Here is a 65,278-nt window from a genome sequence, read left to right as displayed (position 1 = left end):
CTAGCCGGTGAGTGTTTAGAGTACAGAACATAACCTGAGGGTTAAAAACAGACAAAATTTAGACAGAAATATAGTAGAAGAGTAGGTCAAATCATAATTCTAGGCCTTTTGTTTATGGGCGCATCAAGTTGGACAACATGGTTAACACACTGAAACGAACATTTGCTAGAAAGGGATCTGTGCTAGCTCCCAAATGTCATGTCTTCATTCTTGCACTGAATGCCATTTATTTCCTCCATATGTTAGGTATGGCCCTGGTATTGGCTTCTCATTCTAGAGCTTTGCCTAGAAGGCTTTTCAGCATTGACCAAGCCATTATACCCGTACAAGACCCTGTAACGTAAGAGGTGACCAAAAGGAGTCTCTGGAGATCACTGAACTACACCTGCAATTTGTGGATCTCTTACTATTCGTTGATTTATATAGCGCCGACATAGTCTGCAGCGCTATACATTTTATAAACAAGATATTAAGTAGTGCACCGCATAACAATTGCATTGTGTTGTGTGAGTAACCCTGGACGTTTGAGAGTTAAACACAACGTTTGTTGCCAGTGTTAGTAACGTCTAATGTTCTGCATTCTCATTCTTTATCTGATGTCTGTTTAAAATCTGCAAAAACAAATCCATACTTAATACACGGATCCTAGGATAGCCATATAAATATTTCCAAATACAAAAAGAAAAAAGTAAGTGTCCTTGCCAAGAATACAGAGCAAGCCTTCACATTAATCACAGACAAGTAATGCTGGCCAGTTGGAGACACATTATAATTTATTAGCTTCTAGTAGCCGTGTAGAGCGACCTGAATGACCCCCCAAGGAGCAATTAATGGTTAGTAATTGTTTAAATTTGCTGAGATACGTATTTCAATGCCATCCACAGAACAAAATGATACAAAGTAAACCCCATGACTCACTAGAACACTGTATGTGCTAAAGAATAGAATGGCTATGTCTTAGTCACCCAATCTGACTCTCTGACTAATGAAAGTTTATAGAGGAATGGACTTCGCTAGCACTGCCGTAAAGATTCAGCTTTGTGTCGTGTTTGAGCCGGGAAAGTCACCCAAAGGGACTTATTCGCTAAACGGAGACTGCTTTATTTAACTCCTCTGTAACTATACATTATACAGGGCCAGCCAAGCTCTTACAGCAGGCAGTCACTGGGGTGGACTCTTCATAAAGTGAATTTAAAGCTTTAATGAACCCCCCCAAATATCACATGCTTGACAACAACAGCAGCGTCCAGGACTTAACATAAAGGAGGTTTACTGGAGCAAACAGATTTAAAACCAGGCTGTCGACGCTTCTATTTAGAGTACTGTGCTTTATGCTCAATTTCTGTCCTCTTTAAATTGTAGATCGGTAAAACCTGAAGAAACACTGAACCCTTACCATATTTACATACGGATCTCGGTAGGTAAATCACGCCTCTACGCTGTAAGTAACGTGCTGACTGATGTTAGCCGGGACTCTGCCCCACCCTACATTTTTTTCTTACTTACCCTTATAAACCTTTTAAATAAAAAAAAGAAAATGCTGCTTGTACCCTGTTACATACACATACCCCGTTACTGGGTAGGTATATAACGTCCCCCATACATCTACGAGAAATCCGATTACTGCACGTGCCTATTTCGCCATTCTATGTTTTTTAATGCTGGCAATAAAACCTTAGCTATAAAGTACGAGCAGCGATTAAAAGAATAAAAGAATGTTCCATCCTGAGTTAAAGCTGCTTGGCTGTGCTCCCTTCATACATTTTGGTTTGAGTTATACATTTGTTTGCAAATATTATTGTTATTGTTTTATATAGCGCCATCAAATTCCGTAGCGCTGTACAATGGGTAATGCGACAAGCCCAGTAAAAGTATCAGCGAGATCTTCTAAATTTAACATAGAAACACAGAATTTCACATTAGATAAAACTTGGCTCATCTAGTCTGCCCATTTTTTTTCCCTGATGCATAGATTCTGACCTTGATCAGTCCTTAATCTCTGGATAGCCATATGCCTATCCCTCTACCACCTCTGATGGGAGGCTGCATCCTTTATCCACCACTACCCGGTAGACTAACTAAAACTTCCATGTAGATGGGCATCACAGACTTACGTACCTCTCCCACAGACAAATTGAACGCCTCTGCTATCTTGCTATAGAGCTCCTTCACGTTGCCGAAGCCTTCGATTCTGCCCGTCGGGCTGCCATGTGCCAACTGCGCGTGGAACACCAGTCTCGGGCGTAGGGCAGGGGCAGGAGGGGGCAACCCAGGTGCAACTGGTGATAGAGTCCCACCAGAAAGACCACCTGTTTGGGATACCCCCAACGCACTTCGCTCACCGCCATCTTCCTCCTCCATCAGAGGAGAAGCCTTCTTCTTACGACCAAGACCCAGCGGCATTAGTGCGCCCCCCCCCAATACGACGTTTCCCGAAGTATGCTTCACAGGCTACAGCGAGAGACAAGAACAAAAGATTGATGAACGGCTTTAACATACGTGTGGAAATTATTTAACCGCTTATATGCTGATGCTACATTATATACAGATTTATCAGGGTGGAAATTGCGAATTACAGAACTACATAAAAATATATTTAATATAAATCTGCCCTCTCCCAAAAAAAATTTAAATAAATTGCACACCAAAATTAATTATTAACTTGGATGGAAAATGTCAAAATTAAGAATTTAGTAGAAAAAAAAAAAAGCACAAGTTGGCATATAATATTTGTTTTGCTATACTTTAGTGATTATTAGATACATGGTATTTTGTAATCGCTTATTATACGATCGACAAGCATTTTTTTTTTCGTCTGTGAAAGCAATTAGAGACAAAGAATTTGACGGCAAGCAGGAACCATTCGTCGCGTCTAGTCTGCTAATTCTCCCTAGTGTAAAGACTCAGACATCGATCGGTCGTCGGTCTCATCGCTAACCACTCGCTTCAGGAGGCTCTTCCGCTCATCTAGCACCCTCAATAAATTAAAACATCCTTACATCACATCTAAATTCCTGGTTTATTGTTATCAATTGTACAACGCTACAGAACATGACAGCGCTGTATAAAACAATAATAAAATAAGCTAAATTATTCTAAAATTATATATATATATATATATATATGGTTATTCTTTCTATTATTTCACCATTTCGATAATATTTTTTCCAAGTCTTATTTTTTCTTTTCTTCTTCTAAAAAAAAACAAAAAAACACATCACAATTTTAAATAAACCATTATTACGGGCGGATCCTGGCAAATGTCACCTATATAATGTGTCTGTATGAAGGGGGCTATATAACACGTTGACAATGCAGTAACAGGGAAGCTCACCTGTAAGGAACTTTAAAAGGCCCATGGGGGGGGTGTAAAAAAAAAAAGAAGAATCGGGGTATTTTGGGATGCACAAAAAAGCCAAAATGAAAAGCCTTCTGCATTCCTATGTCATGAAACTGTTTAAGGCAATGAGGCATTTAGTGAGCCAAATTTCTCATTTTCCCCCCCAAATGTATTTAATTTCTCTCTCACCCCAAGACAAGCACGCATAACACAACCTATGCACACATATGTATATAAACCTACATCAGTTTAAGCCTATGGAATTCACACTCTCTCCAGAGTACTTACGTCGGTGTGCCCCGAAAAGCTTCCGACTCTGTCTTCCCGGTACCACTTCCGGTTTCGGTGACTATCCCAGCATTAGTCAGTGGAGGTGGGGCTGCGTAAGCATCAGGGATTAAGGCTGACCAATGGTAAACAAGGGCTGTATAGGAAAGGGGCGTGGTTAGAAGAAGCGAACGCTAAACGTCAGATAGAGAATGAACCGTTGTCAATAAAGCTTCGTTGAAGGGCTGTAGAAAAAAACCGGGAATTGTTTTCGTTGTTACCATGGTGATGGTGAAGTAAGTGAGCGCTACCACGGGCTCCATCTTATTAAGGTAAAAGGAAGAAATCTTCAGTGAAGAAAGGCTGTTTTTTTGAATTACTGTTTTACATTGAAATTAAATTCGGGTAGGTAACATCTTATTCACACAGCGACGAACGCTTGAACTGGTTACCATAAATTTGTTAGAATTAGCTGACTGTAACGCTTTGGGCAATATTGAACTACAGTTCCCATGATGCTCTGCAAGGCCTGAGGCCGACACGGCATCATGGGAGCTGTAGTTCATCATTAGCCAAAGAGTTATCTGTTATTCAATGTAGATAAATGTAAAGTTATGCACTTCGGGGTAGCGAATGCACAAGCAACCTACACCCTAAACGGTAGTGAATTAGGGGTAACGACAAATGAGAAGGATTTGGGAATTGTTATGGACAACAAACTAGGCAACAATGTGCAATGTCAGTCTTCGGTTGCTAAGGCCAGTAAGGTATTGTCGTGTATAAAAAGGGGCATCAAGTGGCGGGATAAAGATATGATTTTGCCTCTGTATAAATCAATGGTAAGGCCGCACCTTGAATATGCTGTGCAATTTTGGGCACCTATTCTAAAGAAGGATATCATAGCAATAGAAAGGGTGCAGAGGCGGGCTACAAAATTAATAAAAGGAATGGAGCACTATAGTTATGAACAGGCCCGGACTGACCATCGGGCACACCGGGCATTTGCCCGGTGGGCCGGGGCAGGGCCGCGGCCGGGCCAGCCCGGGCTGCGGCAGGGCCGGATTGACTTAGGGGCTAATGGAGCTGCAGCTCCAGGCCCCTACCTTAAAATAGGCCCAGTCAGGACCGGACTGACTGGGCCTATGCGGCCGCCGTCCTTAACGCAGGGCAAAAGGGGCACCTGCGACCGGGCCCGCAACTCCAGCAGCGGGCCCGCTACTTACCCGGCAGATGCGCGCGAGCAGCGTCTCTTCTACTGCCAGGGGGACGCAGGAATCCAACGGAGCCATGTGAGGTATGTCACGTACGTCACATGACCCTGCTGCGCCTCTTCTTCCCCTGTGTAGATCCGCGGAAGTCTGCGAGCGGCGCGTACATCATCAGTTCAGGTAAGGGGGTGAGGGAGGCTGTATGGAGTATGTGAGATTGAATGAAAGAGTGAATTAATGAGTATCTGTGAAGGAGTGAATGAATGTTTGTGAATGAGTATATGTAAATGAGTATCTGAATGAGGGAATTAATGAGTATCTGAATGAGGGAGTTAATGAGTATCAATGTATGAATGAATATCTGAATGAGTGAATGATTATCTGTGAATTACTGAATAAGTATTTGTGAACGAGTGAATGAATATGTGTGTGTGATAGCATGGATGTGTAAGGGGGGCAAAGATGCAACAGGCAGGCTGTTTTGGGGGCAAAGATGCCACAGGCAAGCTGTTTTGGGGCAAAGATACCACAGGCAGGCTGAGTGAAACCATCCGTGGAAACCCTCCGGATGCGGGTGTCAGCGTGGCAAAGCCTGTCCTGGTGTTTGTGATTGGGTGTCAGTGTGGCAGAGCCTGTCCTGTTGTGTGTTTGTTTGGGTGTCGGTGTGGCAGAGCCTGTTCTGGTGTGTGTGTGTGTGTGTGTGTGTGTGGGTGTCGGTGTGGCAGAGCCTGTCCTGGTGTGTGTGTTTGGGTGTCAGTGTAGCAGAGCCTGTCCTGGGGTGTGTTTGTGTATGGGTGTTGGTGTGACAGAGCCTGTCCTGGTGTGTGTGTGTTTTGGTGTCGGTGTGACAGAGCCTGTCCTGGTGTGTGTGTGTTTGGGTGTCGGTGTGCCTGTCCAGAGCCTGTCCTGGTGTGTGGGTCTGGGTGTCAGTGTGGCAGAGCATGTCCTGATGTGTGTGTCTGGGTGTCAGTGTGGCAGAGCCTGTCCTGGTTTGTGTGTGTTTGGATGTCGGTGTGGCAGAGCCTGTCCTGGTGTGTGTTTGGGTGTCGGTGGGGCAGAGCCTGTCCTGGTGTGTGTGTCTGGGTGTCGGTGTGAAAAAGCCTGTCCTGGTGTGTGTGTTTGGTTATCTGTTTCCTTAATTTACAGTAGGAACTATTTCATTTTTACTTATCCAGAGATAAAATGCCCTCCTGAATTTGTAGTGACTTCAGGGGACAAAACATTCAAGGCTCTGAAATCATTTAGTGGAAAAGTTAAGGTATTATGTTATTTACTCTATAATATTTATTTCAAGGATTAGTCGCACTAAATTCTGGCTTCAGGCTTCCTATGTGGAATGACCAAGTATTATGTAAATGTATGTACATTTCATAAAAATGGGCTGCTCAGTCTGAAATGCCCCAGCCTATTTTTTGCCCCAGTCCGGGCCTGGTTATGAAGAAAGGTTAACAAATGTAAATCTGTTTAGTTTAGAAAAACGTCGCCTCAGAGGGGATATGATAACATTATATAAATATATTCGGGGCCAATACAAACCATTGTGTGGAAATCTGTTCATAAACAGGAATATGCATAGACTGGAAGAAAGGAGATTTAGACTAAAGCAGAGGAAAGGGTTTTTTACAGTAAGGACAATAAGGATGTGGAATTCTCTGCATGCAGAGGTAGTTTTATCGGAGTCTGTACAGACGTTTAAACAGCAACTGGATGGATACCTGGATAAACATAATATTCAGGGATATAATCTTTAATTATAGGGAAACAGCTTATTGATCCAAAGAGAAATCTGACTGCCATTTTGGGGTCAAGAAGGATTTTTTTTCCCTGGTTAGTGCAAAATTGGAAAGAGCGAAACCGGGGGGTTTTTTGCCTTCTTTTGGATCAACAGCAACAAATTAACAGATATAAGAAAGGTTGAACTTGATCGACGCATGTCTTTTTTCAGCCCCCCAACAGTCTATCTCTTGGTCAGTGCTTACACCATAGGGTAGTCGCAATACTGTTACACAGGTCCAGACCGTGCCTTAGAGACCCCTGCCTGGCCCTGCTGGGATATACTGTAGATGCATCATGGGAGAATCATGAACACCGTTATCGACAAAAGTTTACACCTTGGCATACACCTAGTGCCATAATGGGGTTTATTCACTAAAGGGAACTCTGACAGGGAAGTTCGTGTCCGACAACCTAGAGAGTTTCTAGATCTAAGCATTATATTGCTTTCCGTGGAACTTTTGAATCCGGTCTTGTCATAGCAACCAATGGAATGTTCCTAATGATTGGACCTGTTCATTTTATCGCTACGGTGATTGACTTTCCAACACAAAACTGAAGCCCGGATAGCTCAGTCGGTAGAGCATCAGACTTTTAATCTGAGGGTCCAGGGTTCAAGTCCCTGTTCGGGCGGTGATTTTTTTTTTTACATTATTATATATAAATGGATTTACTCATCCATTGCATTGCTCTCCAAACAGAGAACTAGTTCAAATCAGACCCAATATCTCAATGTTTGGACACAAACACCTGCGCGAATGACTAGGATTGGTAAAGTATGTGTGACAACTCTTTAATCCTTCAGTCTCTGAAATCAGATTGTGAAAAAAACAGACTATGAGGTACTCAGCAAAGGAGTTCTGACACTTGCTTAAATTGCATTCACTAAATATAATTTAACATTTCATGACGCTAGCAAGAATTACAATAGCTTTTTTTTTTTTTTTTTTTTTTTTTTTAAAGGGAACAATGTAAAATGTAGCCGCCCAACGTGGGGCTCGAACCCACGACCCTGAGATTAAGAGTCTCATGCTCTACCGACTGAGCTAGCCGGGCAAATACATGCACGCATCCTGTACATAAAAAAATTATAGAGGTTTCTCTAGTGAAAAGGTAAGAAGTATATTCAATTATCACTTAAATGTAAGTATATTCTCCAAATAAATGCTCAGCACTTGAGATAAAGGTGAAAAGGAGGTGTTCATTGCAACACAGGTGGGGATGTTGGCTCCACTAACTAGTATATAACATAACAATTTGACTTACAGAAACAGGTGAGGAGGGCCCTGCTCAAACCACTTTACAATCTAGAGGATTATCTATTAATAATCAAATGCTGAGATAGTTATTACCATATCCCATATGTATAACACATCTAACGTACAGACTGCTATGTTTGGGCGTCATCATGTTTAACAATTAAAAAATTAATATTTACTCATTTATTGCATAGCTTTCCAGGCAGAGAGGACTAGTTCAGGTCAGAGTCAATCTGTCAATGCTCGGGAACAAACACCTGGGAGAATGGCTAGAGAATGAGGTACTCAGGAAAGGGGTTCTGCCACTCGCTTAAATTGCATTCACTAAATGCCACCTTAAGACAAAACCAAAGTGATCATATATGTCACAACCCCTGGTTAAAAAGTGCCGTTTAATAATCAGGGGTTGTGATTGTTATATATATCTGTGTGAATATCTTATGTGCCTTTGTTCTCCCTCGTGTGCCGCCCCTGTCCATGTTCCACATATCCTGCCCACAGACTAACAGCTCCCCTACCGCACCATTTCACTGCTATTAACCCACAGGGGGTGGGGGTACGGAGCAGGAAAGCTTCTCCCACGGATGCCTGGTTGCTGGGACTTGCAGAGGTGCGGAACGACCGGTGCGGCCGCCAAACGTGCGCCGGCTATGTTGTGGTTCGTCCCGGGGAAACTGAACTGTTGTCGCTCGGGGCCCCTTCGACCGATTTGTTTAGGGAGTATAGAGTGTGTGTTACGGTGTGTGACACACACACACTTGTATAAAGTTTGGAATGTTTCTATAGGCACTTTAACATACTGGACAATCCTTATATTACTGCAGAAGAAAAGCTGTAGCCCACACGCCAGTGTCAGTCTCCAAAAGATTTATTTACAAACACAATGTCAGAACATTGAATAGTGTGCAATTAACACAAACAAAAAAAAAATACACAATCTATACATATTTATCTTTTAATAGCAAAGGCTGGAATGAGACTATTTGAAGAAAAAGGTCTTTTGTTTGCATTTCTTAAAAGGTTTCATTGCAAAATATATCAGCTTCCCAAGTGCAAGCTTTACAGGTCACCTGTATAATAAGTATAAAGGACGTGCACCTTGTTCACGCGATGGCTTGGACAGCAATGTTGCCGCTAAATACAATTTTTTTTTTTTTTTTTTTTAAAAACATGTTATAAAACTTGGCCGTTTTTATTGTCAATTCTGGACGTTTCCAGAATTCAGTTTTAAAATAGGACTTTTTCTTCTGTGATTCTCTGCAACTAGTCACCGGCTTTCTCCTGCAGTCGGGTCACATAACGCGCACATCTCCATTTGAGCTTCTCAATATGGAATCTTAAGCCCTACTGGTTTTAAATCAGTAAGATTTTGCCGTCCATATTATGATTAAATGACAAGGTATCGCTGCCTTCTAAATTCAGGTGACCTGTAACACATAAAATATCATCTGTAGCTCCAGTTATACTAGATACACACTAACCTGATGCGAGATGACAGCATACATTTTGGGATCCAAACGATATAGTGATAAATCCAAGTCTTTAGCATATATATATATATATATATATATATATATATATATATATATATACATATACATACATACATACATATATACATACATACATATATATATACATACATACATATATATATACATACATACATATATATATACATACATACATATATATATACATACATACATATATATATATATACATACATACATACATACATAAACAATACAAAATATAACTACTTTTATAAAACATGCACACATATATACAATGTTTCAATCACTCCGAAACACAGGGACAGAAACTGGAATAGCACAGATATACTGTGAAGATTTAGATTTATCACTTTATCCCATTGGGATAGTAATAACATTTTCTGGTGCTTCAAATACTAATACATGGACACTCTACACAGAGATGACTGGACAAAGAGGGGGCAACGAAAGAGCCCTGGAGTTTACACAGGGTCTTAATCGGACCGTTTGACTGCGGACACTCGCACAAAAGAACAGAAGTCTATCGGGTCTTTAGCTGATGAACGAGGAAAATCATTAACTGTCATTTATTAAATGTAAGATTGGCGAGGTCCCTATTGTGCAATAGCGCCAGGTCTTTATAGACTAAACGGCTTACATTGCAATGTAGACTTAAAATTCCGAAAAGGAAATATTAAAAAGTCCTCCAAGCATACATTTTCTTGAAATCATTGCACCGAAGTTTGTCAGTTTTGGCGCCTACAAAACCAAAAAAAGACCATTTAGAACATTCTGTAGTTTTTTTGTTTTAAACGGTGCCGCTTTCTAACAACTTCCAGTTAGAGACAGATAGCCATCTCGGCCACTAAGTAAACTTTCTGAGATATAGAAATAGGCTTTGCCGGGTTCATGAACATTATGTTCATTTTTATTAGAAAGGAAAAAAAAAAAAAAAAAACCCTCTGAAATCCAGTAAATTAAATTTCTTGTTAAGGGATATGTTTTGGTAGCAGGAAGAGTTTAAACATAACACATGTATACGCCTCAGCCACCTTTCAGGATATTGCACCTTCCATAGTGCTTATGGAGTTTTGTAGACTGGTCCCATCGTAACAGCTTTGGTCAGTATCACCATGAGAAGGTACCAAGCGGTCCCTATGCAGGCAGCAGCCTCTCCAGCACTTCACGAGATGCTGCAGGAAGGCGCTCAGGAAAACGAATATCGAACTCCACAATGAGATCTCCCCGCTGCTCAGGAGACTTGGGAAGAGGAAGTCCTTCACCAGGGATCCGCTTCTTGGTCGCAGGGGAGATTACGTCTTTGATCGCGAGAGGTATATTGCGGTTATCCAAGGTGGGGATCTTAAGCGAGCAGCCACAGAGAGCCTGGGAGGGGTAGCAAAAGGTAGAAGATGTTACCAAACAACTACAGTAAACTGTCCAAAATAAATCTGACCCCCCCCAAAAAAAACCTAATTTTTGTGAAACAAAAATCTTAAATTTAGATTATAAAAAGGGAATTCACAGGAAACCAAAAAAAACAAAACAGCAGAACCACACACTTCCTACCGCAAGTCAATGATGTATTAGTTCACCTAATCAGGCACTTCCGCCAACACATGCAAAGGTTTAAAAAGTCCAACCTCCATGGTTCAGTAAAATCACCTACCTCCCGCAGGCTGATCTTGGCTGTGTAGACCACGTTTGAAGAGTCTCTCTTGAATAAATGGTGAGGTTTGTCTTTCAGGACAAATACAATGTCTGCAGGAATGTTGCTTGGAGTCTCATCCCCCTCTTTTGGGAAGGTGATTTTAGTGCCTTCTTTCCAGCCTTTTTTAACTTGGATAGTCAGGATCTTGTCCTCATTGTGTACACTTCTTCCATCTGGGCCAAGCCTCTTATGGGAGATCTTCATCTTCTTGGTGCAACCAATAAAAATATCCTCAAGAGACACTGGTAGTTCCCTCACCACAGGGGGATCCTGCTTCTTGGCAATAGGCTCCCTTCGGCCACCAGCATGTCTAGGGAAGTGGCTAAATCCACCCATGCCAAAACTCGCAAAAGGATCATCTGTTTCCATGTCCTCTTCACCACGTCCAAAGAAGGTGTCAAAGGGATTGCGGCCCCCAAAGAACTCTGTGAACATGGCATGTGGGTCCCCATGAAAGGTGTAGCTGAAAGATGGACCGTTGGGACCGCCACTCCCACCACCTGGGGTTCCCTTTAGACCTAAAAGATAAAAAGAAATAACTTAAAAAAAATAACTAGAGAATTTTCTGGTGATGACTGGGAGGGGAAAACCGACAATTTGACTGTACATTTATTACTGTTGCAAAGCACACATATTGTGTACACGCTCAAATATATAACCAGGATCACAGATCTAAAGGTGGGGGATTAACACAAGAAAGGGCATGTCTTGATTTGCAAAAATACTGTCAGCTCAGACAGGATAGAACCTGCAGGCTTTTGTGTCAATGCTCTGTACACACAGCAAATGCTACTCCAATTCTAGAAGCACGCTCTCTGCATACACTGCACTTTCATCACTTTAATCAGCGGAGATTGAGCTTCACCATCCAAATATACAGCCCTGTATATACTTTATTTCAAGGAGTATTGCTTAGCAGGAGTAGTCAAACCTGGCTCCCTATTTGGGGTGTGGGTAGAATATAGAGCTCAACATTAACATAATAAGTAAATTAATTTTCTTCATTATCCACAAAAAAATCCTTCCATTCATGCGAAAATGTTTTTGCCGTTTAAAAGATCCACGCTTTAGTAACAGCAAGAAAACATTTTGTGCCACTGCTTTAGCTAATCTTATTTATATGCTGTTCCTACTGTCCAATATCTGTCTCCACCCTTAAGTGAACACACTTCTCTACCGTTTGCCACTCCTGACATAACCCTGCCAAAGCGAATTTGAAAGGAGAAATATAATATATTATATAATATTTTAGCTAACCATATGAGGCCACAAAGCTGCAATGAATTAAAAGTAATTTGATGATGTAATAAAAGGGGAATCAAGGTACATATTCCATCAGATATTAGTATACTCCTTAAGATTTTATCCTTATGTACGCACCTTCCTCTCCATACTTGTCAAATATCTCTTTCTTCTTTGGGTCACTAAGCACGTCGTAGGCCTCCGCGATCTCCTTGAAACGCTCCTCGGCCCCGGGGTCCTTGTTCTTATCGGGATGATACTTCAAGGCCTGTTTCCTGTAGGCCTTCTTTATTTCTTCCTCCGACGCTCCTTGCGACAGCCCGAGGATCTTGTAGTAATCTTTGCCCATGCTTACGAGTGGCGTATAAAACTACAGACAGACCTAGGAACAAGGAAAGAGCAAAGCCTTAAACACAGACCTTTGGGCACACAACACATACGTTCCGCACACACAACCTGGATCATTCTAGAATAGGTGGGAAGGATCAATTAATTTAAAGTAGATGCAAATTTTGTTACATACCATTAATCAAAATAAACCAATTTCTATAAGTTTATTGGCCAATTTACAAAGAAAATGTCCGAAGATACCGGAATATAAGCACTTCAATAGTCATCTGGTCTGCTCTCACTAAATTATACTATAGGGGGAAACAGAAAAGGGTGTCAGGCAACTGGGATCTCTCCGGGATTAACAGAATCTAGAGCGCTCACTTATACTGGAGCGGACACATCATAAATCACTTTTATTAGGAAAGACTCAGCTTCACAGCCTTTCCACGTCTCCTGGACCTTTTCAGATCTGAGCTACATGAAAACATTAATCACACTCATCATAGCTTCATTCTGGGTGCCCATCATGTTTCAAAGATTAGGCAGTTAGAAGATTTGGTTTAGGTGAAATTGGGCAGCATAGCAGTAAAAGTAGTGCTATCACCATAGCAACACAGGGCTCCATTTTGCACCAGAACTGCTCTCACTGTAGGTGTATGGTGCACTATAAACATAAGCCAAACAATATATGGATGACGTACATTTACATGAAATTATATCTCTACAGAGGTAAAACAGGAATATCCGCATGGTAACCGGGTCCCCAACCAGCAGCCCCCTCCTGACTCATATGACAGGCTTCACCCCTGACAGCCCGAGCTTCACCCCGGGCACAGAAAAGCCAGCCTCAGAATCACCCTGTATGTCTATAGGTGGGTCTAGCTACATACGCGTACAATAACACAGGTACCTAAAGCCACTAACATGACCCGACCAAGTGCGCCTCAAAAGCCCCACTTCATACAACTACTACCCCCCCCAAAGGACATGTCTCCCCTACAGCACCGCGTACCTCAAGTCACACAGCCGCACACTCACCCGTATCAGCCGCTCCTGGGTCAATCTCTCAGGGTGTACACACTCAACTCCTCTCTTGTATCCACACAACCCCGCCTCCAGAACCTTCCAGATCTTTCTTCCGCACTCTCGAAACTTCAGCACTCCACCCCTCCGTTCTACCAATCACAAGCAGACGCAGCCTTTGCCAGTCTCAGCCAGGCCAATGACAGCAAACAGACATGTGAATTAACCACTCAGGATCCTGCTTCTACTGACCATTGAGCGAGCTTTGTGAATTTATACGGTACCGCCCGCGGTGAATGATTGGTTGAGGGAGATGCTAAGTCCCACCCACTCCTGTCAGTCAGGGTTTCTGGTTGTTGAAAAGTGTGGTATTTGCTGTCATAGCCAAGCTGAGGGTGTCGTCAGGACAAGTTTCACTAATGGTAGTAACCGTGACGTAATCGGCAGTACTTAACCCCTTTCAATCCCAGGGGTTTTTGGTACCTCAAAGCCCAGAGCAATTTTGCCATTTTTGGGGTATGTCGGTTTAGCGATGATTCTCTTTTCCTGTGAATAGTGTACCCATATAAACTATATATTGTTTTTTCAAGGAGAGATAGAGCTTTCGTTTGATACCATAGTTGGATGAATAGCTGAATCCTCACAAAATTAGGTAAAGTGACGGAAAATCCCCTCCAAGTTTATTAATTCAGGTGTCCTGATTTCAGAAATACCTAATTTATATAGATTTTCCAGACTTTCCCAGCACCAGGGAGCATACTATAAGGTGTACAATTTTGTATAATTTTTATGCCTATGGCTTAACGGGTTTGGGGGTTGTGAACGGGGGCAGGAGGGTTATACTGGCTAGATGTTATGCTAGGGCAATGGGAAGTAAGGTTTTTTAATAATTTTTTTATTATCTTTTTTTATATATTTTTTTTATTTTATTTTTTTTACTTTTTTTTTTATTTTTTATATATTCTTTTTACACAGAAATGGTTAGAGGTCCTCCTAGGGACCTCCTGAACATGCCAGTGATGTCACAATGACATCACAGCTCACATTATAATTTTTTTAGTATTATTTATATTATTATTTTAATGATTTATTTAATATTATTTTTTAAATGAATTAACTTTTTTTTTTTTAAGCTTTTCCGTTTCAGGACGGGAGGGGGAGTGAGAGAGATGGTTTCTCACTCCCCTCCCCGCGATCCCCCTGCACCGATCACACTGTGAGATCGCAGCGTCTCTGTGCCTCATCGGAGGGCAGGATATCCCCTCCGATGACCTTCCGGGTTACGTCAGCAGTGACGCAACCCGGAAGGGAATGCCCGATCTCGCGTTTGCAACTGCGCGATCGGGCACTTTCAACTGTAACAGCTTACCGGCTTTCATGCCGGAAGCTGTTACGGGAGATCGGGCAGCAGAAAGCCGGCGATGCCGGCTTCTGCTGCCAGGTGGGAGTCCAGGCTGTCAAACAGCCTGGTCTCCCTGACGCTGCACGAAGGGCTGGACGTACCGGGACGTCCATAGGGGTTTCTTTGTGGGCGTTTTTTGGATGTCCCGGTACGTCTATAGGGTAATGAAGGGGTTAAATTGGGATAAAGCCCAATGTTTTAAACTGATTGTCACTTTGTTGACAAAAATCATGGTCTATTTGCCACCCTGGCCCCTAGGAACATATGTTGTGTCAGGTATGTACCCAATATAAGTATATTATACAACAAACACCCATAATACAACAACCACACTCCAGGCATGCTGTCTGATCCAGCATGTAGGAAGTGACATCAGTTCCCTGCCTTCTGGGTCAGTCTGCACAGAGAGAGAAACACACAAACAGTTTGAGGGCTAAGATGGCACGGACGGGCTGTTTGGGGGCTAAGATAGCGCCGAAAAGCTGTTTGGAGAAAAAGTTAAGACTGAAAATCTGATCGCTTTTACAAAATTCCTGGCTTTTTTTCCATCCACTGATGCAGACAACAGACACTTTAAATGGGGAAATATTACTGTTTCTACCCCATATAAATTAAAGGGATGACCTGAATTTGTATTTGCCACCTAAATGTTGGGATATTGTTCTTTGTCTTGATTATATACCTACACTAAACTAACCACACGCGTCCCAGGGCAGCAATAAGGTGGCAAATGTGCAATATGGCTACCTTCCACCGCAGCCAATCCGAAGGGTCAGTACCCGCTATGTTACGCAGTGGGGATGAGTGACCAATAAGAGAAGTGTCTTCTTTTTTTTTCTACACAAGCATCTTGGCTCAACCTTTATTGTATGCAGCTGCCTGATGCGGATCCCAGGGACACCCTGTAGCTCATTGGGAACTGGCAATTCCCCCCCCCCATCACACCTTTCTTATAACTTCACCACTCTGTGTCATTAGAACATGATGCAGAAACCACTTACTTGCAGGGCCTAAGCATTGATGAATTCACTGATGAAAATGATTTCAAACTGATAGCACCATTAACATCTTTGTATTTTGTTATTATTGTTTTATTTTTAACATAAATTCATTTATTTTATGCACCATGTTTGACCTATAGACTTCGAGAATCTTCTGGAAGATCATGTCTGTCTTGTGAAAGTTCATTAAACAGCTGCGGGCTAGAGCAATTTCCAAGCTCTCTTTGCTGAGTAAGCCTGAGTTTGGGATGACTCCCCGAACAGAAAATGAATTTCCTGCTGTGGTCGAGTTGGTTCATGTAAATGAGTATTGCCTTATATTGAGTGTGTTGTTAAAGAGCAGTGATGCCCATTTTATTCAGGAATTAGTGAACCTCTTTGCTCCCTGTGTAAGCGATTAGTAAATTAATTTTATAATTTTTAAAAAATAAAAATAGTTTAAATTTGTAATAAATATAAGTCAATTATTAATCTCCACGGACGACGAGGAATCTGTAGTAGTTAAAGGAAAGCCAGACGGGTGAAGGTTATATATCCCTGGATTTAAAGGGCCTTTCTACAAAATTAAAAAAAAATGGTAATATGTAAAAAAAATAATTCTCCACTGATGTCGCCATCAGGGAAACCTTCCAGTTCCAACAAAATGTAAAAAAAAAATGTAGCTAAATGTGTCTGCCAGTGCCTGGCCTATATACATTATCCCGCTCCTGCGCTTAAATGCCCTACCTTACTATGGGGCATCAGTTCTTTTTTTCTAATATGAGGGAGGGGAATGAGTCTTCTGATCTAGTGAGATACAGTGGATGTAAAAAGTCTACAGACCACTGTTAAAATGGCAGGTTCTTGTGATGTTAAAGAATGAGACAAAGATAAATCATGTCAGAACTTTTTCCACCTTTAATGTGACCTATAACGTGAACAATTTGATTGCAAAACAAACTTAAATCTTTGAGGGGGAAATAAAATAAAAACTCACAATAACCTGGTTACATAAGTGTGCACACCCTTAAACTAATACTTTGTTAAAGCACCTTTTGATTTTATTACAGCAATCAGTCTTTTTGGGTAGGAGTCTATTAGCATGGCACATCTTGACATGCCATGCGCAAAAGCGCTCCAAATCAGTCAGACTGCGAGGACATCTCCTGTGCACAGCCCTCTTCACATCACCCCACAGATGTTCAATTTGATTCAGGTCTGGGCTCTGGCTGGGCCATTCCAAAACGTTAATCTTCTGGATGTGTCTGTCTGCCAGTGCCTGGCCTATACACTGCCCTACCCCTGCACCTCAATGTCCTTCCTTATTCTGGGGGATTCATTCTTCTCCTTTTTATTTAATATTGGTGGATTCAGTCTGTCTGCCAGTTCCCGCCCTGTGCCCTGCCTCTGCTGCTATGACTCAATCTCCTTTTTTAGTTTGAGGGATCAATTCTTTTAATTTTGGGTAGAATTCAGTGCCCTGTACTGTAGGTCTAGATATGTGCCAGTGTCTATCCACTCGCAGTGGCCTACTACTCCTGCTGCTGTCATGTCACCTTCCTTACTCTGAGGGATCAATTTTTTGGGGGAATTGCAGTTCCAAAGCATGCTGCTAGATGCATGTAACCATTAGTGCAGTGGTGGTCTTGCAGAGAAAAACCAAGCCTGGACCTCTTCTCTGTTTGGGAACGCCCCCTAATTCCAAATTAGAAAAAAGGACCCTGAATTTAATCTGAACCGATCTGTCGGAAAACATTGTTGGCAGAAAACAAAATGACAAGAAACAGAAAAACAAATTGCGTCTGCATAAATCTTGCTTGCTGGTATTCCATCCACCACACTACCCTCTAGACCTGATTTTTATTTCGCCACAGGATAGTGATGTGTTGATGTTTTCTGTCCACAAAGATGCTTTTATAGTAAAATGAAAAGGCCAACACTAAAATACCAGAGGCTCACATACAGCATAAGAAAGTTTGCTTTACTAAGACATACAAGATACCGGATTTTCTTGATTATAAGACGACCCCGCAAATCTGAATATTAATTTAGGAAAAAAAGAAAAAGCCTGAATATAAGACGACCCTATAGGAAAAAAGTTTTACCAGTAAATGTTAATTCATGTAAACTATTTTTTTTACTAAAAGCTATGATTGAGAAAAATATTTTGGTTTTATTTCCTTCTATTTTCCAACCTGCCCCCCAGTTATGCACATCTGCCCCAGAAATGCCTTATACCTCCTATATGCCACTGTGCCCCATGATATGCCTTTTAACCCTCTAAATGCCACTGTGCTCCATGATATGCCTTTTGACCCCCTATGTGCCACTCTGCCTCCAGAAATGCCTTATACCCCTATATGCCACTCTGGCATTTAGAGGGTTAAAAGGCATACTATGGAGAAGAGTGGCATATAGGGAGGTTTAAGGCATTCAGGAGGCAGAGTGGCCTATAGAGGGTTAAAAGGGCATTTCTGGAGGCAGAGTGGCATTAAGGGGGTTAAAAGGCATTTCACAGAGCACTCTGCCTCCAGAAATGCCTTATGCCCCCATTTAACACCCCCCCCCAAAACTTACCGGTGCTTCTGACTTCCTGACTGTCATGTAGCCGGGGCAGCGTGTAGATCCCACGCACTTACGCTGCAGCCGGTGCAGGGAACTCTGATCTCTGACAGCCGGGGAAGGTCTGCGCGATGGACGCAGACAACCCCCGCTCCTAGCCACACCTCCTTCCTGCTGCAGAAGAAGTTGTCTACGCGAATCGCGTTGACATCTACATGCTGCCCCAGCTACACACCGGGGACTCAGAAGTACCGGTAAGTGGGGTAGGGGGACAGGAGGATCCAGGTCCCCTGCAGCTGCGGGGGATCTGGATCTTAGTCGTCTCATAGTCAGACCTATTTGAGGTCTGATTATAAGACGAGGGGTATTTTTCAGAGCATTTGCTCTGAAAAAAAACCTTGTCTTATAATCGAGCAAATACGGTATATAGATGGAACAGCCTCCCAACAGGAAGGACATGGGGCTAATACAGTAAGAGACTTTAAACGTGTTAAATAGGTATATTGCAATCCTGAATGTTGGACAAGACAAAGGACTGATTAAGCATTGAGTGCTTACATCAGGAAAGACGGTCCGAATGGTTCCACAAGCTTTTATAACAAATTGAAAAGGCTGCACACCTGGTTCCAGATTTTAATCATGAGAGATCTAAATTACCCTGACATTTACTGTAATATTGGAACAAGGAATTTTACAATCTTCAAGGAGTCTCTGTCATTTGGCATTTTGGCCAAACGCATAAACGGTGCTAATCTTTAAAACGAGATCCTTAACATCTGTGGTGTGGAAGTTATTTGAAAGATTTTTTATTTTTTTCTCCAACTTTATCATTGATAGACATTAACATGGCTTAATGAAGAACTGGTCACGCTTAAGAACTGCTGGGAGAGCTCATGCTTTCAATACCTTAATCAGGAGTTCCCTGGTGGTCTAGTGGTTAGGATTCGGCGCTCTCACCGCCGCGGCCCGGGTTCGATTCCCGGTCAGGGAATATTTTTAATAAAGTACAAGAAAAGTGAGGAGAAATGTTTACATAAAGAAAGACGAGCAGAGAAGTTGGTCTGAATGGTTCCATCAGCTTTGATCTTCAAGGACACTCTGTCATCAGGCATGGTGACAAAAGATTGGCAAAAAGCATAAACGGTGCTAATCTTTAAAATGAGACCAAAATCCCCGCCACGGGACTAAAGACTCAGTGATCCTCAACATCTGTGGTGTGGAAGTTATTTGAAAGATTTTTAAGGGACAATGTTCAAGAATATATTTTCTCCAACTTTATCGTTGATAGACATTAACATGGCTTAATGAAGGACTGGTCACGCTTAAGAACTGCTGGGAGAGCTCATGGTTTCCATGCCTTAACAAGGAGTCTCTGGTGGTCTAGTGGTTAGGATTCGGCGCTCTCACCGCCGCGGCCTGGGTTCAACATTGAAGACTATGGACCAGAAAGGCCGAAGTTTGGCACAATCCCACCAGACATGGAGCATGGATCCAGGAGAGTTGTGGCAGTGCCAACACAAGGCAGAGGCATCTGAAAAGATGCGACCCAAACGGGAAGGAACCAGGTACCAACGGTAGAGAACCTTCCTATTCACTTCCCAGTGCGATACACAGCGAGATACACCCTGTAAATTACAAAGGGCTTTGTTCCAGTCCTCCAGATCTAACAGCATGCCCAGCTCCTTTTCCCACTTTACCATATAAGATAGTTGTATGTACGGTAACATACGGAGGTGGTATGTCTCAGATAAGGGGAGGTAGAACAGTGCTTCATTAAGGGGTGAGTTTGAAGCACAGGTATACCAGTGGGCAACAGTTGAACTAGAATATGTTTGACTCGAAGATAAAGAAACAAATCGCTGGGCGGTAGAACATATTGGGCCTGGAGAACAGCGAAGGGGCATAAATTTAATTTGTCATACGGATTATCAACCGAAACTATCCCCTTGTCCTTCCAACGGTTCAGAGACAGATTAGGAGAGAAGTGATCGGCATACGGCGCCTAACCCAGGGTGCATGTAAAACAGGCAACCATTTCCTGTCCCAAATACCGAAGGTATGCTGGAGAACAGGTCCTGGACAGGGAAGCTTAGGCCTCTCTCGCTTGTAACACCACAAGAGTTGACGATAATTATAAGGCAAAAGAAGGTCACTTTCCAAATCAACCCATTTTGGGGTGGGGTTCGCAAACACCGTCTGTAGGGCCTGGGTCAGTCTAGCGGCATCATGATAATATAGCAAATTAGGGGCACCCATACCGCCGTGAAAAAACAGGCATATAGAGAGTGCACCTTGCAAATCTGGGCGGACGGTTCAACCAAATGTGTGCATTGAAGGTTCGCTGATACAGTAACAGAATATGTTGCGGAACCGGCAGCGGGATAGCACGAAACAAATAAAGGAGTTTGGGAAGACACATCATTTTAAGGGAGATAATACGCCCCACCACGAGACCTCAAATTTGCCCCACCTGTGTATATCTTTCGTTATAGTGGCCCATAGTTTATTATAGTTATATTGTACTAAAGAGTGGACAGATTTTGTCAGATAAATGCCCAGATACAGGATCGAATCGGTACGCCAATCAAAGAAGGTCTCTTTAAGGGAGGCAATCACATCATGGGGGAAGCATATAGGAAGCGCTTGCGTTTTAGTAGTATTGTTTTTATAATAAGAGCATCGACCATCGAACATTTGAAAGATTTTTAAGGGATAATGTTCAAGAATATATTTTCTCCAACTTTATCATTGATAGACATTAACATGGCTTAATGAAGGACTGGTCACACTTAAGAACTGCTGGGAGAGTTCATGGTTTCCGTTCCTTAACAAGGAGTCCCTGATGGTCTAGTGGTTAGGATTCGGCGCTCTCACCGCCGCGGCCCGGGTTCGATTCCCGGTCAGGGAATGTTTTTAATAAAGTACAAGAAAAGTGAGGAGAAATGTTTACATAAAGAAAGACGAGCAGAGAAGTTGGTCTGAATGGTTCCATCAGCTTTGATCTTCAAGGACACTCTGTCATCAGGCATGGTGACAAAAGATTGGCAAAAAGCATAAACGGTGCTAATCTTTAAAATGAGACCAAAATCCCCGCCACGGGACTAAAGACTCAGTGATCCTCAACATCTGTGGTGTGGAAGTTATTTGAAAGATTTTTAAGGGATAATGTTCAAGAATATATTTTCTCCAACTTTATCATTGATAGACATTAACATGGCTTAATGAAGGACTGGTCACGCTTAAGAACTGCTGGGAGAGCTCATGGTTTCCATGCCTTAACAAGGAGTCTCTGGTGGTCTAGTGGTTAGGATTCGGCGCTCTCACCGCCGCGGCCTGGGTTCGACATTGAAGACTATGGACCAGAAAGGCCGAAGTTTGGCACAATCCCACCAGACATGGAGCATGGAACCAGGAGAGTTGGTATGAATGGTTCCATCAGTTTTGATCTTCAAGGACACTCTGTCATCAGGCATGGTGACAAAAGATTGACAAAAAGCATAAACGGTACCAATTTTTAAAATGAGACCAAAATCTCTGCCACGGGATTAAAGACTCAGTGAGCCTCCCCATCTGTGGTGTGGAAGTCATTTTAAGGGATAATGTTCAAGAATATATTTTCTCCAACTTTATCATTAGTAGACGCTTTTATCACCGAGCGCCAGCAAAAGTGGGGGCATCAGCGGAGGTTGTCTATGCGCATACCTTCCCCGGCTGCCAGAGAGGATAATTCCCCGCAGCGCTGCAGGGAATTCTCTTCTCTGGTAGTCGGCGAACATCTGCTCGATGGACGCAGACAACCCCTGCTATTGCTGGCACTTCAGCTGGGGCTTCTATGACGGAGCACTGGTGTCACATGACCTTCCGGGGCTCAGTCATAGAAGCGCCGGCGGAACTAACGCCGGCCTCCACCCGCTGCCACCACCAGACACCAGGGAGTCAGAAGCACTGGTAAGTGGCAGGGGGGTGTTATATGGGAGGGGCATAAGGCTTTTCTTTTTTTTTTCAGAGTGCCTTTTAACCCCCTATATGCCACTCTGCCTCCAGAAATGCCTTATACTCCCCTATATGCTTAGCTGGGAGGTCAAGTTAGTGGGTGTTCAGGCTGGTCAGTCTGGCCCAGCATCGTATAGTTAGAGAGAGCTCCAATTGGGAGCTAGGTTGTTTGTTTTTATGCTTTTGTTTTGTTTGAGCAATTAAAATAAAGCACTGTTTTGCTGCAAGTTGGCGTTCCTGAGCCTGATTGCTCTAGACCGTGCTTAAGACTCTTAACTGTGACATTTTATGGCCCTCATGCTACAGGGTTTGTCACTATATATATATATATATATATATATGCGTTAGACATGCATTTTAACTACATAATATGTCCTTATCTCTTTGAAGTAAAGATTGTAAATGAAATATGATTTCAAAATTAAAGCTGAATTGGCAGTTAGTTTTCATTCTTTAATATTAGACCATGCTGCCAATATATACCAATATTAGCCCTTGCTGCCAATATATACCAATGTACACCCCTGTTGCAATATATATAAAGATTAACTATTGTTGCCAATATATAAATATTAGATACTGCTATATGGAAAAAATTGGACCCTACGCAAGCATTTCCTTAGGCCCCGCTCCACGCTCCCTAGCATGTAATCACTCTCTCCCTTCCCGCACCAAAAAAAATATTTGCCACACTGACTGCAGATTAGGGGAAGACTGTGAGTGCAGTCTTCCCTCCTTCTTTTTTTTTTTCATAAACTGTTTTATTTGGTGTACAGAAGATCAGGAAATACATGAACACGGATCTATATGGTACAAGCAAATATGTTGAGCAGATACACATACGATCATGCAGTCGAATAGCGGACAAAACGAATACATACGTGAGTATACAAAATTGGTCACTTATCAAAGCAGAGGCAAGGCGATACACCTCCTAATCTTCCAGCTAAAGATGGCCATATCAAGATGAGTATTAAATAGGGAAGAAAAAGAATGTTAAGATTGTATATGTACCGCCGTTATTATATTTTGTGTGTTTGCATTTCCTATGTTGTGCAGTGTTAAGATAAGCCAGTACAAGTAATAGAGAATAACATAAAGAGAAACAGGAAACCCGTGAGGTACTGGTAATTTGACACCGAGAAAAATTTATAAAATAGACAAATAAAATTAACCTTTCGAGACCGGGCTATGGAGGTAGTCAAGCACAGAGCCGCTATAATTAGTGGCTGGCAAACCATGCGAAGGCCAAGGTGTATCTGGGTCAAGGATATGTCTGAGATAGAATGTCTGACATGGAAGCCCACAGAAACCAATAAAGAGAGAATAATAGAGAAGAGGGGTCTGGTGCCACGAGAAGTCAATGTACGGGAGCAAAACCAAGTCATGTGTGAGAAAACCAGAGCGATCTGGTCTCTGAGTTTAGTCGAGAGGGTGTCTATGAAAGGTTCCCAAATGTCAAGGAATTTTTCTCCCCGCCTTTCCTTATCCTGAAGGACCAGGGTCCATTCTAGTAGGATTGTCTTCATAACTTTATTCCTCCAGTAGGCAATTGAGTGTGCGAATGGATTTAACCAGTGGTCTAAGATAGCCTTGATTGCTATGGTAATCAAATAATCTAACAGATGTATTCAGTGTTTCTCTTTGATATCTATTTTATCGTATACTCCCAACAATGAATCGAAAGTGATGACAGGAGGGCGACACTCCACTATATTGCCTATTCTTGAACCCACCCCTTCCCAAAAAGACAACAGCTTAGGGCAATTGAATAGACAGTGTTCTAGATCAGCCGATATCAAACTGCATTTGCAACAACGTGGCTCGGAAGAGGGGGCACTCCTAGAAAGTTGTCGGGGAGAGATATATGTTCTATGGAGAAGTTTGAGAGTAGTGTCCTGGAACCAAGAAGCCTGTAGGTTTGTCAGTCGTCTAGTGTACGCATGTAGTAAGTTGTGGGAGGCAAAAGAGGCATCTCGGTGTAGGAAAGCCCTAGCAAGCCCGGATTTGCAGTCGGCATAATTCTGTGGTTTAAAGATTGCCCTGTAAAGCGTTGAGATGGACACCTTGCATTGATAAGAGGGGCTCAGTAGCACTTCTAATACGTGGTTGTGTTGGGAGGGATGCACGAGGTGTAGCGTTTGTTGCAAGTAATGTTTCGCTTGCATGTAAGGCCAAATGTGAGAGGGTGGCAAGGAGTATTTTTCCTTAAGGGCTGGGAAAGGATAACATGTTTTAGAGGAAGGGTTAAATATATCGGAGAGCAAGTTGAGTCCTCTAGCCTTCCAAATTGTGAATCTAGAGTCTGGGGTAAGCCCCTGGAATTTACAGTTGCCAGTTAGAGGTAAGAATAGGGAAGAAGTGTAGTTTCCAAACAGAGGTAATCGGGCGCTACGCCAAGCCTGGATTGTTGGCATTATGAGAGGATTGGTGCGACAAGAGACAGGGATCTCTCTCGTGGGAGCATGGAGAAGATAGCATATATCCCATTCCGGGCAGAAACACTGATCTCGTTGCCAATCAGTAAAAAGGTTGGAATGGGAGATCCAGTCTTTTGCGAAACGGAGTAGACAGGCAATGTTATATAACTTAATGTTGGGTAGATTGAGACCCCCATTCGATTTTAGTTGAGAAAGCTTCTGAAAGCTAATCCTGGGATGACCACCTCTCCATAGAAAGCGAGAGAATGAGGTGTGGATTTTCCGTATATCTAACGGTGACAATAGCAATGGGAGCATATTGAGAATATATAAAAATCGGGGAAAGATTACCATCTTGATAAGGCTAATCCTCCCAACTAGGTTAAGTGGAAGGTTAGCCCAGGCCTTCAGATCCGCGAGGGACTTGGTAATAATAGGGAGCATATTTAAATCAAATAATTTATTGAGGTCTACTGGGAATACCACACCCAAGTATTTAATGGAGTGCTGGGCCCAGCGAAAAGGCCAACCCTTAAGTGCTTCGGGAGGTCTACCTTCCGAGAGCTAAAGTGCCTCTGATTTGTCCAGATTTATTTTTAGACCAGAAACGTTTTCAAACTGCGTCAGGTAGGACATAATTACAGGAATAGTGTCATGTGGGGCTCCTACAAAAAGCAACATATCGTCTGCGAAGGCCGTCACCCTCAACTCACGTCTCCCCATCAGTATACCCGTATATGAGGGCGAGTCCATTATAAGCCGAAGAAAAGGATCCAGAGCAATATTAAACAGGAGTGGGGATAAGGGACAGCCTTGTCTTGTGCCTTTTTCTAAATTGAAGAGGGGTGAATTCAGATTATTAGTTGTAATAAAGGCTTTAGAAGAGGAATATATAGCTTTAATATATTGTATGAAAGGAGAACCGAATCCTTGACACTCAAGTAAAGAAAAGAGATATTTCCAATTCACATTATCGAATGCTTTTTCCGCGTCTAAATTAATAAGCAAGTGTGGCGTGGTTGGAGAGGCCTTTGTTTTAAGAATGGCTGCTATTATTTGCCTAGCGCAGGTGACTGAGTGCCTATTTTTGATAAACCCCTTCTGCATTGTAGAAATGAGCGTCGGGAGAAAAGAAGCAAGTCTGTCCGCCAAGATTTTATGTAAAAGTTTGAAGTCTGAGTTAAGCAATGAAATTGGCCTATATGATGAGGGAGAATAAGGGTCTCTCCCCTCCTTATGTAAAACAATTATGCGGGCAATATTAGAATGGAGGGAAATCTCTGATTTAGTGAAGGAAGCATTAAAGGCCATTGTAAGTGAGGGGGTGATGTGGTCCGCCAGGATCTTATAAAACTCTGCCGGTAAAGCGTCGGGTCCAGGAGCCTTGCCCAATTTAAGGTTTTTGACAGCCCGGCCCACTTCTTCCTGTGTCAAGTCCCGGTTAAGTAACTCTTGTTGGGGTAAAGATAGTCTGGGAAGGTCTACCAGTCGAATGAAGTTGTTTATGGAGTCGTCAGATATAGATGTAGAGGAGCTTGATTAATAGCTTCCGAGGAAGTATCCAAGGAGCCATCTTGTTGTCTGACTGCAGGAATAGCGGAGCGAGTTGATGTTGATCTGACCAATGTATCGAATCTTTAAAAGGGATGCATTGTGAAGGAGAGTATCATAATTTAATTTGGCTTGTGTATAAGCGGCCTTGGAAGCAGGAGAGGGGTCGGTTATGAGTCTTCTCTTGGCTTTAGATAGGCTAAAGCTGAGTTTGTTGAGATTGGTAATAGTGTCACTCTTCTTTTTTGTGACATAGGAGATTATGTGACCCCTAAGATTAGCCTTTGCAGCGTCCCAGAAAAGTTAAGGGTTGTGTGAGTGCGTCTTATTATTCTCTTCATATTCAGCCCATGCCATCTTAAGGCTGTCCTGAAAGTCTTGTGATTTGTACAATAAAGGATTCATGCGCCAATTAAAGGAGGAGAGTAAAGGGGGCCGAAACATAAATGACAGCATGATGGGAGCATGATTCGAAATAAGGATGTCCAAGATCTGGGCTTTGCTAATATAGTGTGAAAGGGTTGATTTACATAGAAAGTAGTCAATTATCGTAAAAGAATTATGAGGGTGGGAATAGAAAGTGAAATCTCTTTCAGTGGGGTTTAAAATTCACCATGTGTCGATGAGTTGTAACTGTCGACAGAGACGCACAATCGGGTTGCTTCGCGTTTCTGTTTTGGGGTGAGTCCCTCTACTATGATCTAATTTAGGCTCAGCCCATGTATTGAAGTCACCCCCAATTATCAAATTATCACTATGCAGAGGGAGGAGCACCGCATTAAGCGAGTTAAAAAAGTCGGCTTGCGAGTGGTTAGGAGCATACACATTACAAATTACTAAGTGTCTACCCTGAATACTACACGATACTATTACATATCTCCCCTCTGGATCTGTAATAACTTTCAATATGGAGAGCTCGAGCTGACGGTGAAACAAAATAGACACTCCCCTGCTGTCACGATCCGGGACGTTCTCGTCCCGAACCGCAGCGGAGCCATTCTCCCGAGTACCCGCGGATAGCGGGTACTCGCCACTTACCTTCCCCGGTGCCCAATCTTCGGTGCCCGCGTCCGGCGGGCACTGGGGGTCTGCTACTCCCCATGCCGCCCCTCCAGAATAGGGAGGAGGAGCATGCACACATGCCACGCCCCCTCCCTCTCTCTATGCCTCAGTAGAGATCATGCTGCACGCACAGCTCCACGTCATCAGCTGGGGGCGGGGCTTGGAGAGGCGGCAAGTTTAAAACCTGAGCACTGACACTCATTCAGTGCTCGGTTGTTGTTCCCAGCTGAGCTGTTCCCTGCTGCATGTTGCGTTTACTCCTGATTTGGTTTGTTCCTGGCTACTCTGATATCTCCACTCCTGACCCGGCTTGTCTGATTACCCTCTCGTTGCTGACTCGGCTTGTTCCTGTTTACTCTGATTTCTCCACTCCTGACCCGGCTTGTCTGAGGAGCCTCCTGTTGCTGATCCATTGCCTTACTCCTGACTACGTTACCTTCTCCATTGCTGACCCGGCTTGCTCAACTATTCTTTGGACTCTGTCCGAACTGTTCCTGTTGCTACCTTTCCTGCATACTGGATTCCTTACCTGCATTTACCATCAGAAACATTACATAACAACCGAGCCCTTATGGAATCCGCAGGTTTGGCTGAGGCTGTGGCCGCACTTACCCAGCAAATGGCCGTGTTTAATCAGTCACTGCAAGATGTTCAAGCAGGACAGCTTCAGATACGCCAGGAGATGCACCAGAGGCAAGGCAGCTCTTCCGCTCAAGGCGATCCTTTCTCGGCTCCTTCTATGGCACCTGAATCCATGACTCTGCAAGGAGCATTTGCACCTGAACCTCAAATTCCTATGCCTGAACGTTTCTCCGGTGACCGTAAGAAATACACTACTTTTATGATGTCTTGCCAAGTTATGTTTAACCTAAGACCACGTACTTACTCATCGGACTATATAAAGATCCATACGGTTATTGCACTATTGTCAGATGAACCTCAACTTTGGGCTCACCACCTACTTCGTAGTAATAGCTCTATTTTAGAGTCATGGGGCTCCTTCCGCCAAGCTATGGACGCTCTCTACGAGGATCCCTTCCGATCCACTTCCGCTACCAGCACCCTACGGGCACTTAAACAAGGTAAAAGACCTGTGGAGGAGTATATTGCTGAATTTCGTCGGATCTCTATGGAGACTTCCTGGAACGAACCTGCACTGCATGATCAATTTCGGTTAGGATTGGCAGAGAATATTAGGGATGAACTGGCCCGCACCAATATACCCAATTCTCTGGATGAGTTTGCTAACCTAGCCATTCAAATTGACCGTAGGCTACGGGAAAGAAAGGCCGAAAGACAAACCACCTCCTTCTCAAATTGGTCGTCCATACGGCAGACAGTCAAGGTAACCCCTAAGGACAATGGGGAGGAACCAATGCAATTGGGCCTCATCAGGGGACCTCTATCAATGGCTGAGAAGGAGCGTCGCCGAAGCCTGGACTTATGCCTGTACTGCGGAGGTAAAGGTCACTACGCCAATGAATGCGGAACCAAGACACGTTCCCCTAAGGGTAAGCAGAACCCTCGGTTTATGCAAACTAACAAGAGAGCATCCTTACACTTCTCCAATCACTTATCCCTTTCAATATCTTTACAGTGGAAAGACGACCCCATCAACCTTTTGGCCATGATTGATTCTGGTGCCAGCAGTAATGTTTTGGATGCTGACCTCATACAACGCCTGGGAATGACCACCAGGGAGAAGACATCACCTATTTTTCTTCAATTGGTAGACGGAAGCCCTTTAAAGACTGGTCCTATTACTAAAGAGACTGTACCTTTATGTATGCGTATTAGTCCTAATCATATGGAGGAGATTATATTTGATGTGGTGCCTTCTCCTGTTTTTCCAGTCATATTGGGTCTACCCTGGTTAAAGACTCATAATCCTGTTATCAACTGGGAGACCGGTGCTGTACTGTTCACCTCTAATAAATGCTCACAACACAATCAACCCTCTTTGTCTCTTAATGTGGCTCATGACTTTAGTTCACTGCCTATACCTAAGATACCACCTCAATACTCAAGATTTTCTGATGTGTTTGAGAAAAAAGGAGCTAATGAACTACCTCCCCATAGGGAGTATGATTGTCCGATAGAATTGTTCTCCGGTGCTCCTATTCCTTTTGGTCGCATCTATCCAATGTCTGAACCGGAACTAGTTACGCTCAAGAACTATATCGACGAGAATCTGGCCAAGGGATTTATAAGACCCTCTACATCACCTGCCGGAGCAGGTATTTTCTTTGTTGCTAAAAAAGATGGTGGCCTTCGCCCCTGCGTGGACTATCGCGAGATCAACAATATAACCATCAAGAACCGTTACCCTTTACCTCTAATATCGGAACTTATGGAACGCGTTCGCTCTGCCTCTGTGTTTACCAAAATCGATTTACGAGGAGCCTACAACCTGGTCAGGATTAAGGAGGGACACGAGTGGAAGACTGCGTTTAGATCACGATATGGTCACTTTGAGTATTTGGTGATGCCTTTTGGATTATGTAATGCTCCTGCTACCTTCCAACATTTTATGAACGATGTATTCAGAGACATGTTGGATCAATTTGTCGTTATCTACCTGGATGATATTTTGATTTACTCAGAATCTTTACCGGCCCATCGAGAACATGTATCCAAGGTATTGATGCGTCTCAGAGAGAACCGATTATATGCCAAACTTGAGAAATGCGTTTTCGAGACTCAATCAGTGGAATTTTTAGGTTTTATTTTGTCTCCTACAAGGGTCGAGATGGATCCAAAAAAGATAACCACGCTCCTTCAATGGCCCCCTCCTACAGACAGGAGAGGAGTTCAAAGATTTGTGGGTTTCGCTAATTTCTACAGAAAGTTCATCAGAAACTTCTCTAAAGTCATTCAACCAATCACATCACTCACGTCCATCAAAAGGAGGTTTGTCTGGACTGAATCTGCACAAAGAGCATTTGAGTTTCTAAAGGAGAGATTCACTTCGGCACCCATATTGATTCTTCCGGTACCACAACGACCATATGTACTCGAGGTAGATGCGTCTGATTCTGCGATAGGAGCAATCCTCTCCCAAAGAGATGAGTCAGACAACCAACTTCACCCAGTCGGATTCTTCTCTCGTACACTTAACCCTGCGGAAAGAAACTACGGGGTAGGGGAGAGAGAGATGCTGGCTTTGAAACTGGCACTGGAGGAGTGGCGACATTTATTGGAGGGTACTCTTCATCCCATCACTGTTTACACGGATCATAAGAACATGGAGTTTTTTAAGACTGCCAGACGCCTGCAACCCAGACTTGCCAGATGGTCTTTGTTCTTCTCCCGCTTCCAGTTACACATTACATATAGACCAGGTTCCCGTAATACGAAGGCTGATTCGTTATCCCGTATGTTCGAGAGACCCACATTACCCTCCCATGACGAGAACACCGTATTACAATCAGGACATTTTCTAACGCTAACACGTTCTCTATGGGATGAACTTCGTTCTCTCTCCTCCCACCTAAATCCATCTGATTTCCCTCAACTACAGTGCCGAGGAGGGTTGTACTATCACAAAGATGCAATTTACACTCCTCCTGAAATACGTCTTATGATATTGCAACATTTTCATGATACCCCTGCAGCTGGACACGGGGGCATCACACAGACTATTGACCTAATTCAAAGAACCTTCTGGTGGCCTGATCTCAAGGAAGACGTTTTTAAGTTTATACGATCCTGCAATATATGTGCTCGTTCCAAGGGTTCTCACCATAAGCCTGCAGGTTTTTTGTGTCCTCTGCCAGTACCGGTGCGGCCATGGTCCGACATTTCCATGGATTTTATCACGGATTTACCTGAATCTAACCAACACACCACTCTTATGGTGGTCGTCGACAGATTTTCGAAGATGGCTCATTTTATTCCTGCAAGACAATTACCCACATCTGAAGAAACGGCTACCTTTTTTGTGAAAGAAATTTTTCGTCTTCATGGTCTACCTGAAAATATTGTTTCTGATCGAGGAACACAGTTCACGTCACGAGTCTGGAAAGCTTTTTGCGAGGAATTACACATACAGCGTTCTTTATCTACTTCATTTCACCCTCAGAGCAACGGACAGACAGAACGAACGAACCAAACTTTAGAACAATATCTCCGTTGCTTCACGTCTCACCTACAAGACGACTGGTATCAACTCTTACCACTGGCAGAATTTGCCTACAATAACCATATTCATTCCTCGATACAGATGTCCCCCTTCTTTTCTAACTATGGCTTCCACCCTTCCATGCTTCCTGGCTCCCCCATCTCCAGTGCAGTTCCTGCTGTAACCAATCAGATCTCGAGGATGACTAATATTTATCGGGACTTACGTACCACCCTTATCAAATCTCAACAACGTTACAAATTCCAGTCGGATAGACACCGTAGTGTCACACCTGCATACAAACCTGGGGACAAGGTATGGTTATCCACTAATCACCTCAAATTAAGTTGTCCTTCCAGAAAACTAGGACCCAGGTTCGTGGGTCCCTACACAATCCTACGAATCATCTCTCCCGTGGCAGTTGAACTAACGCTCCCTCCTTCTATGCGGATTCACCCAGTATTCCACGTATCCCTTGTGAAACCATGGATTGAGAATCCTTTTCCAGGTAGACACCCAGATCCTCCTGCTCCCATCGTCGTCGACGAATCTGATGAATATGAGGTTGAGCAGATTATGGACTCCAGAAGATACAGGGGTCGTCTCCAGTACCTCATAAAATGGAATGGATACGAAGTGAATGAAAATTCTTGGGAGGATGCCAGGGAAGTACATGCCGATGAATTGGTACAGGACTTTCATTCCCTTCATCCTCACAAACCAGGTCCTTTGAGAGCCCGGAGGTCTCTCTTTAGGGGGGGAGACTGTCACGATCCGGGACGTTCTCGTCCCGAACCGCAGCGGAGCCATTCTCCCGAGTACCCGCGGATAGCGGGTACTCGCCACTTACCTTCCCCGGTGCCCAATCTTCGGTGCCCGCGTCCGGCGGGCACTGGGGGTCTGCTACTCCCCATGCCGCCCCTCCAGAATAGGGAGGAGGAGCATGCACACATGCCACGCCCCCTCCCTCTCTCTATGCCTCAGTAGAGATCATGCTGCACGCACAGCTCCACGTCATCAGCTGGGGGCGGGGCTTGGAGAGGCGGCAAGTTTAAAACCTGAGCACTGACACTCATTCAGTGCTCGGTTGTTGTTCCCAGCTGAGCTGTTCCCTGCTGCATGTTGCGTTTACTCCTGATTTGGTTTGTTCCTGGCTACTCTGATATCTCCACTCCTGACCCGGCTTGTCTGATTACCCTCTCGTTGCTGACTCGGCTTGTTCCTGTTTACTCTGATTTCTCCACTCCTGACCCGGCTTGTCTGAGGAGCCTCCTGTTGCTGATCCATTGCCTTACTCCTGACTACGTTACCTTCTCCATTCCTGACCCGGCTTGCTCAACTATTCTTTGGACTCTGTCCGAACTGTTCCTGTTGCTACCTTTCCTGCATACTGGATTCCTTACCTGCATTTACCATCAGAAACATTACACCTGCCCCCATTTGGTCTCGACACTCCCACCACTTCCTGCACCCATCCTCTCCTAAGCTTACAATGTTCTCCCATATCTGAGCAAGTTTCCTGTAGCAAAGCGATATGTGCACCCAAGGTATTTAGATGCTTGAGAACCTTAGTTCTTTTCACCGGGCTAGAGATGCCCTTCACATTCCAGGAGACTATTTTTACATCTTGGGAGATAGATTTGGTTTGTGAGGAAACAGACGTTATATTATGGAATTATAAAACAATAGTAAGAGTATCTATGCCGGAGATCAGTAACATAGAGAAACCACCACCTCTCCCAGCGAGAAGGGACAGTTGATGGACATACAGCAAAAGGTCTTGTGAAGAACAGAAGTGAGACTTGACCTGGTAGATGACTTGTGAGAAGTAGAGGTCGTGCTGGAAAAGGATTCAGCTCCATATGACGAATGCCCATGCTCGGTCTAACAAAACACAAAATGCAAGAGAACCATATAAACTGAAAAAACAACATGAAAAGTAAACAATTTGAACGTGGAGCTGACATATAGCGTACGCTCCATGGGGGGCTGATTCAAGGACAGCAGAAAGGCGAGAGCCCCTGTGAGGAGGAAAATATGTAGTGATGTGATATCTGATCACCAACATCTATGAAGGGCCATCCAAATGATGTAGGAAGTCCATAGCATCCTCCGGAGAAGTGAACCAGTGGGTGTTGTCCCTGTAAACTACTTTAAGCTTGGCAGGGTATATCAAGGCGAATTTTATCTGGCGGGTATGAAGCTGAGAGCAGACTGGAGAGAACGCCTTCCGTTTAGAGGTCACTGTCGCCGAGAAATCCTGGAACAACAGTAGCTTATGGTTTTTATACAGGAGGGCTGGGATGGCTCTGAACCCCGACATCATATCCTGTTTATCCTTGTAGTTGAGAAGTTTGAAGATTACTGGACGAGGTCTATCTTGTGCAGTCTGAACGGGGCGGCCAATTCTATGTGCCCTTTCAATGTCGACATGGAAAGCAGGTTTACTTGGATACAGGAGAGCGGGGAGTGTTTTAGAGAGGAAGTCATATCATTCTTTGCCATGCATCGATTCTGGGAGACCGATAAGGCGCAGGTTATTTTGTCGACTTCGGTTCTCCAAATCGCCCACCTTTTCTTCTAGCAGTCTGATTGTATTCTGGAGATCCCCCACATCAGATTGGACTTGCATAGTAGTAGATTCTTGAGTGGAAATTCTCCCCTCCACCTCATCCATTCTGTGTATGGTATGTTTTAAATCTTGTCGAACGGCCTCCAGGGTGGTCTGTAGTCTGTCTAGTTTGCCTTCCAATAAGGGCGAAAGCTTTTCCACCACTCCGATAGCAATAGAGTCACCTTCATCTTGAGTGGTGTCGGAATGGGCTAGATCCTGTGAGTCGTCACGGTTGGTATCCATTATGGTTAATTTTGATTTTTTGGAGGACTTCTCCCTTTGTTGTTTAGTAGACATTGTCATTTTATCGAGAAACTTCTCCATACACACATGGAAGTAGCAGCTGCACTTCTGGGCCAGGGAGTGTCGCCGATGTGGAGAATACTGAGACAGAGCACCGGAAGATATCTGTCTGAGAATAAGCAGGTAAAGATGTAGTACCTGTTAGTGAGGTGACGTCTAGGATGGGTGCATAATGAACAAGGATAATGGTGATGATGTTGTGATGATAGTATTCAGAAGCAATAAACGATTTTCCAAATGAATGTGGTCCTCTAGCCCCTGAGTGCGATGTTAACCCATAATATATATATATCTACTTCCCTTTCTCTTGTTGACCGGATACCCAGCTGCAGCCCGTAAAAAACACTCTCCATGTGTTTGAAGTACATAAAAAATACCACTAGGGGGGCGCTTGTGTATGCCGGTAGATAGCAATAAAATAAAAAGAAAAAAACGAACTGATAGTGTAGTAGTACGTACAGATAATTTAGCAGTACATCTATTATATGCACTCACAATATTTATCCGTATATTCAAGCCTCATATGTATCAAATCATCCAGATCGGTGCGTGGAGTATATATAGGAGAAAGCACAAAACACATAGAAACACAATGGTGTGGTATCAACGTATGCTGGAACACGCCAGGGTGGATGTGTACTTACAGTATATGTAGGTATATAGTGCCTGTGTATACTGGTAACTTTCTTTCTGTCCTCCTCCGAAATTTCCAGGATGTTTCCCGGCCTTCAGCTGGTGTGGATGCCCACCAATTAGGTGAGTTTAAAGAATCCAAAGCAGGGTTTCATAAAATAAATAGTATTTTATACATGTATATAAATTATACACAGCTAGTATAATTAGGAGAAAAAATCCATAAATATATTTTTATGAAATTAATATATATATATAATTTGTTTAAACCTAGGGATTGGGACCCCAGGAAACACTGTTTTCTTGCTGTTCCCTGTCTCATGATCAAAGGAAAAAATTACAAGCATAGTCTTTGCCATCTGACGGTATCCGTGCATGTGATTGGCTGTAGAAGCAATCACATGCATGGAAATGCAAGGGATCTGCTGTAGACTGATCCCCTCGGGTCATATAGCGCTCAATAACAAGGTTTTTTTTCACACATGGCAGTTATTTGAACCAATGATGTACCACAGTGGGGTTATAGTAGGACAAGACTAGATGGACCAACTGGTTCTTATCTGCCATCAAACTCTGTGTTTCTCACTCAAACATCCTTGGATCTGTTGGACAGTCCATCTGTTTCTGGCAGCAAGGGTTTCATAATCTATAATCAGGATTACATTACTAGCAGATTTCCAGAAACAGAGCATCAAAGATGGTCAGGCCTGGGGAAATGGGGTGGTGTTCATACCCAGGAACTCTCTGGGTTTCGCCTGGAGATTCCGGGAGAAGCACCGCTTCACTGGTTAAAACCCAAATCCTCCATCTTAGGACCGCCAGCGTTGTCAGTGGAAACGCCCACCGACGTCAGCTTCGCATAGCCAGGTAGGGTGGTGTTGTCACAGGAGTGGAATGTGGGCTTGGGGTGAGGTGGGATAAATTAGGTAGTTAAAGAGGTGAGTGGGACTTTTTCCTCCTCCTCCTCTAGACTGTCCAAAAGAGAGTAGTCTTACTGATGGCTATTTATGTAATTAACGTACTTTTTTATATTCACATTTCCTGCTGTTTCTATACACATTACCATCAAACCCAGGAAACACCTGGAGCTTCTAGAAAAGAGGGACATCAGGAGAGGAAAAAGGTGACAGGAGGATTTGTGTCACTTTCCTCCATAATCTACGACACTTGGGCGCTATTATATTGGAATGTTTCCACATACGTCAGAAATCATTCACTAAGCAGTAGTAACATGTTTCGGTGATTTTATACATCTTAACAAACAAGGCATTTATAATTTAATTGATCTACCAAGGGCTATATAAATAAAAGTAAATATACATTGATTTATTCATTGATAGATATATTGGCATATACATTTCTTACCACCACCCCCCACCACTGCTCTACTGTACAAATAAGAACAGGTGCCTGACAGCAGGCACCGCCCTTTCCAAAAGTCAAACATCCCATTGGGTAGCTGTCCACTCTACGTTGCTTGTACGATTGGGTTGTCAATCATTTAATTTACGTCCTCCATCGTTTATCCGTAACTATGTACGGCGCCGCTCTAACGAAATTCGCACATTGATTGGTTAGACTGCGCATAGCACCGCCCTACAACGCTAATACGGTAGTTTTGATTGGTTACGGGGTATCCTCTCCACTAAGCCAGTGGCGTGCCCCGCCCCTAGCTGAAGCACCGGTGGGTTACTGCGCTTTATCAACGCTCGGCGGAACCATGAAGCATTATGAGGTAAGAGGAAGCGCCCACCCAGGTGGTCAATACAAAACATCAGATGAAGAGCTGCAAATACAGAGACCCCCTTTGTCAGATGCCGTAATCTGCTCAGTCCTGAAAGCATAGTGTGGAACGTGAAGGCTTCCACTCTACGGGTGCTTCGGTGGGACAAGCTAGCTAAAAGCGAAGTCTTCATTGTGGCCAGTAGACATAAGGAAACCTGAAAGAGTGACATGAATACTTGTTAATGACAGTGTGAGAGGCAGTGCCAAAGTGTGAGTTACAGAGTGACGGTGACACGTGTGGAAAGAGACACTCATACTTTTCATGGTGGAGTAACTGCTCGTCCGTTTCTTCCAGAATAATCTTGCAGTGTAGCGCGAACTCAAGTACGGGTTGTAGACTTTATGTAAGAAGGAGGCGTTTTGTTGAACCTGTATTAAAACGATACTTGTGTATAAATTGTAACAACGCTTGCCTTCAGAGTGTAAAGTCCTAAGATAAGAGGAGCAGCGAGTACTTTGTGCCAGGCCTCTGCACTGCTCCATAATGCCATGGTTTCAGAAGGCCAGAGAGGGACACTTTGATTGACATGTGCTCCGGTAACCAAGATGAGCAGGCAAAACCTATTATATTTACACAATTCAATGTGTCCCGTTTCTTGTCGTTTCTATACGTATCCTAGCAACACCCGGTTTTCGCATTAAATATCCTGATCTCCCAGGAGACAGGGACACCGGAGGAGGAAAACTTGGGTACCGAGAAGAGACTGTCCCTCCCAATGCACGTTTTTTTTAGATGGAGATATTCTATCAAGCAGCAATGCATTATGAGGGAACCTGTCACTTACCCTTTAGATTAGTTCGTTGCATCCCCAACATGATTAAGTGCTGGTAACATAAGGACCGGAAGCCTCACGCCTTCTACTTATAGACCTAGTTGGTACTATTCTTAACTTCCTATAATGACTTAAAGGGACACTCCAAATGCACCTTAAGGTAGCTGAAAAGACCTTTTAAGTGTTTGTGGTGCAAACCACAAATGCGTGGAGGATTCTGCAGAAGCCCTCAATATGAAATACCCCTCGTCTTATAATCGAGGTCGTCTTCTAATCAGATCTCAAATGAGGTCTGACTAAGATCCAGATCCCCTGCAGCGCTGCAGGGGACCTGGATCCTCCTGTCTGGTAAACTCAGCTGCTGCCGGGCGTCTATCACCGAGCGCCGGCTAAAGCACGGGCAGCGCCGGTTGTCTAGCCCATCGCGCAGACCTTTTTCCGGCTGCCAGAGAGGAGAATTCCCCAGGGAATTCTCTCTGGCAGCTGGCGAACATCCGCTCGATGGACGCAGACAATCCTCGCTACTGCTGGCACTTCTGCCGGGGCTTCTATGACGGAGCACTGGCGTCACATGACCTTCCGGTGCCCAGTCATAGAAGGCCCGCCAGAACTAACGCTGGCCTCCACCCGCTGCCCCCACTAGACACTAGAGTCAGAAACACTGGTAAATCGGGGGGGTGGGGGGTGGGGATAAGGCTTTTCTGGAGGCAGGGTGCCTCCAGAAATGCCTTTTAACCCCCTATATGCCACTCCGCCCCATGATATGCCTTCTATCCCCGTTTATTGGCAAATAAAAACTAAATATTTCTCTTAATCATAGATTTTATTAAATATGAACAAATAGTTTACATGAATTAATATTTACTAGTAAAACCTTTTTTTATGGTACTTACAACAAATGCATATATAATACAGTTTTATATAGCGTCATCGGATTCTGCAGCGCTGTGCTGCATAACAAGATTATGTACTGAAACAGGTGAGGAGGGCCCTGCTCAATAAGCATTTATACTTGTGTGTGTGTGTGTATAATTAGTAGAAGTATTATTAACCCCTTAATGACAAAGCCTGTACATGTACAGGCTCAAAATGCATTGTTTTCAATGGGTTTAGGGACCGCCCATTGTCCTTAAGGGGTTAAACACTCATCTACAGACACCGGACAAGCCAGAAGGCTTGTTTTTCCCTCAGAAATCTCACGGTGCTGCCACAACCACAAGGGATTCTGGGTAGGCGCAGGCAAATAAGGCTAACAATTAACAATAGCCAGATCACCACTCATGGGCAGCTGTCTGGTGTCTGTAGATGAGTGTTTAATAATACTTCTACTACCCCTTAAATTTAAATGGAAGGGTTTCCATCACCTTTACCCACCATAACTTGATTATTTTAAATCTCCTTTTCCATTATCTTTGGGCAATTGACAGATATTGGGTAGGGGAGGCACTGGCATCATGTGTCTCTGGATTCAGGCTAAAATCTTTTAAAATGAGTATAAACTAGCAGCTATTTATTTATTTATTTTAAATGACTTGTACTTTAAGTTAAATCTGTGAACTCCTGCCTACCCTGCAGGATGTTTCTTTGCAGCCTTACATGTTACAGATCGTCTCTGCTGTCCGATGGCATGCAGCCTAGCATGTTATTATGCCAGATAGGGGCCGATGCTGTTAAATCTTGACCTTTGCTTCAAGGATGGAAATCTTTGGGGACTCTATCCCCATTCACACATGCGGTACACCTGGCTGCGCTGCCTGCAAGGAGGGGGCACCAGATGCCGGTATAATACATCAGTGACGTTTCTGAAACCCAGATTGTCTCATTCACACTATTACATACCAACATTAATTACAGAAGTCCTATTAATATATATATATATATATATATATATATATATATATATATAAATAAAACTTTATATTGAAAATTAGTTTTTTTTTAATATAAATAATAATAAAATAAATAAAGAATAATAAATATATATAATTATGACAAAACCAGAATTGACAGACTAAGCCGAACCGATACACTACATTTATTCATATAGGGCTGTTTGGGGGTCAAACCGATACGCAGACAACGATGTACAAGTAATTCACCTAGCAGATAGTATGGTGCAGATTTATAATCTCCCCGAATACATGTGCTATAGACAGATTCTGTCTGGTCACTATATCCCTATTAGTACTTACTGTGTGATGTGGCCCCTCGGTGTGTCCGCTTCCATCCTGCTGTTGGGCACCCTCGGCATTTGATTCAGTAGCAGGTTATTCTGGAGTGTTGTTAACCCCTTGTTGTGTCGCTGCTGTGTAAGGCATCTTCGGTTGCTGGCAGAGCAGCCCGGGCTTGGAATTCATATTTGTCTCTTTCGGTAAAAAAAGCGCCTTTTACCATCCACTTGGAGAACATCTTTAAACTGAGCTGTTAAAGCTGACACTAGGGGGCGCCACTCTGCTGGACGGTGTAAGGGGTGATAATCCACTCCTCTCTGATGTGTTGTTTGGGCCAGTTACTCTCCGGTAATAACAATGCAGCGAGCCCGAGGCGGGTGAGCTTTACCTCTGCTGAGATCCGAGCATACTCACCGTCTCTGGTTCAGGACACCTGCGGGGCTGCCTCAATCTCCGGATGTCTCTTTTTTTCGCCGATGTCTCATGCACAGGGCACACGCTCTTCCCGGTCGCTGGGGTGTCTTGCCTACGATGTGTAGGGGGAGGTGCTGTGGGGGAGCGCTCTATATTTAGAGTGCTGGGACTGAGCCCAGATATTTGCTGATATCAATGAATACCACGAGACGGCTATGGAGGTGTAGAGAGACATCCTGAGAGTGCGATGGCAGGAGAAGAAATGTACGAGGAGATTGGGATGACACATACTGATATTATTTATAGGCAAAGGGGTTGGAAAAAGATAAAGGCCGGCACAGAGGGCGTTGATTCTTCTAAAATGAATAGAATACCTAATATTTTACACAGATATATTATTTAATTGGGGTCGCTGTACAGGGGGTTAGGCTTTCAGTGTCTGTTTAGTATCTATCTGTAGGTTTACGATGGAAGGATAGGTTGAGGGGGTCAAAGTAGGTAACTGTGCTGGCCCCAGCACTTTAGAAGCTCTGTGAAGGGGGGGGGGTCTTAATGTGTAGGGTCTCTTCTCTGTGGGTGGCAGTCTCGGGAACTGGGAGCAGATGTGAAAGAGACTAGCGAGTGATAAATATAGAGACCTGCTTCATATTACATCTGGGGACCAAGGAATAACGAGAAAGAGGGGGGAACGGACGGCTAGAGACTGGGGGGAACACAGTACCGGAGGGTTAGTCTTTGACTAGGGGGAGACAGGGAGATCGTAGGGGGTGAGAGACTTGGTTTCAAAGAGAACTCCAGTTGGGACAAAGAAAGTGTAGTTCACGTCAAGATACTGAAAGTGACTTGGTAGAAACGCTCGTATCTGAATAGAAAGGCTTGGTAGATAGAGGTACTTATCAGTGGAAAGCGGAGAAAGAGTGGGCTGCCTCTCGGATAGACCGCAAGGAATGCATTTTGCTTGTCGCAGGTTGTTTAGAGAGGAAGGTGTTGACAGAGCAAGCGAGCAGAAAGAATGCTGATATTGCAGTAAGTCTGCAAGAAAGCAAGTACATTGGATATAACGCACGTTTAACGTTCTGGCAAGAAAGCAAGAGACGTCTAGAGGCTTTTCAGACGCTCCCGGACAGACATTGGGGAGAAGTTGTTAGGCAGTCCAGAGGAGGGAAAAGTTTTAAGTTTTGGCACAGATACGTAAACCAAACTCGCGGTCATGGATATGAACTCTGTGATTTCGGTGATGCGAGAGCCCCCGAAAACCCCCTCAGACACGGCCTCCAAGCGTACGCAAAGCAAACCTGTAAAGAGAACTAAACGTGCCACTGTTTATTTTGAGGTGGAGATCCTGGATGCCAAGACACGGGAAAAGCTATGTTTCCTGGACAAGGTAAGGACCCTCTTATAACGGGAAATAGAATAATGGGGTGGGGGCCATTAAAAGGCCACGTAAGAGGGAATGGGGAGGGGTTCGGATATTGGCCACGGATGGGGCAATCGCCAGCGTAGGGAACAGTGGCTACAGAAGGACAGAGGCCAAAGTACTGTCTTACATGAAGCCACTGGTCATCCAACACTAGCTGTTGGAACAACAACTACGGCATCTGTTGGCTTTGCTTGGGATGGGTTGTCGTCTGTCAACTGATGGATGGTCACCATACCTGGGAACTTTGTGAATGAGCTAGCAGCGAGACCTTTTAAATATTAACCCTAGCCAATTGTGAAGAATCTATGTTGTGACTTGTCAAATGTTTACCGTAATGGCTTTAATAGTGGCCCTCATGGAAACCTTGACTTTTAGAGATCTTAATTGAGTCACCTGCATTGAAGCAGGGATATCAACCATAACATACTGGGAGTTTTAGATATGATCAAAGCAGTGTAGAATACAAAGGAGTCATTTCTAAGTGACCCTGAAAATCTGCCCCTTCACCCTGAGATTGGGACAAAACCCTGAGAGTTCCCAGGTATGATGGTCGCATTTCTATAGGATAAAGAAGGCCTTATCGAGGTCCATAATTACTCTGTATGCTATGACATAAACATTGGGTTGTGTAAATTTTGTACATACGTGCATAAATATTTTTTTTTATTTTTTTTTGTGTGATTAAAACTAAAACTTGTTTTCAGTTTCAACAAAATATATTGGCGAACGTAATGTCATATCCTTAGCACGATATATGTATTCAAATAGAGTAAAAATGTATATACTAAAAATATTACATTTCATATCCGTTAGATTTCTCCCCCGGCTAAAATGGTTTATTCTTATTGTTGCGACCCGTTTTTATAACAAATAAAAAACAAATAAAAAAAAGGATACTTATATGTATTATATAATGTATATGCTTATCTTTTTATTATGTATTGATAGAAAGGTAAGCATACTTTTTAGTATTTTTTATTTTTATACCAATTACTTTAGAATTTCACGTGTTAAGCTTTTTTCTTTTACTTTTATTTTAGTAGAATTTCTTTGATTTTTATATCATTTATCTGATTCAATAAAAAAAAAAAAAGCTTCCGGATATTCTATTTTGTATATTACCGTATATTTAGACGTGCGTTGGATATTATACAGTCTGCTCTTTTCCTTGGTTTTCAGGTGGAGCCGCATTCCACCATTGCTGAGATAAAGAACATGTTCACCAAATTCCGTAGGTATTTAAACGAGGTACTTCTAATCCTCGAGGGCCGGGACCTCGCGGGATGATTAGGAGCTGTTAACATCGCTGAACATTAGCCGTGTCCGTAGCGTGACGTCTCAACACATGCTTTGGAAGCCAGAGAGCTTAACGAGCCATTGTGAATTTACAATTAAAACATTGGTATCATTTTTAAAAGGCAACGTTTCACCTACTCTATTGAATTTTACTTCTTTGTTACTAAATGCGACATCAGATACAAGGAATAGGCATAAGATGGGACCAAGGGCTGATTAACCCCTTCAGTACCGGGACGTACCTGGTACTTCCTGGTTAACACTCACCGGTAGACCGGGACGTACCAGGTACGTCTCCTCCAAAAAACGCCCCCACATCACCACAATCACGGTGATCGTGGGGGCGCTGCTGCTGTCTGCCCAGGAGTCCTGGGCAGACAGCACAGCCTGTCTAAGCCCGCCCCCAAGCCCACGATCACTCCCACGGAGTGATTCTCTAGGCAGAAACTGCGATTGCAGAAAAATCTGCAATCGCGGTTTCAGCTGCCACAGGCAGCTTCAGGGAAGGGTGGGGGGGTATTGAATGGGTCCCCACACAAGTGTGGGGACCTGATCCAACACCCCCCTGCTGCCTGATCGCTCCATGAGAGCGTCAGTGCAGCTTTAACCCCTTCAATGCCGCGATCGCGGCATTGAAGGGGTTAATTCCCGTTTTTTAGGGGGTTCTGCTGCTGGTGGTCAGACCAGCAACAGCAAAAACGAGCCCCCAGAAGTCCTCTGATCAGTCCTGTAGGACTGATCAGAGAGACTCCTCCCCTACAATCTCCAGTCTATTGGAGATTGTGTCCCAGCTGCCAGAGGCAGCTTCAGGGACAGGGAGACAGGGTTCTTTGGTCTCCACATGAGTGTGGAGACCAGACCTCCCCCACCCCCACCCTTCCTCAGTTAACCCCTACCCCCCTCTTCCTCAATTAACCCCTTCAATGCTGCGATTGTGTATGACCCCCATCGCAGCATTGCAGGGGTTAATATTAGTCCCCACAAGCTTGTGGGGACTAAATATCAATCAATGCTGTGCTTCAATGGAGCATCAGCATTGAAAGAGTTAAAAAAAATAATGTAAAAAATAATAATAATTAATTTTTTTTTTTAAAAAATAAATAAATTAAAAAAAATTAATAAAATAATAATAATAATAAAAAAAAAATAACAGCACTGACCTGAAAGTCCAGGGTGCTTCCAGGTCAAATGCTGGGCTGATCAGATCACTCCTGGCCAATAGGAGTGATCGGATCATTATGGCAGCCCACGGATGACCCTGCTCTACAAAGAGAGAGGGGTCATCTAGGGTAATTATGAAAAAACACAAATTATTAATAAATGAAAAAATCATAATTATTACCTGATCACTTGTCGGTGACATTTTAAGTCGCTGATTATTGATCGGTCTCCCTGATTGATGTCAGCGGCCTAAACCTGTCACTTACAAGTAATCTGATGAAAAAAAATATTTAAAAAAATGTAAATGCACATGTTCCAGTTTTGCCCTCATAGCTTCCTCAAAAAATACATGAACCATGCATGTGAGGCCTTGTTGGAACCGGGGGGTGTTGGTGAACAAAATGTGGTGTTTTTTTTCCAGTGTTACACATATGCTGTGCACAGTGGCGTCGGCAGGGGGGGCCCAGAGGGGGCCATGGCCCCCCCTAAATCATGCTGTGCCCCCCCAATTGAAACGCCGTCTTTTTTTTTTTTTTTTTAATAGATCCGGAGGAGAGAGAGAGAGGCGCCGAGCGGTCGCTGAGGAATAAGTTCTCAGCGACCGTTCGGCGCCTCTCACTCTTTTCCGCGACCGCGAGGCCTCTGCCTTGGTCGCAGTGCCGGCATTTCAAGCCGAGCGCCGGTATATGATGTCATATCCGGCGCTCAGCAATGAAGCCGCGCACACTGCGGCAGAACCAGGAAGACAGAGACCTCGCGATCCCGCCGCTGGACTTCTACAAGCCCAAGGTAAGTGAACTTCAAAGGGGGGGGAGGAGGGTAGAAAGTTAGGAGGGGGTTAGAGAGTGAAAAGAGGTAGATAGGAAGTGAGAAGAGGTAGATAGGGATACATTGGGAGGGAGAGAGGGGGTAGATAGGATAGATTGGGAGGGAGAGGGGGTAGTTAGGATAGATTGGGAGGGAGAGGGGGTAGTTAGGATAGTTTGGGAGGGAGAGGGAGATATTAACATATATTGGCAGCAGGGGCTAATATTAATATTAATTGGCAGCAGGGTCTAGTATTTATATTCATATTGGCAGCAGGGTCTAGTATTTATATATATATCGGCAGCAGGGGCTAATATTAATATATATTGGCTGCAGGGGCTAAGTTTATATATATATTGGCTGCAGGGACTAATAATATATATTGGCAGTAGGGGCTAATATTAATATATACTGGTAGCAGGGTCAAATATTAATATATATCGGCAGCAGGGTATAATTTTTATGTATATCGGCAGCAGGGTATAATATAAGTATATATCCGCAGCAGGGGCTAATATCAATATATATCCGCAGCAGGGGTTAATATTAATATATATCAGAAGCAGGGTGTAATATTTCTATATATTGTCATCAGCAGGGGCTAATATTAAAGAATGAGAAATAACTGCCTAACGTGTGTGTGTATATGTGTGTATATATATATATATATATATAGTGTATATGTACCGTTTTATAATTGGCCCCCATACTTTGGTTCCTGGCCCCCCATGTGCCCCCCCTAAATATGAAAGCTGGAGACGCCACTGGCTGTGCAAGAAATAAATTGCAACATTGAAATGTATGCGTTAAAAACGCAATAAAATAATTTCCCTGTGAAGTTTGGCAGACATCAGTGAAGAAATGGCTGGCTGAAAACTGTCAAAACTACCCTAGTTGAACACCTTGACTCGTCTACTGTTCATAAATATATACTTTTATGGGGTAATTTACAGTGGGGGGGCTTCCAAAATGTCCCAAATGGGATATGGGCCCAGGAAACCAATTTCTGAAAACTTGCGCATGTTCCAGTTATGGCCTCATGGCTTCCTCAAAAAATGCATGAACCATGCATGTGAGGCCGTGTTGGAACCGGGGGGTGTTGGTGAACAAAATGTGGTGCTTTCTTCCACTGTTGCACATATGCTGTGCAAGAAATAAATTGCAACATTGAAATGTATTTGTTAAAAACGCAATAAAATAAATTTTCCGTGAACTTTGGCAGACATCAGTGAAGAAAAGGCTAGCTGAAAACTGTCAAAACTACCCTAGTTGAACACCTTGACTTGTCTACTGTTCATAAATATATACTTTTATGGGGTAATTTACAGCAGGGGGCTTCCAAAATGTCCCAAATGGGATATGGGCCCAGGAAACCAATTTCTGAAAATTCCAAATGTGAAAACGAAAATGCGCATGTTCCAGTTTTGCCCTCATAGCTTCCTCAAAAAATGCATGAACCATGCATGTGAGGCCTTGTTGGAACCGGGGGATGTTGGTGAACACAATTTGGTGTTTTGTTCTGCAGTTGCACATATTCTATACAAAATATAATATAAAATCTAAAGCAACATTGCAACATATGCAAAAAAAACCCCAAAAATATAAAAATACCTCAAAATTTGGCAGCAATTGGCGATAAAATCCCTGTTTGAAAAGTGTCAAAATGACCCTAGTTGTACACCTTGACTTATCTACTTTTCATAAACATATAATTTTGGGGGGATAATCAGTATTTGTGACAACTATTGCAGTTATTAGACTACCATGCCAAATTTGAAAAAAATTACATTTCAAAAACGTGATGCATGCCTTGCAATATTTGCCCTATACTGGTCAAAATAGATAAAAATCCTGGCCATGTTGGGTGGTTTCCAAATCAGGACAAGTTAATGAATATATTTGGGATAATTTTTTCCCATTGGTTTAATGTGTGTACAATTTGTATGTATACAAAACTGTAAAAAAATGCGTTTTTTTTCATTTTTTCCCCACTTTTTCCAGTTTTTTTCAAACAAAACAATGTACTACCCAGCTTACTATGGTTTCAAATGAAAGCCCTACTTGTGCTGAAAAAAACAATATATGATTTGTGTGGGTGCACCAATTGATAAGAGAGAAATTACAGTTGAAGAAAGACATGGCAAAAACACAAAAACGGCTCCGGTCCTTTAGCGACACCCTAGCTTAAAAATCCCGGTCCTGAAGGGGTTAAGGAAAATGGGCATATTAGATGGGCTGAATGGGTCTTATCTGCCAATTCAGCCCATAAACCATATATTTTCTCTAGTAACGCTGCTCTCATTGTCGTTTTTTCCCTACTTTTTAGACCCAGAGTGGTACCCTGCCCGTCAATCCCTGCGTCTGGACCCCAGTAAGTAATACAAAAGTGTTTTTTTTTTGTTTTGTTTTGTTTTTCTTCTTCAAACTATCGATGCTTTCACATTATATCAGGTGGGTGGCCGTGACTTACAAAAAATGGGCCCGGTGTCTTAATTTGTAGGTTTCAAAGGTTTGGGGTCACTTAGCTTCTTTCGTGGGGGAGAACAAGGACATTTCTATCTTTGTTAATAAGTGCCATTGGAACACAGGAGTGATGGGAGTGATAAAAGGGCTTCTGTACACCTATGAAGATATTCCAGCTACAATAGTCATTTATAACATTAACCCCGTCCATGCTGGATTTCTCATCCATTTCATGTTAATTTAATGTGCAAAATTTGCTTTTCTTTCAAAAACACATTTCTTAGTGACCCACAAAATTGAACGTGTGTGTATGGATGTATATGTGTGTGACCTTGGACTGGCCATCTCTCACACTGGCAAATGCCTGGTGGGCCAGTAGCCAATTGGACTGCTGACTGGGTGCTCCATTGTGTGGCCCCCGGGTGGTAATGCATGGCCGCACACTGACGTGGGCTGCTTAGTCATCCCCAGCGCTGTCCTGATTATGTGTGCGGCCATGCAGGGTTAAATAACATAAGTTTTGGATCATTTGTTTACATGCTTCTAACAGTGTGTGCTCTGTTCTAATGTAACCTGTTGCTGTATGTCACAGAGGGCCGCTCACTGAAGGACGAGGACATTCTGCAGAATCTGCCCGTGGGGACAACAGCAACTCTATACTTCCGAGACCTGGGAGCCCAGATCAGCTGGGTCACCGTGAGTGAACTCATATAGACATTGCCGGCTGTCAGCGTGCGCACAATGTAACCATATCAGTCTTGCTGGCTGACAGAGTGTGCGTGGAACATAACAATACAGACCTCGCTGTCAGATGATGAATAATTTGCAGGATCACCATAGTCTGAGGACTCGGTGATCTCAATGTATAGCTTGGATGGAAGAAGAGAGAGAGAGAGGGGAGATGTCATAGAAATGTTTAAACATCCAAAGGGTTTTAGCAAAGCACAGGAGGGCAGTTTAATAAGAAAGAGAAGTGCTGGAGCGATTGTCAGCTGATATGCCCTCTAGGGGAGGGCTTTCCTTGATCCATTATGAGAAATGCTTTTATATGCAACACCTGAGAACCTCAAATTATTACGATATAAACCCACAAGTCACTAAAAACCTATGTTCGCCCAATGGCCAAATGAAACGTTTTTTTTGACAAATCATGAAATAAATCCAGACACTTTCTAGTTACACTGTATACACATAACATGCACGAGTAAATGCAGACACCTGTCTAAAATCTCTTAATGATAACTTAAATTGAGGCATTGCTTTATATACCATCGTTGGACACTGTGTATAGATCTTGGGCTTTGCTATGCATCACTATGCGATGTCTGGGTGCAGCTATGTAACCTGTCTCTATAGTAACGCTCCGTACCCCCCTCACTCCTTGTGTCCATGCAGGTATTTCTCACAGAGTACGCCGGACCCCTGATCATTTACCTGCTGTTCTACTTTAGAGTTCCTTTTATTTACGGCCCCAAATATGACTTCATTGCAAGCCGACACACGGTCGTACAGTAAGTGTTATCTAGCTATCTAGCTTGTCCTAAAATGTTTTGTGTATGTCCATCAGGTTGCATCATGTATGTATCATATATATGGGTAATGTGTGCCCGTGTGTACTGCCACGTAGTGGTAAAACTGTAGAATTGTAATTATGAGTCGGTATAATTCGATTTTTAGCTTTTCCCTTGGTACCTGAAACATTTCGACCTGATACGATACAAGAGATTTCTTTTAACAAGCAAATGTATCGCGGCTAAAGTGCCCAGAATTATTGTCCTGTGTCTGCATCCACAACTTGGAAGAGATGGTATACTGCAGGCTGTCAGTATTTGTCCTCCCTGTTTTCTAGGTTATTCCCTCTATAATCTACATCTTAAGAGTCTTATATCTCATTGCAGCCTGGCGTGTATATGTCACTCATTTCATTACGTTAAACGTCTTCTGGAAACACTATTTGTCCATCGCTTCTCTCATGGTACGATGCCACTGAGGAACATCTTCAAGGTAATGGCGCCACGGATTTGATTTAATAATTTATTTATAATATAGCAATTTAATATAGAAAAAAAAAATCAAACATACCGTTTCTGTGAATTAAGCTCTAGACCCCAATTTATTTTTTAATGCATGGTGGAGTACATTTTCCACTAATGTATTTTACTGCATGCGCTTTAATTCAGGCATTCTTTAGTTATTAGATAAAATTAGAATTTTGACTCCTCCACAACTGCACCCCCTGATGAGAGCTACTGAGCGTGAAGTATGCATATGAATGCACAATGGACATCAATATGAATTTAACCGGAACAAAGGTCCGTAGTGGACATCTTAAATTAGTTTTTTTTTGAAAGGGACACTAAAATTTAAGTCTATGATGGATTTGGGGGATTAAACAACTACCAGCATAGCCGGTTGAATGGTATACAGTATGGTGATCTTCAATGCTTACACTAGGGATGAATGGAGCCAGTCTGGTTTTTCTTTCTTTTTTTTATAGAAAATGCATTTTTTGGTGCCATAAGTAACTCTCGCGTTCTCTAGTCTGTTTTATTCATTATTACTGAACATGCAAGAGCGTTGCCGCAATGCCCATGCTGAAATCAGTTTGTTTTGCAGAACTGTATGTATTACTGGGGCTTTGCTGCCTGGATGGCCTACTACATAAATCACCCTCTCTATACGCCTCCAAGTGAGTACATGGGATTACACGTTGTCGATGAAAATATCTTATACGCTGCCGTCTGCCATACAGAGGTTTTTCTACATATGGTAGCCTATACACAACTGCCTACTTTGTAGTTTAGACATAAAATAATCAAACCGGAAAGCTTCTGCCCCGCAGAGACGTTTGGAGATGTTTAAAAGTTGGCTAACAGAATGTATAGATCAACACGTGTTGTATAGATCAACACTTTACTACATAAAGTGGACCCTAGCCATGTCTGTCCTGTAGAGGCGCATCAACATGGACAGCACAAGGGCTCATGATACAATGTGGATGGTGAAGGGCCTGGCTCTTGATTTTTCTAAGGCAGTTAGGCACCAGGTAGGCTGTTGCATGCTTATCACAAAACTAATAATAACTTTGGTGTTTAATGTCTCTGGCAGTGTTTGGAGATGAGCAAGTGAAGTTGGCGCTCATTATTTTCCTGGTAAGAAAGGCACTGTATATGCGTTCCTCTTTTTTTGACATGTGTTGTCGCCAATATCTGGTGTTTTTGATGAATTCCAGCTTGTGTGTCGCACACACGCACTGGACATCAGCAGCCGTGCTCTTTCTCGGACACAATGTTATCAACGCCTTGATTTGCCTATCTAAGCCATGGTCTGACAAACGCAAGGAGCCAGGAAGCTTTGAATATGTTATTTGATCGCTAACAGAAAACCCCTAAAAACTTTGTTGATGGTAATTAAAAAATGTATAGCAATCCAGCATATTCTTCCAAGGCTCTTATGTTGCAAACATTTGTCAGCCCATTGTCCAAAGAGCGAATTGGTATTCTGCACCAGCTAAAAGGCACTGATTAAGCAGTCATATACGTAACTAGTATCACAAACCCCATAATTTCTATTTTTTTTTTTTTTAATAGTTCTGTCAATTGGGTAATTTCTCTATTCACATCGCCCTGAGGAACCTACGACCTGCTGGTGAGTGTTAGTGTTACTCACATTGTAATCGATGCATGTTCTTGATGCTTTCTTCCGTATCCTAAAACCATTAATTCTGTCTGATCCTCCTTGCTCTCTCTCAGGCTCAAAAACACGGAAGATACCGTTCCCAACCCGAAATCCTTTCACATGGCTGTTCCTGCTGGTGTCCTGCCCTAACTACACATACGAGGTACCTTTTACATGGGGGGGAGAAGATGGACCTACTTTGCAAGCCACTCTCTTTATGGTGGGGTACTAAATAATAATGGGGGGATCTAGTGTATATCTACCTTCCACTTTTGGCAGTCGATGCTCTGCGTGACCATAGTATCCTACCGGCAGGAAAGTAACAATTTCAGCTTCTGTCTAATAACTCTACTAAGGCAATCACACAAATGGTTTACATTCAAGAAAGTGTGATTTAAATGGATTATAATATAATGGATTATTTTTAAGCATATAATACAGTGATATAGATTAGCATTGAAGAAACTATGACTTTATTTAAGTTTGTTCCAATAAACTTTCTTTTTGTAGATAATAAGGTCATAGTTGTCAGTCATGGGACTTTCCCTGCACAAAAGTTGATTCTTTTTGGCAATACTATTGAAGCCGTGTTTGACTAATGAATGTCTACTTGTCATGGTGTGTCTTATCTATTCGATTGTGCTGAGATACCAGGATAAGAACCAATATGCAGCTGTCTGAAAGCAGTATTAAGTACAGAAGTTTTAAAACAGGAAACACCACTTTAGTGTTTGAACCTTTTGCTAATCCTGGGATTTCAAGCTTCCCAGTTAAAGATGGGAAGTTAAACCTTAGGCTTGTTTGCAGATGATACTTTTGCTTCACCAAATTTTTCTTTCCCCATCACTACTGGCCCTCTTTAGGCAAAATGTGATGGTGTCCTATATCGTAATGTAAATATGTGTAAATCCCAGGCTTTCGATCTGAATGTTAGCAGTGAACAGAAGACTAAATAAAAAACATGATTTCCCAACGTATTGAGGTATCAGATTGCCTAGAACACTCCGCATGCTTAACTCGCTGAGCTTTGAAACAACCTGGAAACAAAAAAGGGAGGACATATTTAGCTGGACGCACTTTGAATTATCATAATTGGGCAAAATTGCTGCACTTAGTATGAGAGCCCTGCCCAAGCTTCTCTACGTTATGCGCACATTTAAAAAAGTCAGAGGCAAATCCTGAGTTTCTAAGAATGCCATGTTTGTTCCAAAAAAATTCTCTGTAACTGTCAAATTTCATACATAAGATGGCTCCCCATCATGGGTGAATGTGGTTTTTACAAACTCGCCATCTAGTGCAAACTAGGTCACTCCATGGCTATCAAGCTCCCTCATATGAGGCAATGAAAGCGGGAGTTTTGAGGCGGAGGAATGAGAGGGGTTTCCTGATGCACAAACCATATTGAGTTACAGAAGAAAATAGTATGTAGACGGTACCTGAAACTTCTGTGATTGCCACATATGATTAATGGGTTCCCCTCAAAGTGTTGGGCAGGAAGGCTCAAAGTTATACAAATGGCCAAACTTTTAAAACCTTCCATGATGGAAGGAAGTTGGTCGAAGACTTTCTGTTGGCAATAGGAATCTGTTACCTCCCCACAGTGTCTGATATCTAAATATTCTAAAGACTCACAGGATCGTGGAGAACATGTCCCATTCCGTGGCTCACACCTCAGATCAATAAAATATGGAGCTCTTGGCTAGTGAGTGAGGAATTCGCTTACATGTGAGGTTTCAGAGTAGAGGAAGAGTCCGATTACTTTCTATACAATATTACATTAATGTAATACTATTTAAGGCACATTTTGGAGTCTGTAATAACTTGGCTTCTCTCTTTCTCAGGTTGGCTCATGGATTGGTTTTGCGATCATGACCCAGTGTGTCCCAGGTGAGTCTCTTCTTCCTTCCTCCAGGCTAAACCAGAGTGACGTGCAGCTAGGTGTTTTTATTAGTGTTTTATTATTTTTGTTCCGGAAAGCGTCCGATGAATAGAAAAGCATTGGCGTTTTCCACTGGGCATAAAACCCATCCCCATTCTTTATCAGTTCGTATGTATCTGATTGTATGAACAATCTTGACCAAAAGTTTGGTCTCTAAATAAAGGTATTGAGCTAAATTGTGAGGAAGAAAATGCCATTTAAAAATGCCTGTTTTGGGTATAAATAATTAGGGGTTCACTCAGTATATGGTCCTATATTTCTTTGCCTGAATCACCTCAGTCTTATATAATCCTGAGTCCAATGTGATCCTAACATGGCTGTATTGCCTACCATGGCGATGAATGGGGTACTACATTATTTTTAAACCCCATTCGACTCCCCTGCAAGTTATAGCCCTTTTTCGACATTAATGACACATCCGTGTGGACATTGGTCTGTATCTCTCACAAAGCCAGGTTGAACCCGTTGGGTTGTCAGCATTTTAGTGGATCAATGTGTACCAAGCAGCTAAAATATTAAAAACGATGTTCAGCGAGTAACCAGGTGTGGTTAAGGAGGGGCAGAATAGCTTTATTGGGGGAAAACATGTTTTACCAAAAAAGTTATCAAGGTCTGTGACAAATGGCAAGGGTAAGAGGGAAACAAATTACTTAACCAAGGACTATCAATTAGAGACAGGTGGAATGCTGCTATTGGGGAAGGAACAACTAGCAAATGCTCCTGGGGACCACTTCTGCTCCTTATTTATTACCTGATATTGGCTCTAGAAAAACTACTGTCCACTAAATCACATAAAACACTTTTAGGAGCATGTGTTGCCCCATACACAATTTGACTTTCCATATTTTGTGTAGCTGATATCCTGTAATATTTTTAACTCTTTGTCTTTCAGTTGCCCTCTTCACCCTGGTTGGATTCATTCAAATGACCATTTGGGCCAAAGGAAAACATCGTAGTTACCTAAAGGAGTTCAAAGACTACCCTCCCCTTCGCTCACCCATAGTTCCTTTTATCCTGTGACCTCTGACCTCTCCCTTGTAAACTCTTTAACCCAATGAACTGCCTAGGTTCCCTCTAATACTGTATTTTACCCATGACCTGCTACATGTATGCACTGACATCTGAACTACTGCACTGGCCTTCATCCTGCAGCCCTGTTGGTCCGTACATAGAATAAACATATCTTATTAAGCTTGTGTCCCTTCTATGTGACCCTAACATTATCTGTGGAAAGACATGCATAACAGGTAACAATGCGCATGGCTGCGTCATAATTAAAAAAGGGGCAGTGTGGCTTCATAGTCTTAAACGTATACTGAGCTTTTATATGTCAGTGTTACAAATATTACGTTGTGGAGAGTCATTGTTCATAACAGGTACTCTGCCTTCCGTGTCCGCTTGTTAGGGGCAGCAGTCTGAACTGCTGGAAATTCTGCATGAGCCTTGACCAAAGCTTCCAAAAACGGCCAATCCTTACCCATGTTAATAAAACATCAGAACAGTAGTGGGTCTGCTCATTTGACGGTGGGTCCTCCCCAAACGACAGCATTGTCCTTTGATCAAGTATGTGTATAAAGGACCGGACTAGTAATGAAAAGCAGCCTTGGAAACATTTGGAGACCAGCCCCATATGGTTTATCTTGCGGTCGAGCTCTTGTACCCACACGCACCCCTTATACATACCCGAGTCACACTATTTGCCATACACTATAAACTATAAAATCTTTATCACATTATTGGTATTAAAATGTCAGAAAGCAAAATTGTTAAAAGGCCCTAATAAATTAAATACATTACACATAATAGGATCAAACATTTTCTACTGCAAACATTTTTAGATAAAAAAGTTCCATTTTATTCTTCATCTTAACACCACATCTGTTATAGCAATGCATCATCCAATTAATACCTCATCCCAGATACATTGTTAATAATAATTTTAAAAAAAATGCTCGCAGTTTATGGTGCAAAGTGGTCTGCGGTATGTTTATGTAAGAGGTTCTCTCTTAAGGTGGAAGGACTATGAAACCAGCGGGAATAATGATTAATCCTTTGTAATAAGATATGCAGATTGAAATAAGTGTAAATAACACAATACCTTGTTAACATTAAATCAATGTATTACTACAGTAAGTACAATGCACACACTGACACCCGGACACACACACAAGGACAGGCTCTACCACACCGACACCCAAACACACAAGGAAAGGCTCTGCCACACCGACACCCAAACGCACACACACCAGGACAGGCTCTACCACACCGACACCCAAACACACACCAGGACAGGTTCTTCCACACCAACACCCTAATAATAATAAATATTAATTAATGTAAACAATTTTTTCATATTTAATAAAAGCTATGATTGAGAAAAATTTTTTTGTTTTTATTTCCTTTTATTTGCCAAACTCCCCCCCCCCCCCCGTTATACACATCTGCCCCAGGCTTGCCACTCTGCCCCCAGAAATTCTCCGGCAGGGTTAAAAGGCATTTCTAGAGACAGAGTGGCATAAAGGGTGTTAAAAGGCATATCATGGGGCACTCTGCCTCCAGAAAAGCCTTATGCCCCCCATATAACACTCCCCCCTGACTTACCACTGCTTCTGACTGCCTGGTGGGGCCAGCGGGTGGAGGCTGGCGTTCATGAAATTAAAGTGGCCCCTTTAATTTAATTTGGCGGAGGCGGCCGCTTTCAATCCTGCTTGCAGCCGCTCAGCGGCTGTTTCGAACTTTGCACTTTGCACGGTGGGCGCTTTGAATGCCAGTCCGGCCCTCTGTGTACATGTATATTTATAAAGTGCAGATTTGAGCTGAAGCTGCTGCTTTTCATTGCGGGGAAATGCATTCACAACCTCCGCTGCTCCACCAACTACTCTAGAAAGCATATCTTTTACAGATGGGCTAAAAAGCCACTGTGGTTGCCATTTTTTTCCCTTCATTTGTTCATATCTGTGTGAATCGCCATGAAATATGTAATCCTATAGAGCCTTATGTACTTCTACAGAGTACACTCGGTGCAGGCATTAAAGTGAAGGAGGTAAAACACAATTCACCTGCAAACCCTCCCTTTAGTGAATAAAACCTAGATTTCTACTAATGAGAATTGAGTGGCATACAACCCAGATCTTACTAACTTACATAGAGTAAAACGCACTGGAGATCATGCAAAATGGACAAAGCCAGGTTATGAAACAGCCCTGTGCAAAAAATAAAACAAAAATACGCTCCTGAAAGACAGAATTTATACATTTTATTAACTTGAATTAAGAAGTAGTTCAGTTTAAGCATGTTTTATTTTGACATTAACATATCCAGGTGGCACCGTTTTTTAGAGTGTACTTAGACTTATTTAATACTGACAAGCTTTCCATTTGAAATCCATTTGATCCCAAAAAATTGTGTAATTGATCATTTTCATCTGCAGGTGAAGAGGTTTTACTTAGAACTCTCAAAACACCCTACACAAGCCAAGAAACTGGGGCACATTAAAAAAAGTATTGCTCCCATATGTCACATAACCGCAGCATTCTTATTAAAAATCCAAAATATTATTGAACCAAGAACTCTTTTTAACACCTCTTACTCTCCTTGCTTAATGTCAAGACCTTGCTGCCCTTGGAGCCTTTTATATTACTATAAGTTGTTATAATATATTTAACTATAGTTAGAACATCACTGAAAAAGGAACACTTTTGGTCCATAGAGAAGACCAAGCAAGAGTGTGAGAATAACAGGTTATAGAGAACCACCTTCTTCCTATACTAAAAGGACCGGCTTATAATCATCTTCAAAGTAAAGGTACATTAAGGTTTCCTTTGTGGGTTTTTTCCTCATTTGCCACCCTTCCCAGCATTCCTTGGAACTCTGATCCAGAGTTTTATGATCACTTTGCTCTTTCTTTCGGCAGGGGCCATGCTCTCTGCTACTTCCTTCCCATTAGAGACGGTCTAGAGCTAGAACCACCTTCATGTAGCCCTACACATCACAAAACTACTCCAGAAAAGGGAGCGTTCTGAGGAGCCCACCTGCGGAAGTTGTCCATTGGGAGCTTTAAAGCAGAGATGTCTCTCTGTATTAGAGCAGTGGAGAATATTGTAAAAAAATAAATGTAAAAATAACACCATTATATGCAGGTCCAGCCTGCACTCCAAGGATATTTTTGTTACTTAAGGTTGTGGCGGAACTGAATTAATTTAGGACATTACCAAAACTAACGAAAAGCAACAGTGACCCAGAGTAGGATCTTGAGCACAAATCTTTTTTTGGGGGGGGGATTTGTTTTTAAAAAACTTGGATTCACAGCTGACGAAATTACGACAGACGTCCGCGGTACAAACGCTGTTCCAAAGGCAACGCGATACTGTGCTTCCTAAAATTATTCATGGGATAATTCATAGGTGTTGGTCTGCAATGAAATAAATAAAAGTTAGAAATGATGTTGAGCTCTGTTTAGATATTGTTTAACGGAGGAAAGACAGGGCAAATGATAAACCGCTTACTGATTTTGTGCTCAGTGGAATGGTGTTCTTGGATGTTGCATCCAAGCTTGATCTCTTCGTGTGGATCCTGTGGAATATTTTGCGGTATTCATTCCTTACCTATACATGCAAAAAACAGATGTGATAGAAATACCGGATAGGGATCTATTTGTTATAAAAAGTGTTATGTAAAACAAGTGCGTCATCATTATTATTCTCAGCAGTGGTGGTGATGACCCTAACTCAGGGCAGTGCCGTCAGCTGCCTCCTCGGCTCTCCTAACCTTGTTGGTGAGAATGAGCTGCAGAGGCCGTGTCAACATGACACAGTTCTCCATAGTGTTAATAGTGGTGGGGATCGGTCTGATCGCCCAGGAGGGTTATTGACTCCCTGTTAGGGAGCAGACCTAAGCCAGAATCCACTTTCTATACTGTTTAACATACAAACATTTGATGGCAGATAACGATTTGGCCAATCTAGAATCGGTTGATTAATGCAAAGCTGGCACGCTGGTTATCACTCAATGTCTACAGCGTGTCTACTTAGGCTCTTACCTGTTGGTTGAGCAGACAGTGAACAAGTAAAACGAAGGCTCCCTGGAGACTATTCAATCCAGTGAACACGTAGGACATTACTCTGGCACCCGGTCCAAACTGTAAGAAGCCGAAAATCCAGGTGCAACCCAATATGAAGATCTGAGCCAGGGCTTTGAATATTAACAGGCTGCGTGGAGACATAACATTTTATAATATAGAATAATTTCGCAGAAAGATAGATAACTTCTGGTGATAGGAATGTTTGAGACAGTGATTCATACCCCCAACATTTCTGGTGTCCAAATCACACAAGAGACGTGGAAGATGGGGCTGACAATGGAAGTGGGCACACCAAACCCAAAAAATCACCCTGCGGTGCTCAGCTTTAGATCGTCGCAAGGTGCGTCGTTCGGGTAGTTTGATGGCCCATGATCTGCACTGCCTGTAATAGCAGGAGAGTGGGGCTACTACCCAGGAAAGTGTCACAAAATAGGTACTGCCCCATGAAGACTGGCACTATTGGAAGGTACGGTGATTTGTATGAAAATCTTAGGAGGTGTAAGCTGAAGCATATACACGTAATGTAAACTTAAAATACACTACCTGTGGTATTTTAGAAGAACAAGTAAAAGTAGCTGTTCATGAGACAATGTAGACCTCAGTCAACAACAAATATGGTAATACATGTAACTTTATGGTCAGTAATTCATTTAGCTAAAATACCTTATATTTTTTTGATATGTTTAAAACACAACAACCTACGTTTATTGTTAATAAGTATAATTGCAGTGTAGTTCAATCAACAACAATTGATAGTAATCAATCAAGTGTCAGAAACGTAACAATAGGCAAGTTTTAACTTAATGGGACATGAAGTTAACTTTGAACATGAATTTAAGTTTAATGTCCCCATAGTATAAAGGGAGTTTCTGTTGCATACACAGAATATTGCTTATTTCAATCTGTAAACATCATTACATTGGTGTATTTAGCATACAATGTAACATCTGCCTTTTTAATAAACTCCCGTTAGTTTCCATTCAATCCTTTTTCTGCACGTCTTTGTCACGAGTCTGCTTCATTCTTGTTCCATAGTTTTCGCTGAACTTACCGTTTGTCTTTTAGCGTGGAGACATTTGTGTTCAGAGAAGCAAGTTTCACTTGCAGGAGACAAAGAGTGGCTATCAGGAGAGTGGTGTTTATCTAGAAAGACAGAAAAATGGTGGAATGAGGGAGGTGAAATCGGGGGAGACAACAAACGAATGGATTAGAAAAAAACAACTAGGCAGAGTAAGAGTCAAGTAGAAATAGAGGCGGTCAGGAGGAGAAAGGGCGAGGAAAGAGTGGGGAAGGAAATTGTGATGAAAAGGCAAAGAACCTGAATAGGCGTAGAAGTAACCATGCTGGAGAGGGTTACAGTCATTCAGGAAGGTGCAGAACGTACCACAATGAGGACCAAGACTGGGCCAAGGAAGCTCCAGATAACAATCCGTCCGAGCCAGCAACTGGGGGAGGAAGAAGAGATATAGAGCTTTCTTTCACTGTCACTTTTTTCTAATCTTATTTTCCTGATTCTTATTTTGAAAGTTTAGTCTATCCTATATCCATCTTTGTCCTATTGATATAAAAATCAGCTTATTATATATTATTGTATACAGTTCATGCTGAAATTTGAGGAGCCTTTTTCTGGGATACCATTCATTCATTAATGTCCCAGTGGAGATGCATTCTCCAACAATGGACACAGTATTAAAAATGTGGCCTCCCTCTTTGTGGATCCTATCACCATGACACAGAGGGTGACAACTTTTTATAAAGTGGCAATAACACAGTGATTACTTACTATCTCTCGGTTCCATATTCATGCGGGTAAATAACAGCAGATATAGTGACGATGATCACAGGGACCCCAAACCCAACGACACAGACATATGGGAAATGATGGCGTTTTGCAGTCAGGTAATTCATAGCCCGCAGGTTCCGAACAGTCAGGAAGAGAAGAACACTCTCCAGAAACATCCAGCAAAAAGCACAGAGGAAGAAGAAGTGAAGACCCCCAGCAATGATGGAGCAGAGTAGCTAGAAAGCAACGGCAGAGATGTATAAATAAATGTAATGATCACATTGGCGAACTCAAGCATCTTAATCCTAGTTTGTTACCTTATTTCTAGTTTGATGAGCACCCAGCAAGAAGAGAAGCTGTCCCAGAAAGAGACATCCGATCAGTGCCATCAGGACTGAGGTGTGAGCGCTTCTTATGCTACGGCACAGAAGAAATGTGAGAAAAGACACAGCCAGGCAGAAAATGGATATACTTAGACCAATGCGAGACAGAAGTGTCAGGCCGCCATCCTCCTGTGGGCAAATAAGATAGAGAGGTTGGTTTATTTAGAATCTATAAAGAAATACTGTAAAAATTACTTTCTAACCTCCTTGGTAAGAAGAAATAACATAGGAACTAACCATAAAAAAGATGTAAGGTTCAACCATGTGAGGGATAACCGTGGACAATCTTTCACTCAAAGCCAAAATATGTAGTATAAGTTCCTTCCTCCATACTTACAGACTAATGGCCTTCATGATTGAGAAAGACAAATTTTCATTGAACTTCAAGTCTACTTGTGAGCAGTTTCAAGCACATAATCAAATTCACCTGGAAATCTTTAAGTGACGTTAATATGGCAAAACTGGAAACATGAGAGCAGGAGCAGAGCGTGTGGGTGCCGTTGGAGAATTGAGTCACACAACCACGACGAGACCATGCCTGCGATGCTGGATCCCAATAAACACACAGGGTGGTCTTGGAGTCGTCTACTGTCTGAAACGTAAAAGAGAATTATGGTATTCTGGTAGAACTCCACTCAAACAGAGCCAGTGCTAGCTGGCTATTTAACAAGCTTAGGAATGCCAACTTATGATGTAAACACAGCAATCACGTGTTAACAAAAAAAACGTTATATGTGTATTTGTTTTTTAATGCAGCATCATTTTAGCCATTTATTATGTGTTCCAGCTCTGTTATTGTAGCCCATGTTTTCAAACTAGCCCGCGGATTCCAAGATTTATGGTTATCCAAAAAAATTACCTAATGCTTGTTCTACAGGATGGGATTGAAACCTAGTACAGAAACCCTTTCCCCAAAACATGCATAAAAAAAGGAACATAGATCCCTACTCCAGTGAACTAGAACTAATATATAGATTTCAACAGTGGGTGCTCAGAATCACAATGCACTGCGTTGTTCAGTATATGCGTAAGTATACTTAATATGTAATTCGGGCAAACATGAAAACAAACACGAAGGGTGAGTTTTCGTTGTTCAGCCCGAATACCGAAGAAACAAACATGGCAGCAGCAAATGTACACGAAGACAAAGACACACAACTCCAACTAATCTCCCTGGTCCCATCTAGCCTACCTTATCTACACAGCATTGCAGGGGTTAACAGGAGCGGAAATCTGTAGTTTCGCACGAGGAGTTAAAGGTCTGTGCGAGCGACTGTATTGGCAGCTGCACTTCATTGGTTGATGGCAGAGGAGGCTCCTGCCTACGACCAATAGAGTTACTCGTACAGACCTTTAAAAACCTGGCGCCAAAGCTGCTGCGTACCGCGTTAACCCTCGTATTGACCCCTTCTAAAAAAAAACCACGTAGAATGTACACGAATATTCGCCCGAATCAGACACAGGAACGGGCGAATACGGAGATTTTTTTTCTCACGAAGACGAACACGAAGAGTTGGCCGGCGCCCAAGCCTAATATGAATTATAAGGCTGTCCAGACAGGTTGGCATCCCACACACACGCACACACACACTTCTGTAGAAGTACCTGTAGGTGTTTAAGGTAGAAAGACACTGGAGGATCAAGATTTTCCTTTTCTTGGACTGTGATTGATCCAGTTACAACCTGTGAGTTGATCACCGAAGAAGGAAGCCACTGAGGGGACACCGAATCACTTAGAATAACCTGGTTTAAGCTTGTTTGCAAATCTGTATACGTTACGAAGAAAGCACCGTCTGTTGGAGGAGAGACAGAGATGTAAATGTGGTAAAACCAAGGTTTATTACACATAGGTCATCCAGTTGGGTTTAAACATTAGTGTTTCATTTGATGTTCTACCCTGCTTTATACATTTCCCAACCTGAAGCATGCATGTATTATTGACCCAGTGAATAATTAGGCCACTTAGCGTGGCCGGAGCTTACCCTGCTATTGCATGACTTTGGCATATCTCCCATTACGCTTACCATTATCGCCAGGCACTAGGCCGCAGGGCACCAACATACTATTTCTCCTCAAATTCAGAGTGAGGAAACTGGAATTGTGACAGCTTTCCCGAGCAACCTTTGTGACAGCCTCTAGGGAAGACAAGAAAGATCATACTCATGATAAGATGACTGAAGTGTAGGCCTAGCGTTGGTCAAGCTCAAGCAAAGCACAGAAACGAGTATATGTGTGCCTCTGGCATATAAAGGATTAAGAATAATAGGCAAAGTTGACCAGTTGTCATAGAGAATTAAGCAATTTAAATTCTTAACACGCTACTATAAGTCCTCACCAAGTTCAGATGTATTGATCCTCAAGTTACTGGGTTCCTTAGTGAAAATTGTGAGTATCGTTGTCTCCACAGACTCCAGAAGAAAATTGACAATCGTTCGCTGGTCGGATGTACTGTAATTGGTCAAACTTTGATTTAAAAGTTGGAAGATTTCTTTGGTAACATTCTATGTCAAGAAAGAAGGAACAGGGACATCAAAGACCAAATATAAAAAAAATAGCATATAAAGTACAGACAGATTAATGCAATACTTATCTATGTGATTATACATTTAAACAAAACAGTAACATAGTAATACACAATAGGATGGTGTTCTATGTGCTGTGTTTTAATACATTTAGTGGATCATGCTATGATGCTTATCCTACATTATATTAACAGGAAGGATACAAAATTCTAAAAAAAAAGACTACACAGAAGATGCCCAGGGAAAAATACAGACACAGCGACATATTCTCGGTCCTAGATAGAAATGGCCGAGAACACGTGAGGTACTGGGAGTATGGGCTTTTAAATGGATTTCCGAATGTAATATTAAGGTACGCAGTGCAGTTCTAGCGAGTCAGATTGCCACCAGTTTTGGAAATTCAATCAAATCAACTTACATTTTATAGCTCTGAAATCATTTCATTTGATGCGCCCTTGTTGAACAACCTTTGAGGATTTTTTTTTACTTTTGGGACTTGGTGATGTTCCTCTGGCCCATAACACAGTTTTGAAACTGGAATTATTTTGGGACACTTAACAACTAAAGTCTTCTTAAACACGACTTCTCTCAAGCTGCACAAAGGCCTTTTGAGCTTAGGGTGTAAGAAGATGGATGCAGTGGAGCCTGCTGTGAGGACGATGACATTATGGGAGCATGGAAGTACAATGATTTCATAGGCATGTTTCTTTGTTCTCTCACCTCCACAGACTGCAGCGTTTCATTTCCCTCGCACGCAGTTCTTTGAATATGAATGTTTTTTTCCAGTATGGCACATAAGTCATTCTGACATTAAGGGAGAAAAAAATAATGTTTACAAAGGCAACCAGATGTTCTAAAGGAAGCATCTTAGATTCTAAGTCTATTAAATAGTAAACTTTGTTTTTACAAAATACCTTTCAACATTTCAAATAACCAAAGTGTGTAGTGGTTTGGTTAAAAGCAGGGCTGGGGATCAGGGATTAAACATAACTATTTGTGTCAGGACGCAGCCTGACAGATGGGGGACTACTGGACTAGTTCTATCTCTTTGTTTGTGTTGTGTATATGTGTTCTTTTGTATGAATGAGTGCTTATTCGATGGCAAATTAAAGTGCTTCCACCCAAAGGGTGTCCCAAGGGCAGCTTACAGCACCTGCTGAATCATGATAATGCTGACTTGGGGACTTAAATGAAGCTTTGGCCTATGTCCTACAGAATAAAAATGGTGGCTTTATTGGGCTACAAGGGGGTTAGTTGTGCATTAGGGAAAATCAGGCTATAGTCCTAGGCAGTCATGTATAACATCAACTTAAAGTATGAAAAACTAGTGAAAAAAATATATATACAAGGGATGTTCGAAAAGTTTTTAACTCCATTTATTGCAAAACAAATTGCATCACTTTTCTACATACTCACCTTCCATACGGTCAACATCAACTTTCCTTCCGACGGTTGCATCTTGAGTTTCTTTGCTACAGGAGATGATGGAGGCTTCCACTGCATACCGTGCTGCTTGCTTTCGGGCTCGTAATGGTGAACCTACATTTCATCACCAGTGACTATCTTCTGCAGAAAATCCTCACCTTCTTCACGATAACGGCCATGTGTCGGGAACAAACGTCTAATCGCTTGCTTATGCTCCTCTGTCGCGAATCAGTTCCAGGGTTCTTTCTTCATTCCTCGTGGTCATGGCTGTAGCTGGACGTCTGGAGCACTCTGCATCCGTCACACCAGTACAGCCATTTTTGAACTTTTCAATCCACTCATAGACGACTTTACGAGAGAGACCTTTATCCCCATACTGAGCACACATGCGAAGATGAATTTGCCCTCCCGGCACACCTTCTGCCCTCAAAAAGCGTATGACAGACGCTGTTCCTCTTGGGTGCAATTTATAAGTTTCGCAGCCATCTTCACCCCAGGGTGAAAACTCTTATACTAAACTGCAAGGGCAGCCGGCTTCCCAGACAGAACTAGGCACATGACACGTTAGGACACGACCAATTTCTACTCCTCCCGCCTTCACCGGTTCCAACAAAAATATAAAAGTGCAGAAACTTTTCGAACGTCCCTCTTCTACATATATATATATATATATATATATATAACAATATATATGTTATGCAACCCAAAAAAGTATTCCTCCAATACTTAAAACCAATATTTTATCCGAATAGGGTGCATATACATGTGGAGATGAACCATACAAACAGTGTGATATAGTATTACAAAATGAGCAATATTCCACAATTAAAGGTGTTGCCACATTGAATGTATGTGCAAAAGCGCTTGATATTTGAACCATCAAAGT

General features: G+C 42.6%; 4 protein-coding genes and 4 non-coding genes across 9 annotated transcripts in view; 4 read left to right on the top strand and 4 right to left on the bottom strand.

Moving 5' to 3' along the window:
* The window catches only part of LOC149279219 (PDZ domain-containing protein GIPC1-like), a 4,873-nt gene extending 2,470 nt beyond the window's left edge, over positions 1-2,403 (bottom strand). The window contains exons 1-2 of the mRNA XM_089501420.1: positions 2,119-2,403; positions 1-34 (exon numbers count right to left, since the gene is read on the bottom strand). The exon at positions 1-34 is cut by the window's left edge and continues 152 nt beyond it. Coding sequence (XP_089357546.1) covers positions 1-34; positions 2,119-2,403 — 319 coding nt within the window. The remainder of the gene's footprint in view (positions 35-2,118) is intronic.
* Positions 2,404-7,148: 4,745 nt separating this feature from the next.
* TRNAK-UUU (transfer RNA lysine (anticodon UUU)) lies at positions 7,149-7,221 on the top strand. The gene has a single exon. It is a non-coding gene; the product is annotated as a tRNA-Lys (tRNA).
* Positions 7,222-7,571: 350 nt separating this feature from the next.
* Positions 7,572-7,644, bottom strand: TRNAK-CUU (transfer RNA lysine (anticodon CUU)). Its single transcript has one exon. It is a non-coding gene; the product is annotated as a tRNA-Lys (tRNA).
* A 2,854-nt stretch (positions 7,645-10,498) lies between these two features.
* On the bottom strand, positions 10,499-12,645 carry LOC149279216 (dnaJ homolog subfamily B member 1-like). The gene is made up of 3 exons (XM_089501412.1): positions 12,435-12,645; positions 11,013-11,572; positions 10,499-10,729 (listed from the first exon to the last, which is right to left on the bottom strand). The coding sequence occupies exons 1-3, from the start codon at positions 12,643-12,645 to the stop codon at positions 10,499-10,501; spliced, it is 1,002 nt and encodes a 333-aa protein (XP_089357538.1).
* Positions 12,646-19,515: 6,870 nt separating this feature from the next.
* On the top strand, positions 19,516-19,587 carry TRNAE-CUC (transfer RNA glutamic acid (anticodon CUC)). Its single transcript has one exon. It is a non-coding gene; the product is annotated as a tRNA-Glu (tRNA).
* A 1,845-nt stretch (positions 19,588-21,432) lies between these two features.
* TRNAE-CUC (transfer RNA glutamic acid (anticodon CUC)) lies at positions 21,433-21,504 on the top strand. Its single transcript has one exon. It is a non-coding gene; the product is annotated as a tRNA-Glu (tRNA).
* A 15,508-nt stretch (positions 21,505-37,012) lies between these two features.
* On the top strand, positions 37,013-54,219 carry LOC149279213 (very-long-chain enoyl-CoA reductase-like). Of its 2 annotated transcripts, XM_089501418.1 has the most exons (13): positions 37,013-37,027; positions 41,769-41,819; positions 43,035-43,086; positions 47,446-47,490; positions 48,175-48,278; positions 48,978-49,093; positions 49,481-49,586; positions 50,199-50,271; positions 50,691-50,734; positions 51,173-51,230; positions 51,335-51,423; positions 53,102-53,147; positions 54,092-54,219. In XM_089501418.1, exons 1-13 carry the CDS (start codon positions 37,013-37,015, stop codon positions 54,217-54,219), a joined length of 927 nt encoding a protein of 308 aa, XP_089357544.1. The 2 variants fall into 2 exon arrangements, with proteins under 2 accessions (XP_089357544.1, XP_089357543.1); XM_089501417.1 differs by lacking the exon at positions 37,013-37,027 and having other exon boundaries at positions 41,646-41,819.
* A 3,702-nt stretch (positions 54,220-57,921) lies between these two features.
* LOC149279212 (adhesion G protein-coupled receptor E3-like) lies at positions 57,922-64,571 on the bottom strand. The gene is made up of 9 exons (XM_089501432.1): positions 64,551-64,571; positions 60,873-61,037; positions 60,649-60,651; positions 60,380-60,574; positions 60,063-60,298; positions 59,664-59,724; positions 59,331-59,422; positions 58,238-58,406; positions 57,922-57,984 (listed from the first exon to the last, which is right to left on the bottom strand). The coding sequence occupies exons 1-9, from the start codon at positions 64,569-64,571 to the stop codon at positions 57,922-57,924; spliced, it is 1,005 nt and encodes a 334-aa protein (XP_089357558.1).
* Positions 64,572-65,278: the final 707 nt, after the last annotated feature.

Source organism: Sceloporus occidentalis, unplaced genomic scaffold (assembly GCF_023333645.1).
Source record: "Sceloporus occidentalis isolate IW3139 unplaced genomic scaffold, rSceOcc1.0.p SCAF_174, whole genome shotgun sequence".
Taxonomy (NCBI): Eukaryota; Metazoa; Chordata; class Lepidosauria; order Squamata; family Phrynosomatidae; genus Sceloporus; species Sceloporus occidentalis.
Note: the sequence above shows the minus strand (reverse complement) of the source record. Positions and strands in the feature narration are given on the sequence as shown.

Coding starts and splice junctions, on each gene's coding strand:
- LOC149279213 (XM_089501417.1), top strand. CDS start 41,646: ATGGATATGAACTCTGTGATTTCGGTGATGCGAGAGCCCCCGAAAACC. Junction 43,087..47,445: donor GAACATGTTCACCAAATTCC/GTAGGTATTTAA, acceptor CCTACTTTTTAG/ACCCAGAGTGGTACCCTGCC. Junction 47,491..48,174: donor ATCCCTGCGTCTGGACCCCA/GTAAGTAATACA, acceptor TGTATGTCACAG/AGGGCCGCTCACTGAAGGAC.
- LOC149279216 (XM_089501412.1), bottom strand. CDS start 12,645: ATGGGCAAAGATTACTACAAGATCCTCGGGCTGTCGCAAGGAGCGTCG. Junction 11,573..12,434: donor TGACAAGTATGGAGAGGAAG/GTGCGTACATAA, acceptor TTTATCTTTTAG/GTCTAAAGGGAACCCCAGGT. Junction 10,730..11,012: donor CCAAGATCAGCCTGCGGGAG/GTAGGTGATTTT, acceptor TACCCCTCCCAG/GCTCTCTGTGGCTGCTCGCT.
- LOC149279212 (XM_089501432.1), bottom strand. CDS start 64,571: ATGGCCGTTATCGTGAAGAAG. Junction 60,299..60,379: donor CTCATCAAACTAGAAATAAG/GTAACAAACTAG, acceptor GTTGCTTTCTAG/CTACTCTGCTCCATCATTGC. Junction 59,423..59,663: donor CAGTCTTGGTCCTCATTGTG/GTACGTTCTGCA, acceptor CTGTCTTTCTAG/ATAAACACCACTCTCCTGAT.